This window comes from Diadema antillarum, unplaced genomic scaffold (genome assembly GCF_040938485.1).
Source record: "Diadema antillarum isolate AM-2024a unplaced genomic scaffold, OU_Dant_1.0 scf00000118, whole genome shotgun sequence".
In the NCBI taxonomy this organism is placed as follows: Eukaryota; Metazoa; Echinodermata; class Echinoidea; order Diadematoida; family Diadematidae; genus Diadema; species Diadema antillarum.
Genome location: NW_027271007.1, coordinates 246,231 through 307,178, shown reverse-complemented (window position 1 = coordinate 307,178; position 60,948 = coordinate 246,231). Strand labels below are relative to the sequence as shown.

Genomic DNA, 60,948 nt, shown 5'->3' with positions numbered 1-60,948 from the left:
GTGCATGAGTTGTGACTCTTTTACACGTGCATGGGACCTCCATTTTATGTCCAATCCCAGGGACATGTGCCTGTATATTCCTATTTGCTAAGCGCGAGTTCAGAATTGTCAATTATTAGGTGGACCTCTACTGCAAAATAAATAATCATCATAAATCCCAATATATTCAAAGCCAGAGTGAGAAACACATGCATACACGGCCCCAAACTAACTAAATTCAGGACTTCTTTTAAATTGAATGCAGTTATTTGGAACATGGTTGCCTATTCACGAATTTGAATGACCGACGAGATTCCGTTGCCAGCTTGACATGAATTTGAATGCTTATTGATGAAATGCGTGCTCCTCTCTTAAATTTGAATGCTCCGATAGTGAATTTGAATGTTCCGATAGTGAATTTGAATGCTCCGATAGTGAATTTGAATGCTCCGATAGTGAATTTGAATGATCGGATTGTGAATTCGAATGACCGGATTTTGAATTTGATTGCTGATTCAGTGCTGCGAGCGTAGAATGCGTGAAATCGAATGCTCGGAATAGGAACTTGAATGACAAAAGTATGATATTGACCGGGAAAACCTATATTTACCCGTGTGAGAGCCCTTTTATTCTCGAAACTCTTTCGTCTTTTGACATAATGAGGGCGCCTTTGCTATTACTAGTATGCTGCTGAGAATTTGTATCCCCTGATACGCAACAATTTTTTGCTATTTAGATTGGAAGAGCTACGGCTCATCAACTATAAAATTTGCTCCACGTAACTCCTTCCTTTCGTACAATAAACTTTTTAATAGTGTGTGATTGCTTAAAATACACTCCTTTCGGCAATACTGTGTTATTCCTCTACCAATGTCTCAAAACAGTAAATCAAAGTTTTTCAAATTTATGAATTTCTTCCGTCGAGATGTTTTCATTGCAACTGATTGACAAATTGCCCTACATCGACGTAAAATAAGCACTGAATTGATCAGTGTTTTTAGTAGTAGCCATGATAAAAAATCATGGGCGTACATACTCGAGCAGGATTCGAACCTACGACCTCCTGGTTCGAATCCTGCTCGAGTATGTACGCCCATGATTTTTTATCATGGCTACTACTAAAAACACTGATCAATTCAGTGCTTATTTTACGTCGATGTAGGGCAATTTGTCAATCAGTTGCAAATCAAAGTTTGTAGACTTTTCTTCTTCTTTTGTTTCTACCGCATCATGAAAATCTCTCAAAGTACAATTCACATCAATCCTTACTTTTTTGGTACTAGAAAATGATTTTTTTTACTCCTTTTTCCCTAAAGATAGACAAATATGTAGATAGATAGATAGATAGATAGATAGATAGGTAGATAGATAGATAGATAGATAGAGAGAGAGAGAGAGAAAAATAACAGGGAATGAAGAGAGAGCATCCTAACGATACATAATGACACATCAATGATTACAAATCTTAACTTTCGTAGTAATGGTTAGAAATGAGAAATATTAACAGACATGGCACTTTAAAAAGATATTCCTTGCTAACAGTGCTAGATAAGAATAATATAGCAAAAACTAGATAAGAATAATATAGCTAAAAAGCAGCCTCAAACATTTTGCGATTTGATGCGACGCCTTCCACAGGTATCTTAAAATTCAGGTGGCTTAACCCTGATAAATATTAGCTCCATTGTAGTAGTTACAACACTTTTGCAAATTTCTTAATATCCATGCTTTGATCAGTCGGCACACGAAATTGTGCGTCTTCAAGATGTCTCCATTCATCATTGTATACAAAGAATCGTCAGTCTTAAGCGTGTACCGTCTCAGGCTTCTCAGGCTGCGTGGTCTCTAGTATTTCCCTGTTGGATTTTAGATAAACAAAAAAGGTCACATCCTCATTAAATGGGATGGCTAGTAACTGATCATTTGGAATCAGTGGCAATGCTGGGGGATGATTGTTCCAATCCTTGTGGGATTCATTTAAGAGTATACATTATATATCTATTGCTGTGTGAAGATTATCTGCTTCACAATGGTCTCATATTCAAGTAATGTGCAGTTTAATGTTTCCAGGTTAGCATGCCTGTACAGTGACGGGGAATTAAACTACATATTACTTGAATATGAGACCGTTCTGAAGCAAATAATTTTCAGACAACAATAGATATGTAATGTACTCTTAAATGAATCCCACAAGAATTGGAACAATCATCCCCCAGCATTCCCACTGATTCCCACTGATCACTTACTAGCCATCCCCTTTAGGTCTCACGCGCAGGAGATGACAAAAATAATAAATTCATGTCTTAAAGCACATAAGGGTAAATGAAACCTGAATATCTTCCAAAAATTTCCTGATATCCAACTAAAGATAGCATGATATGAAAATATAACAAGGAAATATTTTCAATTTTTCCTTCCTTGAATGCATTTATGAAGCATGATCGCAATATCTTTATCCGTCAAAATCTTAAAACAATCATATTTTCTACTTGAAAATTACCGCTAAAGGTGATCACAAAACTTCACACCGGCGAAGGATTTAGATCAAAATGACTCTCGCTGTCTCTCACTTACTGAATTTCGTCATCACTCTCATTTCTGGGTATTTCGTTTTTGTTTTTTATTTATTTGTTTGTTTGTCGTTTATTTCATTGTTTTTTTGTTTGTTTGTTTGTTTGTTTGTTTGTTTGTTTGTTTGTTTTTACCTTGAGGATATGCAACCTGTTGTCCGTTCATCGCTGACTGGACAACGACCTGGTTCGGTTGAGGCTGTGCTTGGCCATTGTAGTAGACCTAGCAATGATGTAAATATATTTAGAGAAAGAGACAGGGGTGGAGGGGGAACAAGCGAAGTAGAGAGATAACAAATTAAATCGAACAATTAAGTGTTAATATGCAGCAATTTGAGATGCTGCGACCGTCACTCAAGAATGGAAAATCATGTTGACGGTATGTATTGGTTATATGAAAGGCTTTGCATCTACAGTTAAGTTTCCATTGAGCCTTCCAAACAATTAAAGGTACTGTTTACAATTGGGAGCTGTGATTTAAAAATGTTCGAGTAATCACATTTGATGCATAATATAGTCAGTGGTGTCACGACACATCCTGCCAGATTAAAAATCGCGATAAAGCCTAAAATATAATAAGATATTACTATTTTTTCTCAGTAAACCATAACTATAACTTCGTAGCCATGTTTGAAAATTATGAAATATGTTGCCATGCCATATCATATCATATCATATCATATCATATCATGTCATATCATATCTTCTTACATCATATCATGTCATATCATATCTTATTACATCATATCATGTCATATCATATATCATATCATATCATATCATATCATGTCATATCATGTCATATCATATCTTATTACATCATATCATGTCATATCATATCATATCATATCATATCATATCATATCATATCATATCATATCATTTCATTTCCTTTCATATCAAAGGAAGGGGACCAAGTGCCAATGCAGAATCTGCTGCTCATCTGACAACTTTGAGTGATGAGTCTACAGTGACCTTTTCTTCCAAAGGGGTTGGTTGGGTTATATGGATGAGAAGTATTAGTAAGACTATTGGCAGATGAAACATGTCAAAGAGATGGTATAGTAATGGTGGAGATGAGGATTGGGCTTATAACTTTTTTGTGAGATACTCAAAATCCACTTGTGAAATAATACAGAGCATACCATTCTGAGAGGAATTCGAAGTTTATCAGATGAAAATGAAGATGAGACATTATAAAACAAAGCAATCCTAACAAAAGGTTGGTCCCACTTATAGGATTGCTCTGTTTTGGACATCTCAGCCATTTCAAAACTTATTTTCATCAAGTAATCGTTGAATCCCTTGAGGAATTATTGATGCTCTTTCATATTTCATAAGAGGTTTCTCAATATCTCTCACACAGACAAACAAAAAAAAATGCTAGAAATCTGAAGTTAGGTCTGAACCAAAACTATACGGTCCCTTTAAACTTTCACTGGAGCAGAAAAGGAAACCATTTGTTTAGAAGATAATGATACCTAAAAACGTCGACTTTTTGAAAAATGAGTAATGTCCCTCTCTTCCTTTGTATCGCATGCGTTCTTTTACATGAAAACATGACATAGTGGCAGCGAGTAGGCCTATGTAGCATTAATCCACAGACGTAGGACGCCAAGCCATGATTTCAGTACGAGTATACCAACCGTAGTGGTGGTGGAGGTAACTTGACCGGCACAGCAGCATCGCAGGCCCCCGCAGCACAGGGCGGCGCCGACGATGGAAACGACGAGCTCAACAAAGGCGAGGATCGCAAGTATGGCGTGAACGGCAATGGAGCCCTTCACCGTTGACAGTTACGAGAGACAGAAAAGAAAGTAAATAAATAAATAGATAAATAGCTAGATAGCTAGATAAGTAAGTAAATAGATAAGTAGATAAATAGATGAATAGATAATAGATAAATGAATAAGGAATGAATGCATGTATGTATGTATGTATGTATGTATGTATGTATATGTATGTACTAGGTGTTTCAAAAAACATTTCCAACTTTTGATCATTAATAGTTCAAAAACTATTCATCCGATAAAACTGTCATTGATATGAGTAATAGCTGGATAGTGTACAATTTGGTTGAAGGTAATTTGGACGTAAAAGCATAAATCAGTTTCATTAAATCTAAGATTGATTTTGAAGTAAGGTTTCAGATTTTGGTCAAATTTTAACCCTCTGTACAAAAACTGAACTTCGCACAGGAACCAATGATGTGTATGTGAGTGTGTGCTGACAATGGCCCTGAACAATGGACATGACTGAACCACCTGTTGACTAGGCGTCAGTCTCGCGCTCCCTGGCACATGAATGTTTAATCAATAATTCATGTGGATTGCCCTGGGCACTGCTAGTCTCAATTCATGCACGGTAAAGTGCTTGCAAACACCACATCTCATTCCAGCTGGCAATCATTTTCAAATTTTGCTTCACATATCACTAAATTTGGGATATAAATAAGCATAAAATGATCTTCAGTTCCTCATTTTAATACAACTGTGTACTAATTAAATAGTCTGACAAATTTTTCGCTTTTTCGATAAAAAGAGATCAGTTTTGGTAAAGAGTTCAGCAGCATTTATCATTGGGGCGATTTGTTTCACAGTTGATTAACTTATTTAAGGCTCCATATATACACAAGTGTATATATACTCCAATTGATTTTCTTTGCTTCCTGTCACCATGTTTACGATAGAACAGAAGGTATTCATTGTGATTTCGTTTTTCAGAAGTAGGGAGAGCACTGTCGCGACTCAACGACAGTATCGACAGGCGTTTGACTTTACACAGATACTGCCAGAGGCTGAATAAAGACTAGTTGTGATAGTGGAATTTCTCATGAATGAATAATGAAGCATTCAAACCCTGGCCATTGTCAGGACCATAGTCAGGGTGTTAACCACACACTCCCATACACACCCATTGACCCCTGTGCAAAGTGAAATTTTGTACAGAGGGTTGAAAATAGAGCAAAGTCTGGAACCTAACTGTGAAATTAATCATGGATTTCATGAAATTGATTTATGCTTCCATATTTAAACTACTTTCAACCAAATTGTACACTATTCAGCTATCACTCATATCAATGACAGTGTTATCTGATATTTATTTTTTGAATTATTAAGAATCAAAAGTGGGAAATGTTTTTTTAAACACCTAGTATATGTATGTATGTATGAACGGGTGAATGAATAAAGGGAATTATAGCTAATTAGCCAGATATACACATAAATATAGGCCTAGTTAAAGGTAATGTTTACCTTTGGGAGTAGTGGTTTTAAAAATGTTTATGTTATCACATTCATTGCCGTCAGTTGTATCACATTCATTGCCGTCAGTTGTATCACAAAACATCCTAACATGTAAAAACATTGCAATAAAGCCTAAAATATTAGGAGATATCATTATTTTTCTCAATAAGCCATAACTGTAGACGGTTTAGTCTAGGAAATTTTTTATTATACTTACATTTTGTTTATTTTGTTTACATTTGTTTTATTTGTTTACATTTTGGATATCTAACTAGACTAAACATTGGTTATGCTGATTAAACATTTTACATTGGTTGTTTCCATCCCTAACTCACTTGTCAGAAGTATTTTGAAACACTAAAGCTGGGTTTTTGTTTTATCTGCAAATGGTAAATTATGCCTTAAAACACATACATATTATAATTATAATGTACATATCATGCATGGTAACACGTCATTCCTGCGACAATTGCTCCGGTATGATTTTCTTTAAGAACTTAGGGTTAATAGGGTTAGGGTTGCGATAGGGTCTTAGGTTTAGTTTGATATGAGGATTAGGATTAGGGTTAGGTTATGTATGTGGGTAGATTTTATGATTGGCTTAACGTGCACAGATTTCATGGGAGCAATTGTCGCAGGAGCAAATCTAGTGGAACCACCATGCATACATACATACATACATGTACATACTTACATACATGCAGACATAGAGCCCTGCATACATGGAGTTCGGAGTTTGCCTTATTCATTTCTACGCTCAAAATGATACTGAATTTCAAAGAATTACTCTTAACCATTGATATATAAACTCAGGTTCATTCATACCAATGGGCATAATGGTGTCAATAATACTACATGACAGCAAGGGACGATATTATAGAATGTCCCTCAGATGTGTTTGCAACGCTGCTGTTGTTTCCTTAATTGCTGCATTTTTTTTTCTTGAAAACGATGAACAAAAATCAATATGCCGATAGTCTTCACTGCAAATATTTGTTACCTTCCTAATTGCCGCATGCAAGAAGTTTGTACATCGAAACCGAACTGCATTTTTAGTTTTTTATTGCATGTAAAATTAGGTATGTCTTTATATTTGTTGATATTAACGGCACGTCAAAAATTCGTCCATGATATCATTTTGTATAGAATAAGCCTTCGAAACATTGACAAAAAAGGAAAGTAAGTTCAAATGTTGTGTAGTAGCTTTAATCATGGTCTAAAATAGCAAAATAGGAATTTGCACATCATTATATAGAATAATGAGATAAAAACCTCAGCAGCTAGAAAATTTCAACTAAAAGGGAAATCTGAATGACAGATGTTATCATAATGTTGCTATATCAAGAGCTACACCACGAAAATAAAGGTTTATACCGATTGCCGATCTCAAAACAGAATGAAATCTAACTGAAATACTTCCTGCGCATAATCATGATCGCGATTAAAGATACGAACCAAACAGATTGGAAGGAAATTTAAAAAAAAAAACATCGTTTGTCCTGATAGTTTGGTCAAGTTATTGTTGTTTTCCAGCCCCCCCCCCCCCCCCCCCCATGAAGGCATCGAATTCATCAACTTACGTCACTCCTACAATAGTCATAATAGAAGTAATAGTCACAGGCGGCGGTAAGAGAGGTGGACGCGCCAGCCGCTATTGCCTCGTACGCGAGCATTCCTACGGCCTGAAGGCTACACAGGATTGAAACAATAAGGTAGCTGACGATCTGGAAAAACAAACAAACAAACAAGCAAACAAGTAATAATAAGTAAAGAAAGCAATAAGTCATTTACAAGTTTTAGGTTCTATTTCTTCATTATCGCTGAGTTTTATTACGTTAGATTTCTTCCTAATATATATATTGAAGTATCATGATTGTTGCAGAGGTTGTTGTTGTTTTTTTTTAGTCAGTCAGTGACAATATGGGATGAATAGATACATAGTATAGTTATAGTACTAATAGGGGTGTTGTGAGTGAACGGCAACCATCCAACTAATTAACATGAAAATACATCATTGTGGTTGCAGCAATTTCACTGCGCCATCAAGACATGGGAAGGTCCATATTACCATAATTTTATCCCTTTTTCCAAAGTTTTTTTTTCAATGCTTTTGAAGAACACAGGGTGTTATGCTGCGAACAACACTATCCCTTTGTTGTCTTCAGGCAATGTCTGGAATCATCCATGTTTGACAAGCTCTGCTTTACCGTGGGTCACCCCTTTCCATCATCGTTTTAAGTTATAAGCTGTAAGTTGTAACCTTGCAAATTGTGCATTGTTTCTTTTGTTATCTACTCTTTGCACAGACATTTTTTGGTGACATATCATAATATTCGTACTCGTATTAATAGTATTCGTATTTGTATCTTGTATAAGAGTATTTCTTACAAATCATTTATATCGACAATATCATTTATCAATATGTGTCATGAGTACATGTTTTAAAATTTTGTCGATTTGCGAATGACTTGAATGGGACTGAACTGAATTTTTTCTGTTTCATTTTCCAATCTGAGAGGATGACTAATTAGCTGATTCAATTTATTGAAATGTACAGTGCACTCCCGTTATCACGAAATTCCGTTTACAACGAAGTAAAAATTCAGGCCGCAACGTTATCCTCGCTATGGTCTTTATTGTTTATTTGTTCAGATATAACGAAATTTCGATATAACGAAAGAAAACTACCGGTCCCGAAGACTTCGTTATAACGGCAGTCCACTGTATTGCACTGAACTGAACTAAACTAAATAGAATTAAATGAAATTTTGATTTACCACACCAGTTCGTCGAGTTTTGGTAAAGATTCCGAGGATGCCTGCAGGTAGGAAAAACTAATCGAAAGCAGAGAGAAAGAAAATAAAAAGAGGAAAACATATTGAATGTCCAGAAGACCATTAAAAGAGGTAATGCCACACTATGCAGTACCGTACTTCCTTTCCTAAAAATAGCCAAAGTTAATATCATGTGTGGAACGAAAAAATGATTTAGAGATTTGTGTCATATAGGATAGATGCAGTGGGAATCATACAGATTTTGATGGAAGTTGAATGTTTTCTCACTAAATTGATACTCGTTGAGGCATTTCAAAAAAAAAACATATAGGATACGTTACATTGTATTATCATAGTGAGCTTCAAAAGACGAAAATTAATGATCATACTGTATTACCTTGATTAGCTCTCATATGAATATGTTTCTAACGAGGCGAAACTATTCTATTCGACAGTTACCAAAAAGGGATAGAATTTACAATTCTACAGGATTTACAAAGTGCTCTTACAATACTTAATGAATTTGCAAATATGTCCAACCTCAAAATTAACGTAACTAAAACTCAAGTAATATGGATTGGGAAGAACAGAACTTTCAAAAAAGAGATTTTACACGAGTACAAATTAAACTGGATATCTGAAGGATATTTCAGGTACCTGGGCATTGATTTTTCAGTTAAATTATCTGAAATGGTTAATCACAATTATCAAGAAAAGGTTAAAGAGATAAAACGTCAGATAGCGATATGGCTGAAAAGAACATTGACTCCATTAGGGAGAGTAACGATAGTAAAATCTTTATTGATACCCAAACTGAATTATTTGCTTTTATCTCTTCCAGAACCAAAATTCGAAATTATGAATGATGTTAACCGATCTTTTTATAAATTTATATGGCACGATAAACCTGATAAAATAAGTAGGAAACAAATGTGCCAATTATACAGTGATGGTGGGGTTAAAAGGACAGATATTTTTATACATTCTAAATCACTCAGAATATCATGGATAAGAAGATTCTTTTGTTATCCAAGTAACGAAAATTTCATTTTACGTATGTTCCAATCATTCTTGCCTCCATCATACACATCTCTCCACTTATTCATGGGGGCTGAACATTACAAAGAATTAGCCATTTCAATGCGCAACCCATTTTGGAAAGAGATATTATTAGCCTTTTCAGATTTAACTCAGTCCATTGTAGATAATATCGCATGTCAACCCCTTTGGAACAATCCTAGAATACAAGTTAATGATAATGTAATTTATTATAAGTCATGGTGTGCTAAGGGGGTACGTTTTGTTAATGATGTTCTAGAAACAGATGGAAAATTTCTTTCATATTTTGATTTTCAACGTAAATACAATGTACAAGTAAACTTCTTCAATATTATGGTTTGTGTAATGCTATTCGATTTGGTTATAATAAAAATGTCATACCTAAGATTATGGAACCTACATGTATTATCCCTGAAACATTGTTTTTAATACTGAAAGTGAAAAAAGGTTGTGCACATATCTACCAGGCTTTCTTGAAACATAAGACAAAGGAATGTAAAAGTCTTATAAAATGGAAACAGGAGTTTGATTTTGACAATATCATTTGGAGTTTTTATTACCAAATTCCCTTTTATTCAACTGTCGATGTAAACATGAGATGGTTTCAGTTCAAGATGCTAAATAGAATTCTTTATATGAAAGACGCTTTATTGAGATTTAAATTAGTAACAGATAACTTATGTACTTTTTGTAATAACAGCGAAGAAACAATTATGCATATATTTTGTTCTTGTATATATTTAAACGAGATATGGTCAAAACTTGAGCTTTGGCTGTCCCGTAATGCTATTCATATTAAGCTCACAAATCAAAATAAAATATTTGGTTTTTATGGACGTAATAAAAGTGCCCTCAATTGCATTATGATTATAGTAAGGAAAGAAATTTTTACAGCCAAATGCAAAAATTGTTTGCCAGTTATTGAACAAATCATGTCAGCGATAAAAAGTTATTATGATATGGAAAAGTATATGTAAAACAAATCTGAAAGAAAAGAAATTTATGAAAAAGTGGTTACATTTTACTAAATGTTTCTGATTGTGTTTTCTTATGAAATGATTTGTCAGGTAATTTTCTGACACTTTGAAAAGAATTTGCAATTTATAATTGATTTTTGTAACTGTTTGCTGTTCTTATTGTATTTAGAATGGCCAAGAATATCATGTGTTAAATCTGCATGTACATACATATCTCTTTTTGTATATATTTGTGTGTATGATATTATTCAATAAAGGAACCCTGTGGAAGGGGAAAAAGGGGGATAGAAGCAATAAAAGTGTATTCTCGAAAATCCCACATAATTGCCAAAAATCACATCATTCACACAAACTGACGAAAGTGATTTTCCTGAAAGAAAGATAATTATTATTCAGAGGGGTGAAGGTTCAGGTGCAGGTTTCTTCACTTTGTCCCCCTCTACCAGTTAAACTTGTAGATGACAGGTTCGGGTCCCACTGGTTCCTTTTTTCAGACATGTTTTTCAATTTACAGATCAGCTCTTGCGATATATTTTTTTTTTTTTTTTTTTTTGTAGAGACAAAGTGAAGAAACTTGCACCTGAATAATTTTCCTGTTGTAATAACTACAGTTGCAATGGTAATACAAAGACACTTTGTGTGAAAGGAGAAACTGGTGTTGTCAGTCGGTTACAGAGAATAGCTTACCATCGATGGCAATATTTGTTTATCTTTGTATGGTTTTTAACTTTTTCCACTGTACAAGATAAAACGGTTTGTTAAAGAGCTTGTATAGTATTGGTTTGAGGTGAGGAAACAGCTTTTAACTTTTTGCGAGGTACTTGGAAACGACTTCATGAAATATTTAAGGGCGTACAATTCTAGGATAAATTCAACGTTTATTCGATGAGAATTCGGTTTTTAAATGGCTGAGATTTCCAAAAACAAAGATATCATAATAAAAGGTGGAACCCACCTGTTAAGGATGTTGTTAAGGATGTTGTTTTACTTGGTTTTTTGGACATCTCGACCATTTCAAAACCGAATTCCATCAAATAAACTTTGAATTCCTCTTAGAACTGTATGCTCTTTAACATTCTATAAAATGGTCTCTGAGTATCTCATGAAAATAGTTAAAGCTGAATCATAACCTCAACAGATACTGTATGCCATCCCTTCAACCCATATTCAGCTGCACTTTATCATAATGCTTGCTGCTGGAGGCATGAAGGCAATAGGGTCCTATTGCGTGTACTTGAGGCAAACCGGATTATCAGCTGATTATGCTCCCTGCTCTTTGTCATAAATGAGTGAAGAAATCTTTTACGTGAGTCACTGGTAAAGTGGGTGGTGACCCTCTCACATTCAAGAACTCCCATTTATGTTACATGCAAGGGAAACAGGGTTTTGCCTCTACTAGAGGGGATGGTATGATAACGCACAAGTGTGTACATGTAGTTGGTAGCAGACGCTCGTCCAGGGTCACCCGTGGTGGAATTTAGATGAAGAAAAATTTAGTAAGGAGAAGATATGAAAGAATCATAACCAAGAGTAAAGCTGTTATCAAAGTTGCTAATGATGAAAATGTTGATGAGAGTGACTTTGATGCTAAAACAAACAACTCACCAACAGCCCAGCCCAGATGCCGTAGCCAACGTACCAGTAGATCGGAAAGGCGTACGACACGCCGCCGAGGATAACGGACAAGACCGCGATGATAAGCTGCACCACACCCGTGATCAGCCCACCTTGCGCGTTAAATTTCTCGGACAGGCCGCTGCAGCAGCCTTCCTCATAGGGCCGTGTCTGTCCCGAATTCTACAAGCGAAGAGGAGCAGGTTAGCGGTGGTATTTTTTAATATCATAGATAAATAAATAAATAAATAAATATATATATATATATATATATATATATATATATATATATATACATTAAATAATATGTCAAAACGTCTAGTATATAACTTTCACTAAAACAAAACACCTCAACTATTTTAGGTTACGAATCTTGAGAGTTTTTCGTTCCGTTGTCGATCAATAAGAAAAAGAAGGATTTGGTTTTTTCTATGACGACGAACAACCACATTAAAGCACACAACTTTTTTTTTAAATCATGTTAAACTTTATTGTCATTTACCTGGACCAAGTAAGTTGGCTGCGCTGGCTGAGGGTTGGTGGTGTAGACTACCTGACCAGAACCGGATTGGGTATAAGCTGGAGGTTGCTGCATGTTTGATAACGGTCTTTGAGGCGATGTCTGTGAGATAAATGGGAAGTTAGAAAATATTTACAGAATGAAAACTACGTTTGCAGAAGTTTTTCAATGGTTTCCATCTTTAACCTGCTTGTCGACAAGATCAAGACACTGATATTATTACTGAATATATTTTTATGATACCTCAAAATTGAAATCCAGACCGGAAGTGATGTGTCAATACTGCCATGATGCCTGGCACAACATGCACAAAATTAGGCTGTATGTTAAAGGGATCGTATAGTGTTGGTTGAGACCTAACTTCATGTTTCTAACATTTTTGTGAGATAATGAGGAACTTCTCATGAAATATTACAGATCCTGTAATTCCACGAAGAATTCAACGTTTATTTGATGAAAATTGGTTTTGAAATGGCTGAGATATCCACAACAGAGAGATCCTAATAAAAGGTGGGACCCACTGCGATCATTTTTTTTTTGATGTCTCTGCCATCTCTGTACTAGTTACCGAGTGTAGAGGAGTTTATCAACATCCTCTACAACTATTAACTTGTTGTTCTCGACGGGTTTTTTGTTTTTGGTGGACCTTCATTTTTGATACATTGAACAGAATAAATTTAGGTAATTTCAGGTATGAGAACTGTACCAAAAGTAGACGCAAATTCTCCATGTATGAATGGAATATTAAATGAAAGATTTTGTTGTGAGTCCCCGACTCCGTTCTCCATTTGGGAAGGTCACGAAGAGGAGAGTATCATACAAACCTCCCATTCCCATGTTGAAAATAAAACCCACAGTGTCCCACAGTGTGCTCACAATATGCTCACATGGCAGGCTATGTGAAAACGCTCGAATTTAACAGTGTGAAGATGATTTCACACTGTGTGTGGTTTTACACAGAGTGCATGTACACATAATGCTCTGCTTCACACTGTAAATCGAGGATTCACAATGTGTTCACAATGTTAAAACTCTCGATTTTAAGTTATTAGAATTTTTACACTGTTTTCGCACTGCATTTCACGTTAAGGTTCACACTGTGGGACGCTGTGTTCCTTACAGCATGGAGATCTGTATACCTCACATAAATCCTATAGTAGGTGAGGACTATCTACACTGAATCGTGACCATTTTTTTTTTGTTCAGTATTATAGGGTTTCCGCCGACCATTATTTTTATATTCGTAAAGAGATGATCAGGTATGTGTGTCTTTGTATTGGAAAGTACTGTTTGTGCAGGGGAAAGGCAGAATAAACACTTACACAAACGCTCACAATTTTGTCAAGGGTCTGTACATATAGTTGTTAGGCAAGGGACGTGGACTTTGACATGTTCTGTTTAACAGCACCGAGATATTACTTTAGTCACCATGAAACTGTCGACAATATTTTTTTTTCGTTATGCCATAAATTCATGAAAGAAAATGATTGGGCATTTTTGACAAAAGCTTTCATGTTTGCATCACGTAAGTAAATGTGTGCATAAGAGGGAAGGGATAAATACATAGTTTCTATTTGATATCAAAATTCTGTTAAAACGATTGCAATAAGAGAACTCCACTGTGGTACGACCATTTTAATATCTTTGTAATGTTTTGCGCATTAAAGCAATTGTCACATACATACTGGCGATTTAACAGACAAGAAAAAAATAGTATATAATTATCTAACATACTTTATTACTTCGTAGATCAAAGCATTTACGTAAACATTCCTACTACCTGCCCAAAGTTCAAGGAAATACAATACACTTTTTTCAAGTGACAAGGAAAAAATGAACAAACATTAACAAACAAACATAATACATTTAAACAATTACATAAGCTGTTTCAAAAGTTTGAATATATTCCCGTATATTTGTAGCTGCATTCTCAACATACAGAGTTACGCTTTGCCATCGTGCAATGTTCAATGCATATTTCATTTTCGTACACTCATGAAGATATAGACTAGGCCCCTTTTTTTGTTGTTTTCCCTAAGCCTTAGTTTTCAGCTTTGTTTTTTATTTTTACTATTGATTTTTATCTTTCCTATCTCCGTTCTTCTTGGAATATTTCATCTTGGTCAGGTAAATCTGTCCCCAGTTGCTTGTCGTCCATTATTAATGGTAGTCAGAATGAGGGGACTTATGTATTATATTTATGTTTATTTATTTTTTATTTCCTTTTTATTTCAACAGGGTAGCCCTTTCAGTTAAAAAACTGCTGTAACAAGGGGCCCTGCACAATAAAAAGATGCAGAAACATGTATTCAAATGCACAACATTACAATCATAACAAACGTAAACATATCAACCAGATAGCAAAAAATAAGAAATAAAAAGAAGGGAATGTAACAAAATTATACTATGATAAAAATACAGCAGGAATAAGAAAGAAAGAAACCGAGAGAACATAACACGCGAGTTAAAAAACAACTATAAGAACAACGACGACAACAAGACAAGATATGTCAGTTCCCGGTGTCACAGAAATAAATATATTGCACTCTTATTATCCTAATAAGTTAAAACTTGAGGGATAAAATTCTACTCTGCTTTTTAAACATACGAAAAGATGACAAAAGGTTTGACCCTTGATGATGCAGGGATCTCTTATAATATTCCGTACGAGGTGTATTGATTTTTAGTGGGCAAAAGAGTGCATATCGAGTTCGCAAATTGACATTACGAAAAACGATTATTTCCTTTAAATACACTGGTACCATATTGATCAATTCACACATGATAAGATACGTTTGGTATTGCCTCCTTTGTATAATCGTTTGCCATTTTAATTGTCTTAAAAGAGTAGTACTGGATATTGAAAAATCAGCATTTAAGACCAAACGAGCATATTCTATTTTGCAATTTTTGTATTTTCTTGATATTGCACTTTGTACTTCTGCCCCAGTTTACAAGACCATAATCAATATGCGGCGAGATTATTGATAATGCAGTATATAATATGATTAGAATATATCGTGGAATGTTCTGTCTTAGCTGTCGAATACACCCAATAATTTTAGAAATCTTCACATATACCCTTTCAATTTGTTTATTCCATGTGCAACACTCATCCAATACAACACCCAAATATTTAGATTCATGAACTTGGTCAATTGTTTCTTTGAGCATCATTGACTCTCCGTTTTGTACCAATCAACATACATTTACATTTCTTAACATTCAATTCTAAATCATTAAATTTCACCCATTTGCAGATATACACACACACACACACACACACACACATATATATATATATATATATATATATATATATATAATGGTATTATTATCCGCGTGTTGGAATAAGAGCTTGAAGACGATGAAGACAAACAAGTTGACATAATGCATTAGATTCCAACTTCATTTATTTGTAAACCAAATTTTCGACCCTTGCACGGGTCTTCCTCAGGGTAACAGGTTACCCTGAGGAAGACCCGTGCAAGGGTCGAACATATTTGGTTTACAAATAAATGAAGTTGGAATCTAATGCATTATGTCAACTTGTTTGTCTTCATCGTTTGTATATATATACATATATATATATATATATATATATATATATATACAGATATATGCTTAGCATAAGCACCTATACAATGTTTCTGCTGATTTGATAATCGGATTATATATAGTTCTTTGTATAACTCTTGACAAAGATGCAGTTTGTGGGCTGTAATTTAGAAAACAGTTTAGGGTCTGCACGACAAAAAAGCTATTTCGAATTACGCATATTTTCTTGTGCTTTAATGACCTAATGTCATATACTTTCCTAAAATATTCTCATTAACTATTACATCCTTGAGATCAACAATATCGATCACCGTAACTTTGCATTTTAATCGCACTCGCATCAACGGTCCGATTGAGTTTATGTTGGAGTTATACTTATGAATATGTGTTCAAACTCCCAGCAGTAACTACGTTTTTAAAGGCAATCAACATATCTAATATCATGCCTTCCTATACACATGGATATTTACAGGTTAGATTGTTAACTTACAACTCGGTAACCGACATTATATTATCATTACTGTCTCTTGAAGGTAATGAAATCGTCTTTCCTGAAAAAAAAAACCGGTTAAAACAAATACACACATACACACACACACACACACACACACACACACACATATATATATATATATACACACACAATGAAACAGACAGGTTGACTAGTACAATTTTTTTCATTATTTTTCCCAAAGAATGTATAGTTTGACGGTGTATATTAAAGTCCCTCTTCTTGGACATATCAGTTTTCAATGAGTCTCCCAGATATTTCAATAATAATGATTGCGTTTCTTAGATGTGGTTGTCTTTTGGTCATAGATTCAAATCAGCTTTAGTCGGATTAAGATATACACAAATCAATCGCTTTAGTGGTTGGTCAATCTGAAGCAACAGCTTAAACACGTAAGTGAAGAAAGACCTTTGTCGTCATTGACGGAACTACTCGGCTACAAATTTACTTATTTTGTCAAAAGTAACTTTACAATCATATTTAACTAATATGTGCTGTAAATATAATATTTCAAGTAAACGCAGGCAATTTCCTGCCGCTCTAGCACGTGCCATCTGGTAGCTTAAGAACCAGCAGCTATAGGACTCGTACATTGCTACATGGTTAGATGATAACCCGCAGTGATATTCGAAATGATTTCACCCCGGTGGATGTCTCGTCTTCCTCTCGTCAAAACTGCTAGTCTAGTATCTCTGACAAGTGTTATTCCCTTTATCTCTGATTTTAACACCTTAAGACGTCGAAGATATTTTGTGACGAATGGAAAATTGCACCACTTTAAAAAAAAGGAGGAGAAGGAGAAGAAGAAGAAGAGTAATTTGGCGCCATTACAATACAGCTTATTGCTGTTCTATCGCTGGTGGTGTATAACTTACCTGCTGGAAGGATCAGATATTCGAATGTGGGTTGAACTGAGATAAAGAAGAAGGGCCCTGCTCTTCTAGTGATGACCATGAAAGCTCTGCCAATCATCGGAAGATCTTTAGTTCTTATGAGGGTGGTACCTGAAAACGCGTGTGTACGTAACGTCTAAAAATAGCATTATCATGGGTGATGTTCGACGGAGCCCCGCGCGCGTATGAAATAATAAAATATCATGGCAGCAATATCGTGATGCATTGTGGGGAAAATTAATGGCTGAGTTGCTGTTCACGGAAAGTTATATCGGTCCTCATGACCAAAGCTCACGGAGTTTGTTGCATCTCAGCGTTACCTCTTTTTTCTTCCCTCAATCTAGACCTTGACAGCAGTGCGTCCCTATTGGTCAGTTTGTCACTAGCCTTCAGTATCCTCAGCTCAAATCGCCTGAAAAGCAAGTGAATAGATGTAATATACATATATATATATATATATATATATATATATATATATATATAAAATCCCTCTATAATGTGTGTGTGTGTATGTGTTAAGCAAAAACAAAACTGGAACAAAGTTCATGCTGTGTTCACCAACAGTTTATTTCTGCACACAAATTTTAAAACGATTCGCTCATTCTGAAGTGTTGATACTGAGAGAACAATAACAATGATTGTTATTATTCTCTCAGTATATCAACACTTGAGAAAGAGCGAATCGCTCGAAAATTTGTGTACGAAAATAAACTGTTGGTGAATACTGCATGAATTTTGTTCCAGTTTTGTTTTTGTTGTTGATAATCGCGCCGACATGTGGACTACCTACTATATATATATATATATATATATATATATATATATATACATATATATTTATTTATTTATAGATATATATGTTTATTTATAGATATATATACACTTAACCAAAAAAGTAATTCCCCCCTAGCATTTTTGGATATATCTCAAAAAGTATTTTACCGATTTTCATAAATCAAACGCGAATGGATAGGGAATTTTATTACTCATAACATGAATGACATATCATTGCCATCAGATATCATTATTGGTGTGATTTGCATTGACTTTTACACAAATAATCAAACAATCACTCATGATTCTGAACTTTTAAGCATGGTTTATTGCATATTTCTCTATCTCTTCCCTTTTATGAGCATACAGTGAAGTATTTAATAATTGATATGTCCACCATCCGCTTCAATGACCAGCCGGCATCTCTTCCTCATACTGTTAATTAAAGTTTGTACTTGGCGTTGCTCAATGTTGGCCCATGCTCTCTGCAAGATGCGCTGAAATTCTTGCAGTGAAGTGTCATCTTTCAGCTTCTTGCTCGCTTTTCGCTTAATTATATCCCAAAGATTCTCTATTGGATTACAGTCAGCGGATCTTGCAGGCCACTCCATATGTTCGATGCCATTTCCCTCAACAAACTTATCTTCAACTTGAGCGCATGATGCAAAATGGCCATAAGCAACCAAAATTGGAATTAAAGTGCACATGGCTTCTACCAACATTTTCATATTGAAAAGGCCTATTGTTTAAAAAGTATGCATAACATCTGTTAAATAGGGAAGCACATTGTAGCTGAAGAAATTCCTGAGAATTACATAAAAATCTAAAAAGGTCATTTGATAACTTGCATTGGGGATGTACACAATATGCTTCATTTAAGCTTAAGTCCAACTTTTTTTCCTATGCATATTGACATAAAATGCATTTTGTCGCACCAACAATAATATCTGGTGGCACTGATATGCCATTCATGTTATGAGTAATAAAATTCCCTTTTCCATTCCCGTTTGAAATATGAAAATCGGTAAATACTATTTGAAATATATTCAAAACTGCTAGGGGGACTTGCTGTTTTGGTTTAGTATATATATATATATATATATATATATATATATATATATATGTGTGTGTGTGTGTGTGTGTGTGTGTGTGTGTGTTTATCCATTTGTAATCTACACGTTTGTCAAGGAATATCTATAGCAGGGGAACAGAACAAAAATCCTCCGGAAAATTATCATGCTGTATATCAACATTTTCAATACAAAGCATAAGGATTCTTTATGTTCTCCTACTGTTGATATATCAGTGCAGCTGTATGATTATACATATAGAATGTATATTTTGTGTATACACATGATATATATAGATAATATATATTCTGTTTAAGCATAATATTTTTGCGAATGATCGACATAAGCGTGTTCATCGAGAGCAAAAGGTCTTTTCAAGACAGTTATGCCAATGCTCCAATAGAATATTGACACTCTTTCAGACGTGTGCTTACAAAATAAGAACCTTCACACACAAAAAAGAACAAACACACAGACACACACACATACACACACATTACTACACGAAAAATACGGATAGTGAGTGCACCCATAAGCAGAGAAATATATACAGTGGCAAATATTTGAACAGCTCCATATTTTGCATACCCCGTATTTGTCGATGTATGTAGAGCAGAACGTAAGCTCAATACGAGTTTGGTAATATGAAGCTCCCCCCACCACTGTTATAAATAAGTCGTCAACATTTCACTTCTTTGTACCTTCCACCAATGTTGCAATATCCCGTAATAAGATAATAGACGTGAATCTTCTCTATTCCTGTACATTTCTCGGTTTGTTTTTTGTTCCAACCCAGATCATCATTGTGGTGATTTTCAGAGCATGCATATATAGTCTAGCATGTAAAGATTAACATGTAAAGTTCATCTGAGTTTGGGAAATTGGCTGGACACGCTGTGCAAACAGTACTGCCAAGAACAGCTAAGCCCATATCCAAATGCTATTATCAATGACCGAAATGGACACAACTTTACATGTAAACTCACCTTAGATACAGAACAAGCAAAAGCAGTACTCATGTAAAATTATCTTGGAAACAATATCAGTTTTGAACAAAATGATATCTCTCTTGATATAACACAAAATACCCTCCTAGGGAGTGTTAACTCTTAAACATACCAGGCACTGAACACAAATGCATTTACATGTGTAGATGAAATAAGACTATATGAGTTATCTAATGTGAAACAGGTGTTTATACTCCTGATAGAATATTTTCAATAATCCATAAACCAGCAGAATAAATGACCACTTCAATTGAATTTGAGCTGACATTTTCGAGAAATATGAGTGTTACCACAGCAATGTTGCAGTAAACGTAAAGCTGTTTACTTACTGAGAGAGCAATGACATGAATAGGCGTTTTGCGTTTTGTTCTATCAAGGAGGTACTAGGCAAGTACCTCCTTGGTTCTATTCAATCACCCCATTCATTACACTAATGCTTTTTTATGTGAGACAAAATATCAAGCAATATATCAAGTTTACACTTGGACAGGTTAACATAATATGTGGACTTGTTTTGTACAATAATGCATGTGATTGCAAACACTTTTATTGTATTTTATCACTCATCACGGAACGCTTTAGATATTACACTCACACGTTAGGTAATATGCAATGCACAGAATCAACACAGAAGACAAACAATTGGGTAATCTCTTCTGCCAAACCGCATAAGTGGAAAAAGTGGTTCCGTCTAGAAAATCGTTGTGGTCACTGAGATAGACCTTCACCTCCAACGTCGGCATTTATGTTTTAAACATGTACTGAGTAAAGTAAATGCATAGTATCTCCGAAATACAGCAGAAGATTCACCAAGTTCACACGTTGACGTCAGATGGATTCCTTTGTCGCCAAGCTATGACGAGGACAAGTGGCATGCCCATCAATGGTGGAGACTTCCGTTTAGAAATGCATGTAGGCCTTTTCTCAAAAAAAAAATCCAGGTGATAGATCATTGTCGATATTAAATAAACATTGTAATTGTTTGTTGGAGTTTGGACTGGGGGAAGTTTAAAGAATTAGCTTTAATCATGTGAATGTCATTAAAGGGCGCTCTCTAATTTAAAAAAAAAGAAAGAAAGAGAGAATACACATATGATCTCTCTTCAACGCCAGATTATGACCGAATGTGGTGTTGATACGTAGCTGTTAACATGATTCACTCTTGAAAAAAAATGTTTAAAAGATATAATGTATAAAAACATACATGTTTCTGAATTAGGCAAGCCTTATATGACACAACTCTCTGTAGCCACAGGAAAATATATTCTTAGAAATCATATCTCGCAGCTTGAATATTAATCAAGGTTCTAACAATAGCACAATTGCTGCATTGATTTGCTGATTTGGCACACTTTATACAAAATAGATAATTGAACATTTATGTTCTTTGTTATTCCATGATTTTACAATGTGATTTCACCCATTCATCACACTTAGAATCATGGAATATCGCGCAATCACCAGTTAACTTCATTATCATGATTATACTCCCAACCAGCTTTTGTTGAACTTTAAATGTTTACATCTCAAAACTGAAAACGAGACGAAAATAAAGATTGATCAGTAACAGTATTTCTATTGATAATTATAACAGGAATCATTATGTTGTATTAGCCTACTGACTGCAACATCACTTGCATATCGTGTTACTCGAACAAACGTCTTTTTTTCAGTTCATTTATCTATTTCATTTTCAGCAAAAAATACAAGGGTAAATATATCATTTTACTTGTAAATTTTATCTTGGTGAATAGTAGGCAAGTGAATAGCAGTTGCCCGGAAATTTTTACAGAGAGCCAGAAGACAAGATGTATAATATTGGTTCCAACAGTTGTCTACATGTGTCCTTGTCCTGCCCAACGAAAGAGAAAATAAAAGAAATATATTACAAAACCATTACTGTGAAGTCCAAGTTTTAAATTAAAACCAGACATCAAAAAGATTTTGAAAAAAAATACCCTATTAAAGTTCTTATATGAAACTACAATACCGAAGGTTATAAAATTAAGTATGATGTGACGATGCAAAAATTCTAATGACCCATTACCACTATTTCTACGTTAGACCTTCATATGAAGAGTTTTATCGCAAAACGAGCTAACTCCATTGTTGTTAAGTTGAGATATTTGTGATTAAAGCTGCTAAAAAAAAAAGAAAATAGTAAGAAAATAAGGGATATTTTTATGATAACTTCAATAATATTCCTTGTTATGTTTCAAGTGAGGTCTCATTGGAACGACTTTATTTTCCTCTATCTGACAATAGACACACTTTAAAATATCTAAAAATGGCAATTAGCCCATTTTTGCAATGAAACTCTTCATTATCAACTGGACAGACATCATACGTTTTAAGATTTATGCCTGCGTTTAGGCTTTAATTCGTCATGCTATTTTTTCGAACCGCACAATTTCTACTCGTGTTTTTGTTTTTCCTTCGGAACAAAATCATTAATATCAAGAAGAACAAATTTATGTAGTAGTGTGAATTGAAGTCCAGACAAAGGTGAATATGAAGAGTACATTGTATTTCCATAATTATGACGAATTTCTGGAAAAAGTGTTAAACAACAGAGGTGTTCGTAATTTGTCTATATTTTCCGATCAAATACTCCGGAATAGTTATGTGTAAGCAGGGTCCCGTTTTATCAAAAGACATAATCGATTTTAAATTTCCTTACTACACATGCTGACATAGACTTATGATGAAATAAACTGTATAACCAATTATAACTCTTCATAAAACAGGGCCCAGGTCTATCAATGAGATTTCACAATATGCCACCAACCTTGGGGAAAGGCAACCTGCTGAGCTTCAAAAGCTGAGCGAACCACAACCATGTTAGGACCTTGTCGCTGGTCACGATTGGCTGCCTAATGGAGAAGCAATGATTGAATACTGTCTGTCACGTGACTTCTCTCATTCATTAGCTTCATTAAAGACGCCTTCCATCAGCAACAAAGTAGAGAACAATTATCCAGATGAATCAGGCAACACAAAATACAAATATGAACTTTTAAATGTCAAATATAAAAGTGGCGCCCGTTTAAGGCACTTAAAATGCGTAGTTCTGACCACGTGATCACGTGATCATGTCTTTTGAATCCTATATTACCACACTGAAGTTTGTATATGGGCATTAATGTACGTAGTTAATACGATTTATTAGTAGAAAATTGAGCAAAGAGAATTGGATTCCATCGGGATTCGAACCCGAGACCTCCAGATGCTAGCCCGGTGCTCTACCCACTGAGCTATAGAAAGCCCTAGTTCAGTGTTCGTCCCAGAAACCCCAAATTCTCAATCCTCTAATGGTCAGAAACTAAAGCAGTGTGTTTGTGTGTGACACACACGTACACACTTGAACCTGGCATAAACCCGCAGGATAATTCAACTTCAAATCCAACTATAGCTCAGTCGGTAGAGCACCGGGCCAGCATCCGGAGGTCTTGTGTTCGAATCCCGATGGAATCCCATTTTCTTCGCTCAATTTTCCACTAATAAATAATATTCATGCTGGTCAGTTTTCTTCTGTTTGCATTAGCTAATACGATATAACCATACCTGTAGCATCATCTGCCCAGTCGGACGGATCCCGCCGGATCGCAAACCAGCGATGCAGATAATAGCACCCGAAAAGGCTGCACACGCTTCGCAGATGGCCAGGCATGCCAGTATTGCGTGGATCGCCATGGACTCCTTGTTCGTAATAAATTGTGCAATGTTTCATAAAAGTGAATGATAATAATGATCAAGTTATGATAATGATGATGATTATGATAACTACCGTAGCGTCCTTCTATTCTGAACTACATTAGCGTCCATTGACGTTATTAATGATAAAACCATAAAACGTTAAAATCAATAAGTACAAAACCACTACATTTCTATACTAGTCAGAATTATGATCTAATGATTATTTGGTACAAACACGCGGCAATCACATACTTACCTTAACGCTGATTTTACTTACTCAGAAAGTAAGTGAGTAATGCATGCTCTACTAAGTCATTTTTAATGTAAAATCACGTGACTTACCTCACTTTTGCAGTCAAGGATAAAGAGGCTGTAGTCTATGGTGCATGCGCTGATGACGTAATTTGAAGCCTTCACGGCCGTCACTTCGTAGACGACCATTCCAATGGCCGGCAGGATTGTTATGCAGGAGTACACCAGGTAGCTGATAACCTAAAAATTGACATTTTAAACGTGACTCTTTCGCATCATATTTTGGTAGAAATAAAAAAGCCTCGCCATGGTAACTTTTATGCGAAGAAGCTGTAGTTAGTAGATTGTCTACTCCAAATTGCTTAACATGGTTCGAATGATATTGATGTTCAGAAAGCAATGGGCAAATTGGGAGTTGATGACACTTCAAAAATTCTAGAAATGTAGACTTGGCAAAATCTTCTTAAAGGTATAGATGCGGCCAGATATAAGACATAATTATAAGCATAGTCAGCTAAATCAAAAAACCTTATTAAAGTTTTTTTTTTCATAAAAAAGATTAAAAAATCATAGTGTGACATTCTGAAAGAAAGAAGTCTTGTGACGTCATGTACGTAGGTAGAGCTACAAAAAGTGCTACTAACCTTTCAGTAACCCGCTGATCGACTTCTGATTGAATTCATAATGCTAAGCTCATGTTTTGTATGCAAAATAACGATTTAGAATTCATGCTTAATAAAGAAAAAGTCCACCAAGATTCGATAAAGGAGTCAGTGGATACCCCCCCCCCCCCAGCATGTAACATGTGTTTATATACATGTTTATATATCATGAATACAGTATTGATAATCGTAATAAAAATGACGTAATGAAACAGATATCTGGAAACTAAGATAATTCAGCTTCGATAAAATGGAGAAGAACATGACTGTAAGTAAAGATTATACAATGACCTAAAAGCATATTTACCCTCCCTTTTTGTTTCGTCACTGTCGAGAGTCCCAGGATACCGGCCGGTAGGAAAAACTTTAATGAAAAGATTAATATTGTTATAACAATGCAATTAGAAATAAAGGCAGTTTCCTTCCGTCTCAATATCGGTTTTTTGTACGTATGTGTGTGTATATGTGTTTTTGGTTAGTTTATGCCCAATTTTCAATGTGTGACTGCTTGGATTTAAGTAAAATGTTCAGAAAAAGACCATGTGTATAAAAATAATCAAGGACGAAAACTTGAACATGAATAAGCAGCTGTATGCTTCTTACTTGGGCTGCTGAATCACTTTTTTTTTGCAAATCATACCATGTATACAAAAGTGATATAAGATTCTGCATAAATCTCTGAAAAAGCAATGTTGATCAACTTAATCAAACTAATCAATATCTGATTCATTATACATACAGTAAGTAGTGCTGCTGCATCGCAATCTTGTTTCAACATGTAATACTATGTATTTGTATGAATATATTGAACAAAACAATATCTACAAAAAACATATACAATAACAATATAATAAATAATACAAGAAGGTTGCAACTCAACATCGCAGCCACGTCTCTCGTGCAAGTTTTGTTGGCAATATATTTGTTAAACTGTCCTTGCACCGCCCCGCCTTGTTCTGGTTTAAAACCATTGCTGCACTTCATAATACATGATTGAAATAGATGTATTACATTGTAAATTGTAAATCATACCATGGATACAAAAGTGATTTTTTTTTTGCAAAAATCATTTGCGCTGGCATACTTGTGTTGTACTAGACGTATCACATCACAGCTAACTAAAATTGTATGAAGTGAACTTACCAGTGTCGCCGCCCAGATACCATAACCATTGTACCCGAGGAGAGGAAATACGTAGGATACGCCCCCAATTATGAAGCAGAAGACTGCAAAGACGGTCTGGGCAACTCCAGTCCGAACCCCTCGAGTGGCGTTGTAGTCGCCGACGATGGCGCCACAGCATCCTCCTGGTTCCTGTTCTCGCTGCTTCGCACCGCGGATGGGCGGGTGGAGGGCGGAGGAGAAGAGAGGAACAAACGAATACCAATAAATGTCCATTTAAGATGGTGTAGGACCTGTACACCAGTATGGTTATCGAATGGCCGTCCCCCACCTTCCCCAGCCCCAAATCTCCATGAATTTCTTAATACACGCTTAGAACAATGCATCATAATACGACAACAGAAAAAAAAAAGCAACTTGGCAATCTGCAATCAAAAAGCAAAATGAGAACTTTAACTATAAGACCAGCTAATGTTGACAAATTTAGTTAAATAACGTCTGCACTTTGAAAGAAACGGGTTACGTTTCAAAATATACAAAAATATATACAATCATAGCGTGTTCGAAATGAGCTTTTACAGACATTGTTTTGTTATAAAAATTTTAATAGAGAGTACATAGAAAAGTGAATATATTTGTTAATAAATTTCATATTAGGACAAAGAAATTTTCTTTGTTAATCATTCTCTTGTTTGATGCCAAATCTAAAATAAGTTACTCTCATTAAGCATTTTGGAGGTTACCCCCTTCCTTTCTCCCCCAGCCCCTCCTACCCCTCCCATCTCCACTTATCAACTCTATAGAATCGTGAAAGGCCGTGAAAGCCATACCTGGATGACCGTGACGGTGGGATCTGCAAGTTGGGGCTGTTGTCCTTGAACAAACCCACCAGGCTGGGAGTGCACAGGCTGTGCAGCTGAGTAGGAGGGTTGATTGTAACCCACCTGACCAGACTGGGTCCACTGGGGATGTTGGGTGTGGACAACCGGGCCCGAGAGCGCCTGCTGGTATTGGTGAGCGCTGAGAATCTGACCCGGCTGTGTTGAGTGGGGGTGTTGGCTATAAACAACCTGCAGTAAGCCGTTGGTTTGCGAGCCTTGGATCCCTTGCTCCGCAAGGAGCTGGCGTTCGAAGAGCACTTGGCGTTGCGTCTCCTCTGAATTTGGTTGCACTGGCTCCTACGAAAACATAAGGAAATATGCCACTAGGACTTAGGCCTATTTCAAGCTAACATCTACCAGATTAATGTAGGCATATAGCCCTCTTCACCGGCGCAAACGCAATACCCATATTACAAAGGTATATAGCCTTATAGAGCGATGTATTGTGCATCTTGACAAATGGTTATTATCCAACAATCTTCTACTTAATGATAAGAAAACCGAATTTGTAATATGTGGCACTCAACAGCAAGTTTCAAAACTACGCACTGAAAGCCTGAAAGTGATTGATGTTGATATTTATCCTGTTGATTCTGCACGGAATCTGGGAATGTGGTTTGATTCACGCCTAGCTTTTGACAGACATATATCTGAAGTATGTAGAAATTCATTTTATCATTTGTTTAATATTGCACATATTCGGAAGCATTTGACACGGGAAAGTACTGAAAAAAAAAGTCATCCGTGCGTTTGTCACAAGCAGATTGGATTATTGTAAAAGTTTATTTTATGGCTTACCTGATAATCAATTAGGTAAACTACAAAGGGTGCAAAATTTCATGTGCTAGATTAGTTTGTAATTCTCCTCGTTTTTCTCATTGTAGCCCATTACTACGTGCATTACATTTGGTTGTCTGTAAAGCAGAGAATCATATCTTATTTCATCTATTTTATTTATTTCAGTTTTATTTCCACAGGGTAGTCTCATCAAGACTATATGATAAAAATACATAAACATATCAAAACTGTGCTAATTGTATTTAGAGCTCTTCATGGTACAGCACCTGTGTACATACAGGAACTTTCAAATATTTTATCATCTTCGAAGTTCACATGATCAAACATTATTGAAATATTCATCTGGGAAATCAAAAGTTACTCTTGGTGACAGGGCATTTTTGTACGCTGCACCAAAATCATGGAATAGTCTTCCTTTGTTTGAAAGACAAGCAGATACAATTAATGAGTTTAAGGCCAGGTTAAAAAGTCATCTCTTGAAGTAATGTATTTTCTGTTTGAATTTCTTGTATGCATTTCATTTTGTAATGCGCAGTGGAGTATATTATTATAGTAGCAGCGCAATGTAAATGTCCTTTATCATTATTATTATTATCATCATTATTATCATTATTATCATTATTATAAAAGGTTGAGACCCCACCATGACCATGCCTCCCCCCCCCCTCCTCAAAAAAAAAAGAAAGAAAGAAAGGAAACAAACAAGAAACAAGCAAGGAAACGAAAAAGAAAATGCAACCGAAAATCGAATAATGCAAAACAAACAGAACAAGACAAATACTTCATGACTTAATGTAATCCTATCTAATTCTCGAGCATACGATATCTCAACTTATAGTGAAACAAGCAATGCAGTTTCGACATCATCTAATGTGTTTTCTCATTACGTTGTTGTGCCCGTTCACATTCTCTATGTTGCAAGAACAAACCAAAAAAAAAAACAACCCAAAAACAAAACAAAACATGAAGAACTCCCGAGATAAATAGAAGATCCCGACATTGAAACAATTAACACGTCTTCTTGACACCCTTCAAACTGTGCCAGTACATTTATGTGTTTCTGACTTGGCCCCTAACCTATGGCTATATCACATCTTTCCATTGAATGTCTACCATCATACTACCCTTGTCTATTTTCTTGCATTAAATTCTGTATACTCCCTATTATACTTTATCATCCGCCTATCATTATTACATTATTTTTGCAACACAGTTTTAATAGAGTATTGTTCCTTCGTTTAGATTAAATAAAACCAACACAAATATTAACAAGTAAAATGAGTTTCAACGATTAAAATCTGTCAGGTAAAATCAAATCCCTTCAGAATTCATTGTCGAGACAATGGTGTATTAAACAAATGAATCAAAACGGAGACAATGTATACGTTACCATGACGACTCAGAGGAAAGGCGTCCGCTTATGAACAGTGTTGCACACCCTTCTGAGAAGATATTCAATTTGACCCAGTATTTGGTTAGCATTCAGTGATACAGCATCAATATGTGTTTACACTTCTGGTCGTATTTTATTTCCTAGGCCAAAGTCTCGCTGACGTGACAAGAAAGCTTTTATCCAAATAAGACATGTCTGTGATGACATGTGGTTGTTTTCACTTAATTTATCTTTACATGATAGGAGAGTACGCTTGATATCAAACGTTGACATCAAGGACGCAATATTTGCGTTACCACATGGAGCTGGTGTATGTGTCCCATCGTAATTACGCGCGAAGATGTGAATATCAATTTACATACTTTAAAAAGAGGAACTCCACGTTAAGTAAGAAACCGTAAAACAAATACCATAACGGACGTCAAACAAACTAATACAGAAACAGAATCATGCAGAGTTTTTTTTTTCTTTTTTTTTCCTTTTCTTTTTAAATAAGGATAGCAACACTTGCGAGAAATCATGCCACGGAACGATATCTAGTTTTCAGTACTTTGGTATGAAAATAAGCTACACTTCATCCGATTTCTTTTCTTCATGAAACGGGGATACTCAGCATAAGACGTGACTCTTCCTTAGATTAACTTCTAAACTATGTGACTGCTGCTTCATCTTGACTCTGTACACAATATATACGTCCATTAGTCCCTTGCAACACACCAATGCTATTGGGAAGAACTGGCCAGGGAATACATTCTAAAACCAGACGAGAATGGAAGGCCACTTTTAGGTTAAAGATCATTAAAATAGGGGAGGAGGGTGAAACAATACAATAGAATAACATAACGAGAATCGAGGAAACGTATGTAATGCATGTAGTCTTTGCATGAATTTAAGGTAATTGTGACAAACGAATCAGTAAAGAAACGAAGAAAAAAAAAGCACGTCAAAAGCTCAAATTAACAACCAAAGAGACAGCACACATAACATTATAGTGTACACAGGCCATGCACATAGGTAATGTTCATATTTCCCTTGTGGTATACTTACTACTGACAGATGAACAGTTCAGACCATCAAGTGTGTGAATTGTGAATGTCCTTCAGAACTGAACAATAATGACCGTCAATTTTCAAGATAGTCATTATCTGGAAGGACGACATCAGACCTATACTCCAAGCCACAATCATTTGTTATCCATTATTTCTCACTTTTTCATGATACTATATATGTCCGTTTCTAGATTTGCTTGCCACTCCACCAAATAAATAAATATTTCGTTTGTGTTGATCTGCTCTTTTCTATGACCATTTACTCTTTTCTATGACCATTTGAATTTGTACATATGCTTACTTTTATTTACATTTATCTCATTTATCTAACGTCCCTTTCTGGTAAAACCATACCAATAATTATTGCATTTAAAACGAAATGTTTGGTTGCAAACGGGCTAGAAAGACTTCCGGAGATTTTATCAGTCTGGTCCCTTTTTTTGTGGGGAGAATCAAAATTAAAATCTTCATTTTGCCGCAATGAGAAACTAGCCAGTCCATTCTGGTTTCCACTGAGTATAAGCAAAGTTTTCATACCACAGTACCGACAAAGAATGTCCCCTGCAGTGTTTGAACACGGAAAGGCAATAAATGTTTTATTTTATAGGCCTACATGGTGCTTAGCAAGGTGCTTTCCCTATATCTTTATTTCTTCAGTGAAATGAGATTTCGTTCAATGCCAATGCTATGTCATAAAATTTGAATATATAATGTCAAGATAAACATAAATCAACGGTTGCTGTGATACTGCTGTAAACAACTGCATAACAACAGATGTGGTTTGACTTCAGTAGTTCATTAACCTGAATATGAAGTTTTCTTCCAGATTAACATGCAAGCCTATTACCTATTTTACAACCTTGCCTATAAAACGAGAAATGATGAAAATGTTAACGAAAATCCTGGTATATAGGACTAAATCATTATAAACCAGAGCACGTTCTGCGTCATGTCGTCGCTAGCGTGCGCGCCGGTTTATTAAAGGGCAAGCAGTAATAGATAGTGAATTCTGCAACGAATATATATATATTACACCTGAAATACCATGGATTCTCATGCTCACCTTCACATTACATTCGGTTATGGAGCCGTAGGAACACAGTCCTAGATGGATATCATGTATCATTTTATTCTGTTGCATATTCAGCAAGAAATGATTATGAAAATGAGTTTAAATGAAATGAAATAAGGCGTAAAGAACAAGACCACGATCTCTCAATCGTGTCATGCAGCAAGGCACTTTATCCCTATTGCCTATATAGTCCTTAGCGGTTGAATAAAGAGGTAGGTGAAATGATACGTAGCTCATAAGCATGTAAGTAATTCCTCATTGAACATAACAAATAGTTAAAGGACAAGTCCACCTTCATATACATGCGGACTGAGTGAATGCAGCTACATCGAATACTAATACACATCAGTGAGAACGGACAATCCGTTCAAAAATTATGAAATTTTAAAGTATCCGTGCATTCACTTCGTGATGAGAAGACTACTACAAACTACTACATGTCACATGCGTAGAATGATATAGGGAAAATACAAAGAGAGTCGAAAATAAAAGGAAAATGTCTTTTTAATCACATTTCACACTTTACATCGCTTTAATGTCGTTCTAAACATGCAACATCACAAGCTATAGTGATCTTCTTATCCAGCAGTGACTGAGCAGAAATTTCAAAAATTCAAATTTTTGAACGAATTTTCCGATTTTGCTCAAACTCTCACTGATAAGTTTTACTAATATCGCTGCATTCACACAGTCCGCATGTCTATGTTGGTGGAATTGTCCCTTTAAGAAAAAGAAGTCGTACTAATTGAGTGACGTCTTCATGAAATTGTTTCAGTCATACCTACACAATAGGACTATATAGTTTGCCGTCATCGGCAATTCCGAATCAAGCGCCGTGAAAATGGAATCCAGGGTTTTGTGATAAGTTAATGGCAGATTTCTCTCTTATTATCTCAACTCTCAACGTGAGGAAATAATGTATCACGGTCTCCACATCATAACAAAATAATGACGATGACGTATACATTCTTATTGTATTGATAGCGTAATGAACAGTCGCTTGCAGTTAATTGGTTTATATCATGGTATCTGATATCTAGCTTTGGTCTTCCTGCCATAATTTGAAATTAATTCATGATAAGACTGGGATTCTGCATTTTACCATACAATACGACCAGAACAAGATAATATGTTGTATCTAATATTCTTTTCTATGGCCTTTCAGATAAGCAACTTATCATATTACAAAGGATTCATCACTCAGCAGCAAGATTAGTTAAACGCACTCCGACGAGTCAATTAAATGTTGTTACCAAAATTTACACTGGCATCCTATGATACAAAGGATATTCAAAATCTAATTTCCATGAAATGTAAACATTCCGTTGACCGATTACTGACAGTCTTCGATTTTTCCTTGAAATTCTGTCAGTTGTTTGACTAATGTCTATTTTCACTGAACTTACATAATTATTCTGATGTCGTAATCCAATATCACGGAGTACGCTTATGGGATATGCCTTATAGACACGATGTCAACAGGGTCTAGTTTGGATTTTCCTTTTGACTTTCTTTCTTATCAAAGCTATTACCGGGAGAACAATCTTTCAGCATTTATCAAGTTTCTTTATATTTTGAACACGGCGGGCTCCTGTGCCCCCTAAAATCCCCTTCCCTCCTCACCTATCCTTCCTGGAAAGAACACAGTGTGACAGACACAGTGTAAACACAATGTAAACACAGTGTGAAATCATTTCACACTGTTAAATTCGATCGTTGTAAACATTGTGAACACATTGTGAATCACCAGTTCACAGTGTGACACAGAACATTACCATGTGAACACTTTGTGAAAACCAAACCACAGTGTGAAATCATCTCCACACTGTTAAAATTCGAGCGTTTTCACAGTCGACTATGTGACTACACTGTTAACACACTGTGGGACGCTGTGCTCTTTCCAGTAGGGATATATCACTTGTTAGATAGTATACGAATAATTTATGAGTTGTGAGTGCATAGGGCACGAATATCGCACGAGGCGCGAGATGAGCCACTGGTCTATTCAACAAGGCGTGTAGCGCCGCGTTGAATAGACCAGTGGCGAATCTCGCGCCGAGTGCGGTATTACGTGCCCCAATGCACGAACAAAATCATAAATTATTCGTTTTATACAACACCTTGTCCACAATCACAATACAAAATTAGTGACCGCCAACTCAGGAAGGCCCAAAAATAAATGTAACAATTAGGCAGAGAATTGTAAACCACCTTGCGTGTACTGCTTTCAAACACTCGTCATGATTCGACCACACAGTCACAGGAATCACGAACTCCGCAGGGTCTATACTAGTACCCATTCTACGCTAACGTTAGATCGAGTTAGGCCTGACCGTTAGGTCGATCTGAGATGTCGGTATATCTAGTAGTAGGTCTAGACTTTGTCTATTTCCGAAAAAGATTTTGTATAAAAACACAGAAAAATAATCAAATTACGGTTTCTCAACTTGAAATGAAATCTTGATGTTGGGATCACTGTGGTCCACGTAGCAGATCAGAGTCAAAAGTAAAAACACAGCAGTACCGCTAGGTGTAAAGGCCGCGATACATGCAACTAGCTAGGTAAAGTAACTGCGCGTACACGTTAACGTTGCAGTACTTCGCCGGCGCCGCGCCTGGTCTGTGAGACTTACCGGCAGCGCAGCGCAGCCGGCCAGCACGTACACTGTACAATGTAGTTTGCTGGCGCTTTGCTACGGGTGTGAGCCACAGAACTCTGTGAGCGGCCATGCATTAGTAACCCCCCGCGAAGCCGTGCTATAGTACCTTTGAGCCGTGCTATAGGCCCATGCCAGGGGCCTATTGTATGGCTGTCACTCTCAATGAGTTTGATAGGTATTTTCTATTGAATGTCATGTTACATGTTCTTGGCCAATCACAATTCGACATCATTCTGAGGTGTTGTATAACATAGAATATACTTCTTTGTTTCTTGTGGTTTTTTGGCAATAGTTATCATAGATGTTTTGACGTAAAATTTATGATCTATATTTCTTCCGGTTTTGTATACCCAGAAAATATGAGAGTATCAATATGAACGAAAATCAAACAAAACTTCAGTTCGGCATAGTGTTTGTTTAGCTGCATATCGAAGTCGTAAAAAGTATCTGGATTATTCTGTTCCGTGTTTGTCTTGTTGCAGCTGAGGCATAACATGACTATATATTGATAATAAGGCAATCAGTTTTACGTCAGTCTGATAAGTCCTCTGGCATACTCGTGTTTTCACTGTTACGAACTGCATGATGAATAATAACCTAGAACAAACAAGAAATTAACATTTCCGTCAATGAAAAATATCTACTCCGGTTGTAAATTGTAAGTAGGGCCCAAAGAGAGCATCTGTATGCATTCACATGCGTTGTTCAGACGCCTCAGTCAGTTAGTAGATTGATTTATAACGGTGGATCCACATGCACAAACACACAGACAGGCAGACAGATACAAACATAAACAGTTGCACGTTCCTACAGTCGTTTATTGTTTGCTGTGTATGTGTCTTTGTATGTGTGTGAGTGTGTGTGTGTGTGTGTGTGTGTGCTCGCGCTTGCGCTGTCAGTGGTTTTGATTTATTTTTCCCTATCGTCCTTACAGAGCAATGCTATCATCTACTATCATTCAAAACAAATCAATTGTTAGATAATCAGAGTTTTTGCTTCCATTTTTATCGTCTTAATATGTAGGCCTATTGATTGGAATGGCCTAATAATTGTCGTTGTTATTATCAATGAACATAATCATGATTTTATTTGATGAACGTGATTTGATTAATGAAGTATTGATTTAGAATACAGTATGTGTGTCTGTGTGTATGTTTTGTGTGTGTGTGTGTGTTTTCTAATTATGCATTTTTTGAACAACATTGATACATCTGTAAGATCACTGGTATAAATATATTCCTTCGCTGAGAAAAATAATCAAACATAAGTTATGATGCAAATATGTATGAAAGTATGCATTTAGTTAATTAAGTACACGTAACTAGTATGATGTAATTATTGTAACCCTTCACGCACTGCTTTTTAGCATTCCTCCCCATTTCCACCATTTCCGTATACTTACAATATTATTATGTACTATGATGAAATTTAGGAATTCAATTTCTGTAAAATATTTATATGTCTCTGTGTGAAATGGAAAAATGAATGAATGAATTAATCAAAATAATACACACTACACATTACCACCTCACATACACTATTACATATACATATATATATATATATATATACAGCTGTATATATATATATATATATATAAATATATATGTGTGTGTGTGTGTGATGTACATACATAAACATACAGCTGTATATGATTACATAAAATACAACTCAATAAATAATTCAAATTGCAAATAAATCTGTTCCTACTGCTTTTATTTCAATATGAATTGGTACAAAAACCTAGTCGTTTTTCTTTAAATTCAGCAACAGCATTAATACACCATTTACAATTGTCTCACCTTTGTCTATTTTCTCGTTGCTTTCTTTTTTTGTTACATTGGACAAACAAATTATAAGTCGTGACAACCACGAATGAATGCTCATAGAAAATTGTATTAGGGCCTACCTGTACCCAAGCAAATTTAATCTGACAATAGGAAAGATAGTCACAATCAGTTCCATTGATGTGGTATTTCAGTCTAAACAAATCCATACTTAACACACACACACATACACACACACACACACACATACACACAAACTCAAACACATGATATATATATATATATATATATATATATATATATATACAGTATATTTTGTATGACCGGACTTTCAAAATATCCACATGGTCTTTCTGGGAATTTTATTAATTTATAGCACTATTCAATAAAATGAGTGACCTTTCCGTTCATATTTTGGGATTCAGTCGAAATGGAGGATTGACCTACTGTACGGCATTTCACCAAAAAAAAAAAAACAATATATATATACATACATTGTCTTAACTCAAATTTTTTGTGGTTTGGTGACGCTGCCGGAGATAAGCCACTTGCATGCCCTCCCCCCTCATCTAACATAAAAGTTTGCAATTTAGATTGAGAATTAGACTTAGATTTCCAAATCATTTTTTTTTTTTGGGGGGGGGGCTTTATTTCTTTAAATCCACAGACCGTTGATTGTTTCTATACTCTGTTGACGCAGTCATTTTTCGTGGCGATATTTTATTTAGAATCGATTATGTTCTTTTTCCTTAATATGACAATGAAAGTACCAAAAAGGATTTTGAGCTTCACACACACACACACACACACACACACACACACACACACACAAACACACACACCTCCTATATCTTGACTAAATGATTACTCTTCGAAAAAAAAATGCTTTACTTACAACAACAAAAAATGTATTTTACCACGTAAAGTAGCATTTAGTCATAATGTTCTACTTAGAACGTATGAGTATTTTTATGAATTCAAAAAAGGTGCGAGAAACGCGGTTTACAAATATTTTGCGTGATATATTCTAGAGAAAAAAAAAAAGATAAGGACATTACTCATATTTGCGCCAAACGCTTCCCTTAATAATAAGCCCAGCATTTACGACTTTGTTGCGTTGAATGAGCACTATGCTTGAAAGACGAACCCTGAAAGACCGTGTTCAAGTTTATAAACTGCAAGGAGAAAATCATGTGCAGTGTGTGCAGTCAAATATTTTCAGTCTGGAAGTTTGATGAAGCTAAGCCACAACCAAAACACACAGTTAAAATATAACTATTTGATCATGTAATAATATTTATAAAAGCTTAATATAGCTGACGTAGAACGTTGTAATGTACTACTACTTAGCATGACGCGAGTACAATTATTATATATCTATAATATCATATATCCAATTCTTGATTACCATATAATAAGCACATTGAATTATGAAGCAAAAATCTGCATTATGAACACAAGCAGGAAAACAGAGAGAAATTATGGTAAAAAGAAGAAATACAAACGGATTTCAGTTCAACCTTAACTCGTCGGAAAGCCTTTATATGTTTCTTTGAAACCACTACATGATCAATACTCTTTAAATGTGTCACATCAAATTATCAAAAATATATTACAATGTTCTCTGTGTTCTAGAGGTGAGCCAAATGAAAGTAAAAAGTTTTTGTAATCATTTTTAAGTGATTCAGAACTGGGCAACGGATATCAAAACTTACTGATATTTTTTTTTCCATCGTCGGTCTAACGATTCGATTTAGGATCGCAACTACAATGGATTTATCACATACTGGATCTATATTCTAAGGTAAAGATAATTGTATCATATGATGTATCCGAAGGACAGTAGAAAATTCACAAAGTAGAATCCATAATCAAGTTTTTATGATAGTTACACTGTTCTAAGTTTTTCGTATAGCATGTCTGGTCAGCGAGTATACTCGTACATCACCTCCCCGTAAGTACCACTTGGTGTAAAGTGGGCACTTAACAGAAACCTCTTCATATAATCAGCTCTCTTTAATAACGTACCAATATGTAAGTACCACATTGTGCACGACAGGTGTCACTGCTATCTTTTTAATCTATATACAGAGCTTGAAACAAGGAGAAAATAGGCCAGAGAAACCAAAAGGGGTCTCAGTAAGCTATGGAGCTATAACGCTTAAACGAGCCTTTTTAGATGCTTGCTCACAAAACGAACGTAGAATCAGACACATCCGGTTCAGCCTCGTCTGTCCTCTACACCGTCAGCAGTTCTCGAATTCTCTTTACGCCTTGGCTGCATGAATAAATGAACGAGGAATTAAACAGGAGTTTAAATCAATGACGCAACTTTGCAAATAAAAGAATGGCTGAATTACAACATATCAATAACACCTGAAATATTTTATAAAGTACAATTCCGTACACATTTCAGCTAAGGTTTAATAAATAGACTGAAATAAAAAAATGTAGATGTCAAGTGAGAAGCTGACTTTAAAGTGAGACTTCTACACAGTTTAACAAAATAGTGATAATAGCAGCAACGACAAACAAGATGACGTCATCTTTATCAAGGACATCATCAATAAAATGGAATCTATAACTCAAGAGCTTCCTGTGATTTCGACAACAAACAGGATATTTAGTAAACTGTAACTATGCCTGACAGCTTGACACTTCAAGAATTTTGTTCTGTTTTAACCCATTGAGGACGGGCTGATTTTCCTACAACACGCGTTTCCCATAGACATCTGCCCGAGTATACTCGTGACTCGTCCTCAACAGGAATAAAATCAGTGACCGCGATGTCTAGAGATTTACCTGTTTACACGGTTCTATGAAGGTCTAGCTGCATGTATGATGTTATACATTTGAGTATATGAATATAAGAACGACCCAAGTCCATGGAAGACCATTTCGAGTAAGCTAAAAAAAAACTTCATATCTTTTTTGTTTGTCCAATAATATTCTATTTAACTGTGATGGGAAGGCAACATTGTATATACAAATTAGAACATATATTATTATGACAATTAACATTAACATTAATTGTGGAGACGCCATTTTGTGTGATGGACTTGGGTCGTTCTTTGATTCATATGGACTTGGGTCGTTCTTTGATTCATATACATGATATTCTGCTATAGAGATGAGAGAAGGTCGACAGAGGGCGCTATAATATGAATGTAAGAATGACCCAAGTCCTTCATTCTTACATTCATATAACATTTAACTCATTTATTTCAGGCACTTCCGGGGGTAATTAGGACTTATCATTTACACACAAGATGAGTCCATGCATAAGCTACAATTTCCCATGTCAAACTGAATTTGGCCAAAAATTGGACTTGGGTCGTTCTTATATTCATATATTCATTTACTACTTTTTGTTTAATGTTTCAATTTGTAAATTGTATTAATGTAATACCTGGGTAGGCCTGGGCAGGGGGTTGAGCCGGCTGTACAACAAACTGCTGCTGAGGCTGGGGCTGGCCGGTGTAGTAAGTCTGCACAGAAACAAGACGAGACAAACCAAAACGAAACATATCAGCAAAGCGGATAGAAAACTTCCAGAATATTGTATAATAAGGACACAGATTGTCACATATTATAATGATGAAGATGTATTCTGAGCTTTTTTTTTTCATTCAATCAGATGTCTTATACAGGGGCGGATCCAGGAATTCCGTAAAGAGGGGTGCGTTTACAAAATTAAAGGGGGCGCGCGCACGTCTCCCCCATTTTTTTTCAATTTCTTTTGTTTCAACAAAAAATACGGGGGGGGGGGGGGCGTGCGCCGGTTGCGGTCCTTCCTGAATCCGCCACTGCTTATATCAATAGACTAACTGGAAACAGATGAATATAACACGATGTGTGTCTTAATGATAATCAGGAGAGGAATTTTCCTCTTATGTTTTACCCCCTTACATAATATAAATTCAGTTCAATTCAATTCAATATAATTTAATTTAATTCAATTATTTTCATTCTCTTTTTTCCCAACAAAACTTAATACAGAGTAAATCAGGAATTGTATCATAGGCATAATAATATATACATTAGAAAGTGCGAATATAAGAATACATACTGTATGATCCATAGAAACATATATTTAAAATATAACACATCTACACGCGCGCGCGCGCACGTATCATTGGATGCTTTCATCAGGCACCATCATGCAATGTTCTGTATATGTATAATATATGAAGAGTTTGTTCGCAAAAACCGATAAGTCCATACTTGCCAAATAGAGATATTTGCGATAACAGGTCAAGAAAAATAAAGAGAATAATAAGAAAATTGTTGCTTCTTTTGACCATAACTTCAAAAATGTACCTTTACATGTAGTGACCAATATATCATTCAAAAGGTATTATTTTGTACTTTATGACAGAGACCGTACTTCAAAATCTTAAAAAATGGACTTATCGGTTTTTGCGAACAAACTCTTCATATAATGTACTATAAAATGGGTTCAAGAATGTAGCCAATTGGAAGCGCTGAAATGAATCACGTGTGCGTGCATTGATTTCTCACTAACATGTACGGCCTGACGTCACAATGTTTACACTAGCAGTGCGCACTCAATCAGTTGTTACAAGTGCGTCGCGCGCTACTATACGCGCTGTCAATCCTGTAAACAACTTCTAGTTCGGGCTTCCGGCCGGCCTTTCTTGTGTGCATAACATGTGGCGTACGTATATTCTTATACGTACAGTACTTATGTGTGCGGGATTTCCGAGTGCGACGTGCGTAAATGTTTGGGACGAACATCTTCGGACATCTTGACTCTTGAGCGAGTGCTACATGTAGCTGACTGGTATTGACCTACAAAGGTACATGAAAAATGCTGTTAGTTTTCGACCCATTTTATAAAACAAATGATGCGCCTCGTGCATGTTGCACCATTGTCAATACTCTCGAGTGCGCTGCACCTTCACTAACGCACTCTATCCTGTGCATTATTTGTATATTAACTGATTTCTTCAATACCCTGACTTTGGGTGACATAAGAAAATAAAAAGATAAAAAACATTGTCAAACATTGTCATTGTCATTGTCAGTATTATCCATTGTGCTTTACTGTTGGTTTGTAAATAATGTAAATAGTTGTGAAGTGTATGTTTTTTAGCATTCGTGTTATTACACTGTACCTTGATTTGATTTTTCTCCAATACCCTATATTTGGGTGACATGGGAAAATAAATACATTGTCATTGTCATTGTCATTGTAATTGTGATTGTGATGGTGATTGTGATTGGCATTGTCATTGTCATCAGCAATAAAACTCTGATGGACTTCTAATTTCATCTTCCTGTGTTATTAAATACATCTTTATTCCTCATACTAAACTGCATTTTCACTGAATTTTTCTGGCCACAGCTATATATATGCGGTTGCCAAGAAAATGAATACCAAACACCAAATGACATTTAAGCTTGCCATTTCAATCATCATTATCTGAGAGTAATTGCCTGTTTATGTCCATTTTTTTTTCAAATCAAGGCATTATTATAAGTTCAATGCCATTGACCCCTGCCCTAGGTCTTTCGAAATTTGCCCACAAACTCATTAGGGGATGAACGCCTTATTTGTTTGTTATTTGTTCGTTGTAGTTGTTTTTATGGGGATGTTAATCAGGGCCCAAGGACCTAGAGATGAACAGATGGATGAGAACCCTACCCACCCCACCCACTCCTCCCCCCCCCCCCCCCCTACACACACACACAAATAAAAAAGCCTTGAGCACACTTGGGTGGCGAGGCACCAGTACACACATGAAGGAAACGATGTAAACTTACCGTGGTGGTGGTTGTGGTGGTAGTCGGAGAGGCGCAGCAGCAGCGCAGACCACCGCAGCAGATGGCGGAAGCAACGATAGCGACCACGAACTCCACAAAGGCCGCGATAGCCAGGATGGAGTGGACAGCAACGGCGCCCTTTATGGAATGAAGAAAAAAAAAGCATTAAGGCATAGAGGCTACAATCGGGTTAAATGATATAGATGACAAAGTAATTTTGCATTATAGTTATAATAATAATTATATACACACAAAGGTGCAACACCTTGATACAAATAATTGCACTTCAGAATATGATTAATATTGAATATGATTTGACCGTTGTTCATTAGTCTCTGATACAATTAAGTTGACAGGAGTTATACGTGCAAAGGTAAACTTTTGATCTACAAACCGTTGTTTAACAATAACGAACAGGATTTTGCTCCTTTTTGCTTCAGTCTGAGCATCTAGCACTTTGGTTTTGATTTTGATTTAATCTTTGTTTTACATGACATGGGGTAATCCCTCGCTATAGAGCTGCAACTCACCGAATTGGTTTCGTAGTCACAAGTGTATCTGCTGCCATAGTAACTGCTATAGACGTAATCGCAAGTGTAGTAGAAGGATGACACTCCAGCTGCCGCCCCTTCGTAGCCGATCATCCCAACGGCCTCCAGACAGCAGATGATGGACATTACCAGGTATGCCACGACCTATGGAAAACAACGTGAAATGAGTTGAGTTGAGGTGCGTTGAGTTGGGTTGAGTTGAGTTGAGTTTATTCATTAAACCACGGTTTAAAAATCTTATACTATCAGCTATGAAATGTTTTCTAGCAAATCCATGAAATGATAACATAAGAAATGTAACAAAAACATAACATCGAAATCATAAAATGAAGAGAATGCAACTTAAAAGATATAAATGATCAATAAAAAACATACAAAAAGTAAAATAAAAAACTGGAATAGGTTACCTATAAGTACAGATAAACGGAGGGTATTGAAAAAATATTATGACAGCAATTACAATAACATTATCATTGTACTCATCGTAATATTCATCAGTGATGTTGTTATTATTACTATCATCAGCATCATTTCATTGCTATCGCTACCATTTAAACTTTCATAAAGATAACATTCAAATTTCATTACAAATACTTCTAATTCAACAGCACGCATGATTTCACCGTATAGAATTGTGCAAATTACGTTACAGCATCAACTCGTCATTTTGCTCTCATTATGATTCAGAATTGTAAGTATACTCGTGTAGAGAAATCTCTGCCATTACTAAGATGATAAACGCGCAACCCCGGGGGAAAAAAAAACCCGGATGTTCCCTTCAATGCCGAGGTAAAGAATCATCGTTAAAATTTCTTCCGTTTTGTTTTCTTTCTCCATAGAGGGAAATTTTCAGATACTTTTCAAATTGATTATTCGTGTTATATGGTCCTGAGTAGAAACAGAAAACATATCTGTATATTTGAATACACCAACAATCTGCAATTAGCACTTTACTCATATTTCAACACTGTACTTTCGAAAATATGCAAATGATAAAAAGAAAACATACCACTCCAGTCTGTCTTCTCTTGGAGCAAATTCCAAGGATCCCGGTGGGCATGAAAAACTATGGCACAAAGGATAAAAGTTTCGAATATTAATAAGTGAAATAAATGTCGCTCGATGTCTTCAATAAAGAGAGATCGAGAGAAAAGGGGGTAAAAAAAGGAAAGAGACCTGCGTAGCTGACAACAACAAAACAAATTATTCATGAAAAAAGCATAATGTCATTTTATGTACATTTCTTGTACCTTTTGATGAAAATGTATTAATACGGTTATAAATTCACTGAAAATATTTGATAGCATCTTGGTGTCCCCCTCCCCCCCCCCCCCCCCCCACAACACAGGACAAACGGGGATGATCTGGTATGGTTCAGTGTATTAGACCACAGGTTACCAATCAAGAGGTTCTTGGTTCAAGTCCCTTGGTTGTGTAGCTGATGTACTTGTTCCTTATAGCCTGGTCCATCGGAAGGGACTTTTTAAGGTCAAAGTTCAAAGTTTAAATTTAGTTTTCATTTCCATCAAATAAGCAGAGAAATTTTATTATACAATTTCACTTCATTTCATTAATTTATCTATGCACGGCAACATATTTCATTCCGAAAACTGTTCTTCCACAGGTCCGTGCGGATAAAATACAACAAAGATATACAGAAATGAAAAACAATGTATATTAGCAGAACATCATTTTTAATAATCGCAAAAACGTAAATGAGCAAAATACGTAGATCCTGTACGGGTGCTCGCTTACAAATATCCAGTGTACATCCTTAGGAGCCGTGATCGTACAAATTATCATTTCAATTCAACGTCCCCCACTTCGTATAGTTTGTTTGTTTGTTTGTTTTTGTTTGTTTGTTTGTTTGTTTTGTTTTGTTTTGTTTTTTTTTGGGGGGGGTTGGGATTTCCAACGAGTGATGGAGACAATTAAAGTCTGAAGATGAGCTCGCATAAACTTAACGATTTTGAAGAAAAAGCTAATTGCAATCAAGAGATTTGCAGTATGCCAATGGTATATCAAATAAACCTCCGTTTCGTGTGGAATGTGGAATTTCCTCGTTCATGTCATTATTGCATGATTCAGTTCATTACAGCTACATAACATGTTTATGATATCTACCACTGGGTCATCTTTATTCAGTTAATTATAGTTGTAATGAACTTTCATCTGTTCAACACCTCTGTAGTAGTATACAAAAACTTTGAGTTGAAAAGACAATCGTCATCATCATCATCATCATCATAGTCATCATCGTTGTCATCCATTGTCATCCATTGTCATCACTGCGATCTCTATGTACCATGATCACCATCATCATCACAGCCCACCAGTTTCATCACCATAGCCACCATCCACCACCATTTCCATAACCGCATCATCGTCACTACGATGCCTACCAAAATGCCCGACCAGATGCCGTAGCCAGAGTACCAGATCCCCGGAAAGGCGTAGGACACGCCTCCGAGGATGATGGAGAGAACGGCGACAATTGTTTGAATCACCCCGGTCACAAATCCGCCGTTGGCGTTGAATTTTTCGGATATCCCGCTGCAGCAACCTTCGTTGGACGGAGGGGCACCCTGAAGGAGAAAAAGACCAGCAAAATCACTCCTTACTACTAGTAATTGAGAAACAAAAACAGCAATTGCGATTGCGGAGCTGTTTTGTTGTTGTTGTTGTTATTGTTGTTGATGTTGATGTAATCATCTTGTTGAGGTTGCTGTTGACACATTTTCAACACTGCTTCGGATTTGTTTGAAACTTACAATCGTCTGAAAGAGGTTGTTCAGTTGCCAATTCCAATATTAGTGCTTCAAAATAGTTCTAAAATTGATTGAGACAATGTAATTATATGATAACGGTACCCTTCACTATGGGGTGCCGCGGACACACTTGAGTTTTTTACATGCATGTCAGGACAAAGTGCTCAATATACTCATAGAATAGCTGTGGAAAGATGAATGGATATATACGTAGATACAGTTAGATGGATTGACAAACAGATAGATATATAGCTAGATAGATAGATAGATAAATAAATAAATAAATAAATAAATAAATAATAGGTAGATAGATGGATAGATAAATAATAAATAGGTACAGTGTAGATAGATAGATAGAGAGATGGATGGATGGATGGATAGATAATTAGATAGATAGATATTGAAAGAGAGGAGAAAAGGGGGAAGAGAACGAAAGATTTATCCAGCATGGATGACGTCCCTTTACCATAGAGCTAAATTGCTTTTAAGAGATGAATACGTGAAAATCTGATATTTTAAAATAAATAACCAACCACTATACGCCATGCCTATCATCGAAATGACTAAAAAAATGCATTGTGCATGGCTTTTTATCTAACCAATGAAAGATATGTTTTCTAATCCCCTTCTTAACTTGTAACCATTAACATGGCAAAACACAAAAGCTCAGTGACCTTGAGCAATGATTATTATCAAAAATGGGCTTTAGAATCTCTGCAATCTGATTGGTCAATTGTCATGCATTGATTTGTATTGATCAACACTGAGCCATGCGTCCGGTAAAATCAGAACGCATGGCTCAAGTCTTGTATAGTGTTGTAGGTGTACCGGACGCATCGATGGGGAAAATGGTTATATTTCATGAATTTACGGGCACATTTTCTAACACAAATGACAGAATGATGCAAAGGCCTATTTCGTGGATCAGTGAGAATTCGATGCTCCCGTTTAACTTTGGAAGAGTCTAAAACCCATTCGCTGCGCTCGTGGGTTTAAACAGTTCCAAAGTTAAACTCGTGCATCCTTATCTCACCGATCCACTCTGTCCTGTGCATCATTTTCATACTATTACGCAATACATTATAAAGGGGTCATGTCAGCATGAATGCTGATTCCATCACCAAGACCACGCCCACGTCTACTTGGATCTTCTTTTTTACCTCTCGGAAAACACGTACTTTTCAGCATTGATAATGAACTATCAATGTTTTCATTCCCCTTTTAACACTGATGTCTGTTTCTATAGACAGGTTTGGGGCGATTCTTATGCCCATCTCTATTTCAGCCAAAATGGGTGGGGGGGGGGGGGGGGGGGGCTTCAGTATGCTTAACAGTAGTTAGCACCTGACTCATTGCATTTAACCCGTTGAATGATTTTTTTTTTCTTATTTTGGAATCCCCCTCCCAGTTATGGCCGACATAAAGTCAAGTGAAAACATTAATTCAGGAGTATATAGAATGATATGACCGTGGTGTGATGAATATACATATTTCTTTTGTCAAAAACACATAGATCCATATTTTTGTACCTTCACATACATGCACACACACGCACACACACACACACACACGCGTATGTATCCTTCAAGATTTTTATACAATCATTATTTACATATAAACATGCATTCATTTGTATTGTTTATATTTCTTACATATTTATTTTCAATTGACACATATTTATACACCCGCATATATCATATGCACACCACATCCAATACAATGTTGACTCGTACAGATTAATACTTCTTTGATGTTATGTATCTATGACAATGATAATGATATTGTATCGCTGTATATTTTTTTTGTATGTCTATCATGTCTATGTATCTATGCTACAATGTATGTGTGTGCTTTGTATAATATGTATAATGTATTGATGTAACCGGATATGCATTCAAACATACCAATTATCAATTGACACATATTATCTATACACCCGTATATAACAATTAAGCACACCACATCCAATACAATGTTAACTTATACAGATTAATATTTCTTGATGTTATATATTTATGACAATGATAGTGATATTGTATTGATTTATATCTTTTGTATGTCTATCATGCCTATGTATCTATGTTACAACGCATACGTGTGCTTTGTATATTATGTATATAACCGGATATGCATGCAAACAAATTTCCAGAAACGGACAATAAAATTGAATTGAATTGAATTGAATTGAATTGAATTGAATTGAATTGAATTGAATTGAATTGAATTGAATTGAATTGAATTGATAACTTACAGCGTTTTAAGACGGGTCTATACTATCGTCAACTTACCTGGACTACGTAGTTCGTCTGCATAGGCTGAGCTTGCGCGACCACCACTGTTTGACCGGCAGGGGGCGGCATGTAGACCGGGGGCTGCTGCTGTGGCGGGTAGGCCGGGTAGGCTTGCTGCTGCGGCTGCATTATGACAGTTATAACGTGCGGTTGCTGTTCGGGAATAATAAACATTCAAGTGTTATTAAGTCATTCTAGGCTCCCAACAACATACTCATGACTATAAAACACTTTTTCCTTTATCACTTTTGTTTTATTCGCTAACTCCCTTGTTTATGTTTCTGTGATTTTGTTGTTTTAATCACGCAAATCAGCGTACATAATGTGACTTTTTATGATTGTTCTATGTAAAGATTAATAAAAAAAGATGAACACATCATGGGGGCCGTTGTGAACACTGGTGAAGAGATTTAAACATAACAATTTCTGATGACATAATGTGCCCATGTTATGTAAGGAACATAAAGATTGATCTATAGGGGTGTATTAGGTAAGGCACGGAGAGGAATAACATTGAAAATAAGAGACGTCCAGAGGGAAAGAGAAAAACGAGCGAAAACTGTGGAGGAGGCACTTTAATGCAGACAGAAAGATAGAAAACTTTAAAAGTTGTGTGAAAATTTTGCGTTAATTCATTAGTGTTTATTTAAGTTACGATGACATTTCATTGGGTGGTAGAAGGCAAAACGGCCCACCCCATGTTCTTTCTTGGGTATGTATGCCTTGAAAAGGGCCTACCCACTCCCGACGTTTCGGCAAGCAGGTTCTTTATGTTTTCCAGAAAAGGTAAAGCAAGAAGAATGAGAATGAAATAGAAGAGACGTGCAGAAGGAAAGAGAAAAACAAGTATGAAAAATAGTGGAAGAGAGACGTAGATACTAACAGAAAGAGAGAACAACTGGAATGACTTGCCGTTTGCTTGAAAACGGCAAGAACATGTTTTCCGAAACGTCGGGAAATGGGTAGGCCTTTTTCAGAGTCACATATACACCCAAGAAGGGATGGTGCACCATTAATTAAGCCTTCTATACACCACCCAACGTTCCATTACCACGAAACCCTTCAAAGAATTCACGATGACATTTCGTATTGCGCCAAGTTTGACGTCAGCAATTTCTTTGTAGATATTTTCTTTTACACAGTACTTCCGTCTTTAAACATTACAAAGCTGTCCAAGGTTTCCACAATAGCCATTCCGTGAGAAGCAGTCCTTTACATTATAAAAGGACCTTCAAGCTCCTTGTGTACACTATTCTATACGGACCATCAGTCATGATCATCGGAAGAATAATGCACACACGATCGCTGCGTATCAGAGCGTATAATACATTTCAGATCTTGAAATCTTCCAGTCTCGATGGGAAAATCCCAGACCGGTTTAAAGCTAGTCTGACAAGAAAGAGCTTTTTTCACAGATAGCGCTGAAATTTGATCGAAAACGGCTTAAACGAAAGGGCGTTATAAAAATTAATGTTAGAGATAAGCTAGATATTGTAGAACATTTCTCGAACAGTTTGATACAAAATTATGATATGCAAATAAAATGAGCTGTTGATGTCATCACTTGGCAGTTTTCAATAGATCTTGTACAAAAATTCCATTCTTCTGCTATAATTCTGTAGAATATAATGTTTTTCCTGGCTGAACTTAACTTCAAACTAATGATCAGTCAGATAATAGGATTTGAGAGAGGGGTATGATTGCGTGTGAGCAAAACAAAGATGAACGCTACCTTATGAAAATTACAATCAGATTTTCGCATTGATAACACCCAACGTGATTAAATGCTACTTGAGGGTCTTAAAATATAACATCTTAGCTCTATTTTGCAGAAAACCCCATTCAATTTGGTTAAGTGGTCACCGAGAAATGTGGGTTGTTGTAAAGCATGTCATGACTTTGATTCTTCCACGTCTAGCACTTGGATGCTCTTGTGTGTGAACACAATAGACAGAACTTGGAGGGAAGAGATTCCCGACTTGCTCTACAAAATTCCTCATTTCTCTTTGACCACTGAAGCAAATCGAATGGGGTTTTCGGTAAGATGTGGGCAATGAGTTATATTTTCATACCCTGAATTTGCATTTGGATTTATTTATTATTTCTAAAGTTATCATGGCAGAGGGTCCCGTTGTATTCTTTTTTCTTCTTTTTTTTTTTTTGGGGGGGGGGGAGACATACGGTACAGTTGAACCCAACTTTTTGAATCTTCTCAATTATAATCCCTCCAGACAGGGAGGGGGACCCTGCTCCAGATGTCAGTAGTAAGGAGAAAGTGGAAGAAAGGATCGCCGAGTGACTGTTACCTTGTACATAAAAGCAAGCTTTAGATCTGCGACGCGAACGCTAAGATGGCACTAATTAGGTAGAAAATAATAGTGTTCTGCGCATGCGCGAGACAGCTGCAATATTTCCATTGCCCATCGCTGCATTCGCAACGCAGATTTTTTAAAAAACCTGGCTAATAATGAAATTCCCCAGATGTTTTCATGTCTTTTTCTGCATTGAACGATGGAGCTATATAACCGCTGTGTTGGAGTAACAAGACTTCAAATGACTAAAAGAAATAACGCGCCGTATATGGAGAAACGTTGGCTGCTCTCCTGGAGATTTACTGTCATTTGCAGTATTGTGTGCAAAGTACCCAAGATATGGATGAATGCCACCTTTGTATATCAATTCACCATATCTGACAAAAGATACACAATGGATCGTGTTTACGCGTTTCAGCTAAACCTCCACGCCTTTTCGCTATCTAGAGCCACACATTCCACATTTCCCTCGCTCTCTTGCACATGTTATATCAGGTCTCACGCATGTAAACAATTCTCCATAGACACGAGTGTTTAAAAAAACATGTATGAAATCATATGAAATGCCCCCCCCCCCTTCCTTAAAATGGATATCTTCGTGTTTCATATTCGCATGTCAGATTTCACAAAGTTCTTTGTGCATTCTGTTGAAAAACAAAGTGAAAATAAAGTTTGAATCAAAGTTTGAATATCAGCAATTCAAAAGACCAGCCTTTTCCATTCCAGTCCTGAAAGTTTCAAGGGGTTTGTGTGCATATGCACTCCTCTCAGAGGTTCCTAAGATTACGGTTATACCACTCCAAATTCCACTTGTTTTCTGAATACTGGTCGTAATTAATGTAGTTTCCCTAAGTTCAAAAGACAGCGTGTCCAGCCTCCAAATGAGGCGAACTGGGTAAAGGGATTCCGTCACATCAACTAAACATGATTCACTTCTAACAGGCTTGTATGGTATATTTCGTAAGAAGCCCCCCCCCCCCCCCCCCCCGCACACACACAATAGTTGTATAGGACTATACGACTTTGGTACGACAAGTAATGAGCCTTGGGTTGGGCCACTACCAAACTTACATAGATCATCCGTGAGGTTTGTAGTGATGCGCAAATGAAGAGTGATTCTATAACCAGGAAGGACGAGTGGGGATGTCTTTTCAAATGTCTTAAAGGCATAATTTACCATTCGCAGATAAAACGAAAACCCAGCATTAGTGCTTTAAAATAGTTCTGAAATGTGAATTAGGGATAGAAACAACCTTTGTAAAAATGTGAATCCGTATTATTGATGTTAAGTATTGTTAAATACACAAAATGTGAACAATAGTTATAATAAAATATTTCCAGACTTAACCATCTACATTTATGGTTTATGAAGAAAAATACTGATATCTCCTTCTATTTCCGGCTTTATTGCAAAAATTTTATATGATAGGATTTTTGTAATAAAACAGACCTACACAATTTAATACGCATCAAAGGATGTGATATCTTGACAATTTTTTAAATCGCTGCTCCCAAAGGTAAACTGGACCTTTAACAAACATGTTGGAAATAGGGAACCACTTGACCGAACCTGTCATCTACTGCTTTCCGGGCAGCGACACTATCACCAGGCTGTCCCTGGCTGCAGGCACTGACCCGATGGACTTGGAACACCCAAGCTTCGAAATTCCGATATTGTTTATTGTAAGAAGTCCAAGGCGGACAAGACATTAATGAAAGCAAGAGAATATTAATTTGACAAACATGTCGTTTTTCCGACCTGTTTGTTAAATCATAGATCAGCAGTCGCGATCTTACAAATTTCATTTGTTGGATGGAGGCAAAACTGAGAAGAATTCACAGCTCAACCTTCACTTTTCTGCTTGATACTCTCTTCTTTTTAGATTAACGTTCTATCTTCCTTTCAGGAACGCATTTACTCTGACAGGAACCAGATCATAAATCAAGGCTCAAAATTATTTTTTCTTGTGGTTAGATTATAAACTCCCATCAAACACATCCGCAACCAACTAGGCCCCTTAACTTTGTTTGTTTGTTCATTTTTGTTAGCGAATTGGTTTTAAAAGAGAAGAGAAGTGAATTAATGAGTATTATGAATGCCAGCTCCCCGCCCTCGCACCATTAGAGTTATAGTGTTTAGTAGCTCCATTGCTCGCATCATATAGTTTTGTGGTAAAAAAAGAGATAATAAATGAAAAGACGCCTGTCTATCCGTATTGATGTTAACGACCAGACCTGACATTTTGAGACTTGAGCAGCATAATTGTATCGCACGAAACTTTTAGTGATATTTATACTTCCCACAAAGATCTTTTGTACGATTATGGAATACGGATTGTTTAGATAGTCTGTTGGATGGTTGGTTTCATTGAGGTCATCAAGTATCAGTTTTAGGTTTGGAATTGTTGCTGTTACAGTTGGGATGAGAGAATCTTTCTTTTGCCCTCTTACATTCTCTTCGTGTACCGATGTTCATCGCCACATTTTATTTCTTTTTCTTTATTATGCGAACATAATCTTCCAATGAAGAAAAAAGCCATGAACATATTTTAAAGCAGCCAGCGGGAGAATCGATTAATCGAAATGATCATCGATACAATAGGCCTGATGACTGCTTGTCACGGGATGTCTTGCTATCCTAGACGCGGTTTACATTTAAGGATGTATTCTATTTTATATTATTTGCTTTGTATACGCTTTCTTCTTCTTTCATTTTTTTTTTTTTTTTTTTTGGGGGGGGGGGGGGTGTCGGGATGTGTTCAAAGAAGAGTTTTCCGACTGAAATTAAACTTAAAGGTCCCTGAAATCCAAATGCATGTTGATTTGTGTTGATTTTTGGTACCCTCAACACCACTTTTACAGTGAAACAAATATCTAGAAATATTCCATATATTTTTAACGATTTTTTATCTTCTATATTTCTTCAGATTGCTTGGGAACGCTAACAATATTCCTCAGATGACCTCATCTGCCAATCATTGATAAAGTACTGAAATGTTAACAAAAGACATTGAACTGCACCTTCCTCTCGACTCGGCAGTTATTTTTCCCTGTTTCCTTGTAGCTGGACTGATAAATGCAGTTTTATATATCCATCAATCTTTCTCTATGCAACGAATATCAGAAAAGGCGGTCGTATACTGTGCTGTCAAATACAAACACAAAACTTATATACCTATGTCACACAATGTATTAATACGATTAACACAAAACTACGAACAGAGGCTTTGGATGTTGCTAAATCTATAAGGAATAATATAATACATTTATGCTTGTGTGTATGCTTGTGTGTACGTATGTATGTATGTATGTATGTACAGAGGGAGTGACAGACAGGGGAAGAGATGATTATTTGAGATATTAAGAGACATGTCGGCCTCTCATCATAGATAATGCGAGCATTACACACACTGTCTTGCTTATTTTCACACGCGGCTGTTAGAGGTAACATGCATTATCGACCTACTCATTTTGTTTCTACATTTGTATTTCTTTACATCGTGCAGTCAAAGTGAAAATTTGAAAAAAAAAGGCGTGTAGTTTATGGTATTGCTCAAAATTCATACATGACGAGAATGAGAACCTGAAAACAGTTGTGCCGCCCGCCATCAACGTTCGGCTGGCGATGCCAACAACAACAACGACAAAGTGATATACGATACAATAAGCCAGTTCGGGGTTCCAGTTTGCGCATGAGCAGAAAAAAGGTCATTTGTACTGAGAGACAGGTTGGTTTTTAAATTCACTGAGATAAGCATCTGTGATGTAATAATTATTCATGTAATCCTTGTAGCTGATGCTTGCCAGTGCATCCACCCGACAGCAAGCCTGATGTATGGCAATGTTGAAAGAAAAATGTTTGATAACGTATTCACTACAAATCAACGAAATGGATGCTTCCCCGAGTTTTGATTGATGTACCATTCTGGTCACCTGGTCTATGAAGGTCCATTCTTTGTTTGAATACGAATTCCATGAATTGCTATGTTGGGCAAGCTGATGTATTATGTCTCTTTGAATCGCATGAAGTGCCTGACCAACTGAAAATAAAGGAAGGTCATCTGTACCCATAAACACATGAGCTATCTCCGAACTGGCTTATCATTCGTTTTAGGCCACCATTCATCAATCAGCCATAGGGCTATACACTTCATTTACATGTACCGTGTTTCTTCGCAGTCTATTTACAGAAAGACCTAATAGGGTCTGACGCGCATGCGCCAGCATGTTCATACAATATCATTATAATATTGACTTCCCCCGCCTGCCGTATACCAAACGTATAGAGTTAGCCTGATTGGGAACTGAACTCATTTCAGTTTATACTGCAATCAACTGAGCGCATCTAATAAATTCTTGCTAGCAAAATAAACACATGCCAACACGACCAACAATGTGTAAATACGTATTCTACATCAAGTTCGACATAATTAGTGAATGCCGCTAATCACGCATGAATGCGTCATGATGATTATGAGAGAGGAAATACACGACATAAAATATTTGGGTACTTTTATTTCTTTTTCTTTTCAAACGATGCTGCGTTTATCACGCACTCTTACAGGAACAGGAAGCCACGGTTAAGTTATGAGTAGAGAATTTCATTATCATTTTGAGCGACATGATAACGTGGATAGATTTACTTTGTATAGATGTGATGTGAAATGTGATGAGGCATAAGAATGTTTGGGGACTTTCATTTCTTTTTAAACGATGCTGCGTTTATCACGCAATCTTAAAGGAAGCCACGGTTAAAGGAATCGTACAGTTCTGGTTGAGACCTAATTTCAGGTTTCTAACATTTTTGGTGAGATAATGATAAACCTCTAATATAAAATATGAAAGAGCATGTAATTCTATGAGGAATTCAACGTTGATGAAAATTGGTTTTGAAATTAATGAGATATCCAAAAAAGAACGATTCTTATAAAGTGTGGGACCAACACTTTATTACGATCGCTTTGTTTTACTTTGGATGTTTTTGGATGTTTCAGTCTATAATATTCCAAACCCGATTTTCGTGAAATAAACTTTGAATTCCCGGTAAAATAGTAATAGTATGCTCTGTACTATATCATAAGTGTTTTCTTGGTATCTCGCAAAAAGTTAAAAGCCCAATTCTCATCTCCACCAATACTGTACCATCCCTTTAACTTATAGAGCATTTCGTTTGAGCAACATAATAAGGAGGATCATTGCTTGTTTATATAGATTTGAGAGCATAACTTAAAACCCCGGTAAAACGACAAGGTCGGAGGGCTCTGAAGCCCGATGTCTGTAATAACGCGTGATATATGGCAATGAACATATAGCTCTAAAAATGACGATTGCCAACGTCCATGCGACTGACTTTAAAGGTTTGTAATGACTATGAATAACTCACAGTTAGAATTAAAAAGGTGAGAGTGAGATGGTATAAAAACAAATCGTGGAAGACAAAGTATCTGCACAAAGAAAGTACAAGTATTTCATCGTTTTCGCGAGTCTTAATGACACTGTGTGACTCGTAAAGCTAGGAATATGGCGTGCACAGTGAAACCAGTCATGGAGCAATGAGGACAGGGCTGCCAGACAACCCGCGTTGTTTTACAGAGACTGCGTCGCCGATATAGAGCGTTCATGTCCCAAAGCAAGCCATATAGGTCAAGCAGCTCACTCTCTTCAGGGCGTGTCGCATACATACCAGCCATAACAAAATAATCGCAATCGAGGAATCTCATCTCAATCTCAATCTCTCAGAAGACTCTAAAGCATCACCAATTTCTCTTCACTTAACATTCGGACTGGAAGATCAATTCAAATACACTTACCAGATTCAGAGACGAAAAAAAGTACCTCCTCTGAAAAGCAGTGACAGGTTAGCAAAATGATCAAATGCTAATGACGGACGACACAGTCTCGATGAATTATTACACTGCGTAACGTCTATTTATATCCATCTCCGTCTGTTTTCCGTTCTAATGCTGCGCGCGCACACAGTGTGGGTCTGGCTTTGACCTCCCTGAACTTTGGACTGTCATCAGCCAATGGATTGGTATTTTCTCTCTCTCTCTTCAATTCTTCATATTCTGCTGATTTTTACTGAATATGCTGCATGCAGTACCAAGGAATAGACTGCCGTGCGTGCGTTTTCCCGCCTTTTATTTCACTGTTGGAGAGTGTCGTCACGAAAAAATCAGTCGCAAAGACATATTGCTCAAAAACATTAGAATAACAAAAGCTGCAAAGAGACTCCGTGGGTGGTATTCGTCAAGTTTCCTCAGTAGCCTTGTTCTATGAAATGCTCGAAAGGTTTTATTCTGCTAACGCGTCGAATTGAATTCCTGATGGGAATTGCTGTCAGTTTGCTTTCGAAAACAAAGCCGAGTACAGCAGCTCCCTAACAAAAAAGTCCTGTGGTACTCCCTGTGGTACTTGTCGATACCACACAATGTACCACACACTTGTAATGTTACCACAGGAACTGTGTGGTACTGTACCACAGGCTTGTAGGGTACTCCCTGTAGTACTTGTCAGTACCACACAATGTACCACATAAATAAATGTTACCACAGGAACTGTGTGGTACTGTTTTACAGGCTCATGTGGTACTCCCTGTGGTACTGGTTGGTACCACACAATGTACCACACAAATATATGTTAACACAGAAACTGTGTGGTACTGTGTCACAGGCTCGTGTGGTACTCTGGGATGTACCACATGGCAGTACCACAGGACATTACCACAGGAAAGTACCACAGGACAGTACCACAAGACAGTATACACACAAATTGTCCTGTGGTATTTTGGGACGTATACCACAGGACAGTACCACAGGACAGTACCACATGAATTGTCCTGTGATATTTTGGGACATACCACAGGAGAGTACCACAGGAAAGTACCACAGGATAGTACCACAGGACAGTACCACACGACTTGTTCTGTGGTATTTTAGGACGTACAACAGGACAGTACCACAGGGCAGTCCCACAGGACAGTACCACAGAGCAGTACCACAGGACAGTACCACAGGAAAGCACAGGATAGTACCACAGGACAGTACCACACGACTTGTCCTGTGGTATTTTGGGACGTACCACAGGACAGTACCACAGGACAGTACCACAGGAAAGTACCACAGGATAGTACCACAGGACAGTACCACACGACTTGTCCTGTGGTATTTTGGGACATACCACAGGACAGTACCACAGGAATTTTCTTGTGGTATTTTGGGAGGTACCACAGGACAGTACCTCACGACTTGTCCTGTGGTATTTTGGGACGTACCACAGAACAGTACCACAGGGCAGTACCACAGGACAGTACCACAGAGCAGTACCACAGGACAGTACCACAGGAAAGTACTACAGGATAGTACCACAGGACAGTACCACACGACTTGTCCTGTGGTATTTTGGGACGTACCACAGGGCAGTACCACAGGACAGTACCACAGGAAAATACCACAGGATAGTACCACAGGACAGTACCACACGACTTGTCCTGTGGTATTTTGGGACATACCACAGGACAGTACCACAGGAATTTTCTGTGGTATTTTGGGACGTACCACAGGACAGTACCACAGGATATTACCACAGGACAGTACCTCACGACTTGTCCTGTGGTATTTTGGGACGTACCACAGGACGGTACCACAGGGCAGTACCACAGGACAATACCACGGGACAATACCACAGGGCAGTACCACAGGACAGTACCACAAGAAAGTACCACAGGATAGTACCACAGGACAGTACCACACGACTTGTCCTGTGGTATTTTGGGACGTACCACAGGGCAGTACCACAGGACAGTACCACACGACTTGTCCTGTGGTATTTTGGGACGTACCACAGGACAGTACCACAGGGCAGTACCACAGGACAGTACCACAGGATAGTACCACATGACAGTACCACACGACTTGTCCTGAGGTATTTTGGGACGTACCACAGGACAGTACCACAGGGCAGTACCACAGGACAGTACCACAGGAAAGTACCACAGGATAGCACCACACGACAGTACCACATGACTTGTCCTGTGGTATTTTGGGACGTACCACAGGGCAGTACCACAGGACAGTACCACAGGAAAATACCACAGGATAGTACCACAGGACAGTACCACACGACTTGTCCTGTGGTATTTTGGGACATACCACAGGACAGTACCACAGGAATTTTCTGTGGTATTTTGGGACGTACCACAGGACAGTACCACAGGATATTACCACAGGACAGTACCTCACGACTTGTCCTGTGGTATTTGGGGACGTACCACGGGACGGTACCACAGGGCAGTACCACAGGACAATACCACAGGACAATACCACAGGGCAGTACCACAGGAAAGTACCACAGGAAAGTACCACAGGATAGTACCACAGGACAGTACCACACGACTTGTCCTGTGGTATTTTGGGACGTACCACAGGGCAGTACCACAGGACAGTACCACAGGATAGTACCACATGACAGTACCACACGACTTGTCCTGAGGTATTTTGGGATGTACCACAGGACAGTACCACCACACGACTTGTCCTGTGGTATTTTGGGACGTACCACAGGACAGTACCACAGGGCAGTACCACAGGACAGTACCACAGGATAGTACCACATGACAGTACCACACGACTTGTCCTGAGGTATTTTGGGACGTACCACAGGACAGTACCACAGGGCAGTACCACAGGACAGTACCACAGGAAAGTACCACAGGATAGCACCACACGACAGTACCACATGACTTGTCCTGTGGTATTTTGGGACGTACCACAGGACAGTACGACATGAATTCCTGTGGTAATTTTCGATGTATACCACAGGAGAGTACCACAGGAACTGTCCAAAATCCCACAGGAAAATCATAATATGGTGCTATTCCACACAGAAGTACCACACAGCAAATTAAATTCGTAAGTACCACAGAAAAATGCTGCAGGATATTCTTTTTTTTTTTCCTTAACATTTTATACCAGAGGACTATCACATCAGGAGAATATCAAACAGCAGTACCACACAGGAGTACCACACAGGAAAATTGTAAGGCAGAATCAACTGAAATTTATAACAAAAATACAAACAAAAAAGCACATATTAATATTCCTCAATTAATTGATAGATGAGTTATGCTGTGAATTATAGCAATTGATTTGCCATTACTTATCCTGTCCTATACACCTACAGTATTACCTATTTAGTGAAAGTGCTGATGTAAAGCATGAGAAATTTCATAAGGACTTCTGTGGTACTCCTGTGGTACTCCTGTGGTACTCCTGTGGTACAAATTTTTACATAGCTCATGAATATTCATAAAAAGCACTCTAGATTTTAGAAAATACATATATGACTTAAAAAGTCAAAGTATTAATGATGGAACTTACTTTGAACTTTATGAAAGATTTTCTAATTATGTTATATTATTCCCAATATCATAGATATTGTTATGAAAGTGTAATTTCATATCTTTATAATAAAGTATAATCGAGTTAGTAACCATGCCCTAATGCTTTACGGATAGATGGCCATATATATATGCACTGATACAGACGATGGCTACCTAGGAATAGAATATGACTATATAGATCTATTATAGGAGTAGATTGGCACTTGGCCATTAGACTCTCGTTTGAGGTTATATGTTAGGAGGCCATGTTTGTCCTGAAATCCATCACTCACCTATAAGGAATACTCCTTGATATGTGGCTAAAATTCTCCCAGATTTTTTTTTTTGATCTATCCTGTGTGGTACTCTCCTGTGGTACCATGGAAATGCTGTGTGGTACTGCCCTGTGGTAATGCTGTGTGGTAATGATCGACCTGTGGTACTGTCCCAAAATACCACAGGACAGTTCCTGTGGTACTGTTCTGTGGTACTAGTCCTGTGGTACTGCCCTGTGGTACGTCCCAAAATACCACAGGAATTCCTGTGGTACTGCCCTGTGGTACGTCCCAAAATACCACAGGAATTCCTGTGGTACTGTCCTGTGGTACTGTTCTGTGGTACCGGTCCTGTGGTACTTTCCTGTGGTACTGCCCTGTGGTACGTCCCAAAATACCACAGGAATTCCTGTGGTACTGTCCTGTGGTACCGTCCTGTGGTAATTACCACAGGAGTACCACAGGACTTTTTCGTAAACGGAGCACGCGAACGATTTGCGAAGGACGCAAATGGCAAGATCCAACATTCGGAAAAAATTTTCTCCGAATGTGTTCCGACAATGAAACCGAAAACTATTCTTGCGCAATTTGTGCGAAGTTCCCATGACATTTGTGCGAATGTCGTGTGTATCATTGCTAAAGTACAGCATGTTACATACACGAAGAACACGCGACGGAAATTTTCAATAATCATGGGAGAAAATATACCCAAGGAGAGGTGGAAGCTGTCTTAAGTTGAAGTTTCTTTTTTCTTTCCTGTATTTCTCCTTTCTTTTTCTCTCATTTCTCTATCGTGTGCTTGCCTACGTTTTTTTTCTAGGACCTATCTCCACTAGTAAAGCTTTTGATTTTTTTTTTTGCAGTTCCTTTAAAGATAATAAAAAGTTTTGGTACCTCAAAAGTTTCCTTGAATTTCCTTGTCTTAGTTTGTGTTTCATGTTAAAGTACCTTTCATATAACTAACACTGTGAGACTTACTCACCCCAAAGTGCTCTCATGTCTTAAGGGCTTTTTACACTTGTGTTTCTTAACCCCGGACTTTCTCTGACCCAGGACTATCGTTAGTCCCGTACCAATTTTTTCAGCTTTTTACACTGGCCAATTAGTCCCGTACTATCTCTTGTCCGGGGCTAAGGAGAAAACTGACCTTTTTACACTCGTATTTCTTAGCCCCGGACTTTCCAAACCACATGAATATTCATAATTACGCTGTGTACTGTACACGTACACGCACGCACCGGCAGCACTTGATTGCCTCGTTTCTGATTGGTCAGTGAGGGTCGGACTTCGTCTCCGTCGCTTAGCCCAGGATTATTTTTTCGTTCTGTTTACACTCACTTGCTTGGCACCGCAATTGCGGTGCTAGCACCGCAATTGCGGTGCTAACCCCTGCTATTTTGCAGGGCCAGATAGTACCGTACTATCGGTGGGGCTAGCCCACTTTGGCAAAAACGAGTGTAAACAGAAAGTGGGCTAAGGATAGTCCCGTACCAACGGTGGGGCTAAGGCCCCCCCTTAGCCCCACCGATAGTCCGGGGCTAAGCAAAAATTTACAAGTGTAAAAAGCCCTATAGTAATCATGCAATTATAACTGCGACCAGCAGCCCCATACGCATAGCGACCAGCAGTCCCATACGTACAGCGTAATCGGGCTTCGCATTG

At 37.0% G+C, this 60,948-nt stretch overlaps 2 protein-coding genes across 2 annotated transcripts; both read right to left on the bottom strand.

The window, feature by feature from the left end:
• Window positions 1-1,391: 1,391 nt before the first annotated feature.
• Window positions 1,392-29,678, bottom strand: LOC139719983 (uncharacterized). Its single transcript, XM_071631359.1, has 13 exons — window positions 29,652-29,678; window positions 27,114-27,461; window positions 26,305-26,487; window positions 25,469-25,525; window positions 24,590-24,739; window positions 24,116-24,250; window positions 12,721-12,840; window positions 12,210-12,401; window positions 8,572-8,628; window positions 7,375-7,518; window positions 4,196-4,330; window positions 2,685-2,772; window positions 1,392-1,835 (listed from the first exon to the last, which is right to left on the bottom strand). Exons 1-13 carry the CDS (start codon window positions 29,676-29,678, stop codon window positions 1,825-1,827), a joined length of 1,647 nt encoding a protein of 548 aa, XP_071487460.1. The 3' UTR covers window positions 1,392-1,824.
• A 6,816-nt stretch (window positions 29,679-36,494) lies between these two features.
• LOC139719987 (uncharacterized) lies at window positions 36,495-55,482 on the bottom strand. The gene is made up of 8 exons (XM_071631364.1): window positions 55,443-55,482; window positions 47,318-47,473; window positions 44,664-44,846; window positions 43,271-43,327; window positions 42,241-42,405; window positions 41,711-41,848; window positions 39,333-39,411; window positions 36,495-38,201 (listed from the first exon to the last, which is right to left on the bottom strand). The coding sequence occupies exons 2-8, from the start codon at window positions 47,447-47,449 to the stop codon at window positions 38,191-38,193; spliced, it is 765 nt and encodes a 254-aa protein (XP_071487465.1). The 5' UTR covers window positions 47,450-47,473; window positions 55,443-55,482; the 3' UTR covers window positions 36,495-38,190.
• Between the last annotated feature and the right edge of the window lie 5,466 nt (window positions 55,483-60,948).

What these genes read in the sequence shown, in the direction of transcription:
- LOC139719983 (XM_071631359.1), bottom strand. Translation starts at nt 29,678, where the DNA reads ATGGGACACATACACCAGCTCCATGTG. An exon ending in AGCCAACTTACTTGGTCCAG is followed by an intron (nt 12,402 to 12,720) that starts GTAAATGACAAT and finishes CTTCGCTTGTAG; the next exon opens with AATTCGGGACAGACACGGCC. An exon ending in GCATCTGGGCTGGGCTGTTG is followed by an intron (nt 8,629 to 12,209) that starts GTGAGTTGTTTG and finishes GCTTTCGATTAG; the next exon opens with TTTTTCCTACCTGCAGGCAT.
- LOC139719987 (XM_071631364.1), bottom strand. Translation starts at nt 47,449, where the DNA reads ATGCAGCCGCAGCAGCAAGCCTACCCGGCCTACCCGCCACAGCAGCAG. An exon ending in GCATCTGGTCGGGCATTTTG is followed by an intron (nt 43,328 to 44,663) that starts GTAGGCATCGTA and finishes TTTGTGCCATAG; the next exon opens with TTTTTCATGCCCACCGGGAT. An exon ending in AGAGAAGACAGACTGGAGTG is followed by an intron (nt 42,406 to 43,270) that starts GTATGTTTTCTT and finishes TGTTTTCCATAG; the next exon opens with GTCGTGGCATACCTGGTAAT.